The sequence below is a fragment of the Mytilus californianus genome, unplaced genomic scaffold, assembly GCF_021869535.1.
Source record: "Mytilus californianus isolate M0D057914Y unplaced genomic scaffold, xbMytCali1.0.p SCAF_9, whole genome shotgun sequence".
Taxonomy (NCBI): domain Eukaryota; kingdom Metazoa; phylum Mollusca; class Bivalvia; order Mytilida; family Mytilidae; genus Mytilus; species Mytilus californianus.
The window spans coordinates 7,682,027-7,754,115 of NW_026262745.1; the positions used below are offsets into that span (position 1 = coordinate 7,682,027).

General features: G+C 32.0%; 3 protein-coding genes across 3 annotated transcripts; 2 read left to right on the forward strand and 1 right to left on the reverse strand.

Annotated features, from left to right (window-relative positions):
* Positions 1-200: 200 nt before the first annotated feature.
* LOC127715766 (cyclic nucleotide-binding domain-containing protein 2-like) lies at positions 201-31,566 on the forward strand. The gene is made up of 12 exons (XM_052221913.1): positions 201-251; positions 996-1,181; positions 2,881-3,047; positions 6,879-6,952; positions 11,013-11,101; positions 12,964-13,193; positions 18,766-18,899; positions 22,664-22,786; positions 26,242-26,333; positions 27,990-28,091; positions 30,347-30,490; positions 31,338-31,566. The coding sequence occupies exons 1-12, from the start codon at positions 201-203 to the stop codon at positions 31,467-31,469; spliced, it is 1,524 nt and encodes a 507-aa protein (XP_052077873.1). The 3' UTR covers positions 31,470-31,566.
* An 11,833-nt stretch (positions 31,567-43,399) lies between these two features.
* Positions 43,400-46,819, forward strand: LOC127715767 (psychosine receptor-like). The gene is made up of 3 exons (XM_052221914.1): positions 43,400-43,650; positions 43,972-44,038; positions 46,802-46,819. The coding sequence occupies exons 1-3, from the start codon at positions 43,400-43,402 to the stop codon at positions 46,817-46,819; spliced, it is 336 nt and encodes a 111-aa protein (XP_052077874.1).
* A 20,633-nt stretch (positions 46,820-67,452) lies between these two features.
* On the reverse strand, positions 67,453-68,499 carry LOC127715768 (psychosine receptor-like). The gene has a single exon (XM_052221915.1). The coding sequence runs from the start codon at positions 68,497-68,499 to the stop codon at positions 67,453-67,455; it is 1,047 nt and encodes a 348-aa protein (XP_052077875.1).
* Positions 68,500-72,089: the final 3,590 nt, after the last annotated feature.

Genomic DNA, 72,089 nt, shown 5'->3' on the forward strand with positions numbered 1-72,089 from the left:
AATGTAAAGACAACTTGAAGGCATTGTTGAAGGCCGTACGGTTGCTTATAATTGCTTACATCCACTTCATTTGAACTTTGGTGGATAGTTGTCTCATTGGCAATCATACCACATCTCCATATTTTTATATATGAAAATAAGTAGATGTGGTATATTTGACAAATGTTCATTGCAAAAATGACAAGTTAAAGACGTGAACAATGACAGGTCACAGTATGACCTTCACTAATGAGCATAACCCATACCGTATAGTAAATCATAAAGGCCCCAGTATGACGAAATGTAAAGCAATTCAAAAGAGAAAACCAACGGACTGATTTATACTACAATAATGAACGAAAAACAAAAATGGCAGCCATCAGTCAACGATAACCACTAGAGTACATATTTCTGGCTAAAGACAGACCAATAAAAAACGTAGCAGAGTTCAACATGTTTGGGACAGTGGTGTCACACTACAACATAAGAACAATCTGTAAAAATCAGGTGGAAAGGGATTGATTCATTAGATCGGTACTTAGCACAAAAACTAATAAAAATGTCAACTGACAGAAAGTACTAACTAAAGAGTAAACACAGTTATTGCAAGCGATTCAGAGCACAATAATAACTTATAGATAAACCATGTTCTCCTAAACTAAAATGACAATTCAGTACACCTCCAACGGATTTAATGTAAAGACGTGATAAGCAGTCTGAGAACAGCACGAATCTTGGTTTGAAGGGGTATTCATAATACCTTATCTTAAAATAAGGTCTTTATATTTATATATTTATACATATATATACATGTAGCTTGTGAAAACAGCAGTTTCCAAAAGCTATCAAGTCATGGGTTCTTTGTAAATTGCTTACCACCCCTATGGAGCTGATATTTCTTCGCAATCAATCGAAATAATTAAAAAACAAAAAAGTATTATCAAATGTCCATTGTTTTGTCTTAATGTTACCCAACTTAACCTTATGGTGTTTGTTATATAATATCTTTTAAACAGTCAAGATACCGATTCAGGCGTGCTGTTAAGACGGTACTGATACTTTTAAGAGTCATAAGAACAAATGAGAACACGTCAAGAAATGAAGTTTTGTCATGGGCTCATCATGATGAATTAACAACAAAGAGAATATATGGACTCCATGGTCTCAGCTTTGATCCTGGCGACTATGCATGCAGAAAAGAGGTAAGATTGGCAAAATAGATTTTTGATGGAAATATGCAGATTTAAAGATAATTGTTCTTTTTAATTAACATTAAAAAAAATCAATTAAAAGATTTTTGTTCTCACTTGGTCCATTTGTCCATGTGATTTATTGCTTGTCTTCCATCGTCCTCTGTCGTTTTTCGTTTACTTTTAAAATAATTAACATGACCGATATCGACCAACAATTGACATCGTCTTGGATTTATTTTCCTTCAGTTATGACTTTTACACAATATTAGAGTTTTTACCTTTTACTAGAAAGTTGATAGACAATCTACTAAAATGGTGAAGTCTAAAATCATCAAATACATGTAGATTGCAACAACGGATTATTGAATTTTACATTTATGTGAATATAAATTTTTTTACCATGCAGTTTTTGATTATGGATTAAATTTACATATAACATTGAAAACGTGCATTAATGTACAGATATACGAATTTTTAAGTCTCAATATTGTCCATCAAGGCAACTTGACGATATACAATAAGTCACAGAGAGTTATTGCCCTAGAATGGCTATTTTCCACCATCATTTAAATGTTTGATTCCCCTTGACATGAGTGATGTTTACGGTGTTTTCTATCTGTTCTGTTTAATGACAATCATTATGAACTTATAGAGTCTTTAAATGAATAATTGACGGAGAGAAACTATCAACAGCTAATAACAAGCAAATCGAGATCTACAAATTATTTCATAGGTCGTTTATATTGTGATGACTGATAAGAGGAGGTTTTAGGTTCTCTTTATACTAGGTGAGCGATTCAGGAACATTCGAGTCTGCAGTTAGAATAGTTAACAAAACAAATCTAATTTGCAGAGTGATCTTTGAAAACATTTTATGTCATATAATCCATAATGGAGGAAATAAAGCTAACATATATAAAACATCAAACATAGTTATACAGTGAATATTGTATTGTATCAAGTGAATATGCAACGATACACAATATATTACAAATAAAACTACACAGAACATTAGTAAATACTAATTATGGATCAATGCAAGGTTTTGTCAACTTTTCAGTTCATGAATTGAATTTTAAAAGTTAAATTCGTCGTTGCTTAGTTTTTTATTTAGTGTATTTCGTTCTTGTTTCTTATTTGCACTTTGCTAGAGAGATGGCGTCAGGGGGTATCATTCTTATAAGAACAGATTTTTTTTGCCTTGAAATACTTGACACATGCGTAGTAGGTTAAATCAAAGGCCTATCAATAGTACCTGTTTTTCAGGAGTTCTTGTCACAAAACATTACGATTTTTTTTGCACATATCTGTAACAGTTTTTTTTTCTTTTGGTTTGTCCTTTTTTCACTACCATTATTTAAGAATTTATGTTTACAACGTCCTCCGTTGTTAATATTTATCCATATTGACTTTACAGGATTTGAATAGAAGGTGCGTGTCGATGTTCGAGCATGCAAAATAAAACATTGATATCACTTTCTGAATCGCCCACTAAAAATACTCCATAGCAAATAATCAGCATTACCTAGAACTAAAAAGAAAGGTAATTTTTCTAGTTTATTGCCTGCATGTAGCCATTACTTATAAAGCGAAAGGAAGAATTCATTTAATTCTAATAAAACTAAAATGTGAATTGGATTTTGTCATTAATAATTCTATTCTTTTTCACACAGAGAAAGTTATGAAATATTATATCTTAATAAAACAGGAACGGCTTAGTAATGAAGCAATAACTATACTCAGTATGAACCCGGAGGAAAGAACAGAAGAACAATGCAAGCTCGCTTTATTGGCTTTAAACCATACTGTAAAAGCCTTTGGAGAATTTCCTAAAGCAATGCAGAAATCTCTGGTACGAGTTGGCTGGTATGAGAAGTAGGTTTAGTTCCCAGTAAATTAAACAATTTTGAAATTTAGGTTATTGACTAAAGTATCAATTTCAAATATCTTGATTAATTTCCCGATGCTTTTGTGTGGAGAGAACATTTTATTTTACAAAATATAATCATTTTTAAATTATTGTATTTAGGGGAAAATAAGGAAGTAACGAAATTATTTGATACTTACAAGTATCATTTATTTCATTCAAGTTTACAAAGGTCTAACGTTTTGTTGCAAAGATCATTTTCCAATTAAAATAGTTAAAGATTAAATATATCTTGTGTACTTTCATCAATGTATTACTAATTACATATAATGTTGTATTAGAATTAAATACATAACACATAACTAATCAAAAGCAGATATAAATAAAAGAGTATAAATAATTGACATTAACTTAAAGGTATATTGAATTTGCAAAAAAAAAAAACCAACCCACATAAACCAATGACCATATATCCTATGGACGATATTATAACAATATTTTCAACATCGTGATGTCGACGATATCGTGTAAACATCGATTGTAAATTCAGTTCAAATGTCTTGCAAAACGCTTTAATCCATTGCAAAATTGACAATATCGTGTCAACATCAAGTTTAAACTGTATACTGATTCAACGCCCTTGTGTTAACATCGTTTAGATCGTCGATATCTTGAAAGATTCTAATATATGTAAATTCAAAGAAGAGGATCATCATTAACAACGTTTATTTCAAATAAAGTGTATAAACCATACATATTATTTGGAGGCTACAATATGAAGGCAAAATTATTTAGTAACTTGGAAATATGCAAATAAAGAAATTATAATGAGCTACCGACTTATGACTTTCTGTATTAAAAGCATTTTTAATGATGCACAATCATATAGTCGACAATGTAAACAATACACGAGATTTCCTACAATGTTGACAATGTAAACACGATATGTGATTAAATATTGTAAACACCCCGATGTCGACAATGTTGACATATGTGCGCGATAATAAAATGTAATCGATGCTGATCCAATATCGTTAATTCATTATAGTCATCGCAATGTCGACAATAACATTTTGATATTGTGCACTGGACATGATTGTGGGGTATATCAATAGCGCTCTATGTGGAAATCTCACCAACAATCATTATTGGAAGAGTTAGTGATGTATTGTAAACTTCGGAAAGCGGCTGGATACGATGAAATACCGGCGGAAGTGCTCAAAAATGAAATCGCAATTGAACTGTTATATGTTATCTGTAACGGCTGCTTTGAACTGGGTAAAGTACCCGAGCAATGAACCCAAGGGATAGTTAACCCAATACTCAAACCAGGAACACAAGACAACCGACTACCATCAAATTACCGGGGAATTACGCTTGTGTCCGTACCCAGTAAGATATATTGTAGTGTACTGAATAATCGCCTGAACGCTTTTTTTGAGGAAAACAATACCCTTGTGAGGAGTAGAATGGATTCCGCAGCAAACGTAGTTGTGAAGAGCATATTTGGAGTTTATTTAGCGTTATTTCAAACAGGAAAATTTCAAAACATTCAACTTTTGTTAGTTTTATTGATATGCGGAAAGCTTTTGACTCTGTACCAAGAAATTTATTGTGGTATAAACTTCAAAAAGTTGGAATAAGTTGTAAATTTCTGTCTGCTCTACAGTCCTTATATGAAAATGTTAGATGTACAGTTCGTTTCAATGACAGACATACACTATGGTTTAATGAGGACTGCGGAGTTACATGTAAGCAAGGCTGTTTATCGTCTCCCACATTATTTGCCGCCTACATCAACGACCTTGCTGAACGTATCAATAATCTACATTGTGGTGTTCTCATCGATGATACTATTCTGAGTATACTTGTATATGCAGATGACATTGCATTGATTGCTCCGGACGAGGAAAGTCTCCAGAAGATGTTAGATACTGTTTCGGAGTGGTGCCGTGAATGGAAAATTGATATAAATCCAACCAAAAGTAATGTTATGCATTTCAGGAATAAACCTGTCAGTCGATCGGACTTCCCTTTTAAATGTTCTGACTTGGATATTGAGTACACTTCTTCATACAAATACTTGGGTATATGGTGCGACGAGCATTTGACTATGGACAAAGCAGTTAAGGAACTTTCGAAGTCAGCAAGCAGGGCACTAGGCGCGCTTTATGGAAAGTTTATTAGTGCTGGTAGAATGTCACACAGTGTGTACACAAAATTATATTCCACTATGGTAGAACCCGTTTTATTCTACGGAGCAGGCATTTGGGGAACTAAAACATTTTCAATGATTAATTCGATTCAGAATAAAGCATCTAAGTTATTCCTGTCAGCCGGTAAATATACATCAGATACCGCCGTCAGAGGTGACATTGGATGGTCCTCGTGTTTTACCAAACAACGTATTGCTTGTATTCGTCTGATGTGTCGAATTACTATATCTGATGATGTCCGTATTACCCGTAAGATATCAGCATGGATTGCAAATAGGCGTAAGGGATGGTACTACCAAGTTAGCAAAATGATACAAAAGATTAACGCTACGGACATAGTCAACGATAATAGCATTACGACAAAAACTGCGATGAGAACAATTTATGAGCGCGTAGATAATGTAGACAATGACGAATTTGTTAGCGAACTGTTTAATGACAAAAATAATTCAAACGGCAATAAACTACGTACTTATAGACTATACAAAGAAAAAGTAGAAACAGAAAAATATTTGAAACTACAGTTGCCGAGATCGGTCCGACGAGTTGTTGCCCTGTTCCGAAGTGGATCGCTCCCGTTGGCCATCGAGACAGGCCGATACGCACGACCGCAAATACCAGTTAATGAAAGAAGTTGTAAATTCTGTCCGAATGACGTCATAGAAAACGAAAAACATTTTCTAATGAACTGCACTATGTATGATGACTTAAGATATAATTTATTTTCTCGAGCCAAAAACTTTATAGAAAACTTTGATACTCTAGATATTGACAGTCAATTTATCAGTCTTATGAAATGTAAAGACATGCAATCCTCATTATCATACGCACTTTTCAATTTTTATCAGAGAAGAAAGAAATTTATTTGAATGTTAACATATATTTTTTCATAGTTATATTTTTAAAGTCTCTTTATTATGGTTACTATTGTTACTTTTTAGTACATATCTTTTATTTAGATCCATGTATTTAATATTAATCACATTTAAATTAATTTTGTTGCCCTAGAAATATATTGTTTTTTTATTTGTTTTTTAAAGTAGTTTATTCGTCTTTTGGCAAAATTGTTTTTCCTTTTAACCATTGCTAATGTTTTTAATTTGTAATCCTTTTATCAATATCATCTATCTAATATTAATTGAAAATTTTACTAGTAAATATTTTAAAAGAAGTTTACTTAATGTGATAAACCAGTAATTATTTTTGAATTTTATAAGGATATATATTTTTTATATAAATGTATAGTTGTCTGATAAGTTTTAAAGTGTCTCATAAGTCTATTCAAAGGCTGGATATTTGATCTCTGTTTTTATTATTAATTGTTGTATACATATATATTGTCTGATCAAATATGTGACACTATAATAAAATAATTATTTATTTATTTTATTTTATTTTTATTATTGTCATAATTCTGTCGATGCAGACACTATCAAATAACAGTATTTGGTATAACCAAGTGACTGGAGCAAACTCTCATCTCTGAAAGATACATATGTATGTCCTGTTTCAAAGTATTCGTGCATTACGGAGATAATGGATCCAGCCGGCCAATCGTGACTTTGTATTCATACATCATGAAATGACACTACTTGATAAATGCAGATGTATTTGTATTTACAGATATGAAGACAAGAGAGTCATTATTCGACAGGGCCATGTTGCAGATAATTTTTACTTCATTTTATCAGGAAACGGTACACGTATACGAGAGAAGTATTAATATATTAGCCCTTTTCACAAAATCATTTCCGAAATCCTCAAAATTTGAAACGAATAATTCACAATCGCAACATGCAGCCTAGGTTCGTTGCAATTGATAATATAAATGCGAAAATAACAGCCTTTTTTTTTAGTCTGGTTTGAAAAAGATGTAGTAAATAAACTTAATGCAGGAAAGATAATTATAACAACCTAATTGTATATGTAAAACGGAAAGGGCCAATTTCTCCTAATCAATTTCAGTTACAGGGTCAAAATCGATAGAAGTTTTGTGGATTAAATAATCAACTATGAGGTCATACATGTAAGAGAAAATAGATATTTGTTCCTTAGCAACGTTAAGGGAACTAGTTGTTTTACGTAAAAAGTATAAACCGAGGATCCGAAAATTGACCTCTATTTTGTCTTTTTTTTTATTACATTTAACATACACATTTGGTTAAAAAGTCTGAACACTGTGTGTTTGTTTTTCATAAAAAAACGTTTTACACGACCAAGTATTTGATTGGTGTCATTTTATTAGTCTTTCTCAGTTTCATCGAAATGTAGATGTAATAGTCCAACTGAGTTGTATAAATCTCCAAAAATAAACGATTAAAGTTGCAATGCTCATATATCGTAGTTTATTTACGTTTTCTCATTGTAATACGAAGTCTGACAATATATTTCAAAATCTTTATAATATATTTGTCACTGGACGTTTAACAAACATCGGTATTTCAATCAATCAATCAAAATCTATCGAACACAGAGGGAGAGAGCTATAGTATGACTGCAATGACCATCCCAAATCATTGATAATACCTTCATGTGATTTAATCAAAGCACTGTAAGCGCTGTAGGCAGTTAACCAAAAACCAAGGCAAACGTAATTATGAAAACTGTGGCAGTGTTGCTTCAATTTTTTTTAAGATTTGAAAGAACAAACATTAAACATTCGTATATTGTACATTTATGTTCATTAAATAAATTGATTTTTAAGGCAAATTAATTAATATTTCATCAAGGTTGTCAAAAGCAACTCATATATCAATGTAAATGACCCCCATCTTCACCCCCAAGTGTATGATGTTACTCCATACCAAGTTTGGAATAAAATGACAGGTGATTATAAAACAGTTGGTCAAACATTCTCGGGCTTCACACATCTTGAAAGATTTATATGCTTTCTTTAAAATGAGCCATAAATGAAAATTATTATAGGAAATATTTAAAGTAAATTCAATTAACCTAGACTCATTTTTTGCATCAATAAAATTTTATGATAAACAAGAAATAATTGTAACAGGATGCCGTGACGAAGTCTCCTAAACAAAGCCCCTATAATTCGTCATTCCCATGGTCTCCTGACATTGGGCAAAGTCCAGTTCATATTGGTTTGGTCTAGTAAAGTGATATGCATATGTGACACATAAGAGATTGACACTGTATGTCATTCAAATCTTCTTGAAATTGATGAACAGGAATAAATATGGTTTAGGTGTGGGTATCTCGACCGTTTACAAGTTCTCAAACAGGAGGGGGTGGGGTGACCTCAGGGACTCCCCTATATTTCATTTGATTTGTTATATTGTCCCATGCATGAATACATATGGTTTAGGGGTGGGGATCTCGACCATTTGCAAGTTTTCAAACAGGAGGGGTTGGGGTGATCCCAGGGACTCCCCTATATTTCATTTGATTTGTTATATTGTCCCATACATGAATATAACGGTTTAGGGGTGGGAATCTTGACGGTTTACAAGTTCTCAAACAAGAGGGGGTGTGGTGTCCCAATGGACTCCCCCTATATTTCATTTGATTTGTTTTATTGTCCCATACATGAATATATAAGGTTTAGGGGTGGGAATCTCGACCATTTCCAAGTTCTCAAACAGGAGGGGGTGGGGTGACCCAAGGAACTCCCCATATATTTCATTTGATTTGTTATATTGTCCCATACATGAATATAACGGTTTAGGGGTGGGAATCTTGACGGTTTACAAGTTCTCAAACAAGAGGAGGTGTGGTGTCCCTATGGACTCCCCCTATATTTCATTTGATTTGTTTTATTGTCCCATACATGAATATATAAGGTTTAGGGGTGGGGATCTCGACCATTTCCAAGTTCTCAAACAGGAGGGGGTTGGGTGACCCAAGGAACTCCCCATATATTTCATTTGATTTGTTATATTGTCCCATACATGAATATAACGGTGTAGGGGTGGGAATCTTGACGGTTTACAAGTTCTCAAACAAGAGGAGGTGTGGTGTCCCTATGGACTCCTCCTATATTTCATTTGATTTGTTTTATTGTCCCATACATGAATATATAAGGTTTAGGGGTGGGGATCTCGACCATTTCCAAGTTCTCAAACAGGAGGGGGTTGGGTGACCCAAGGAACTCCCCATATATTTCATTTGATTTGTTATATTGTCCCATACAGGAATATATATGGTTTAGGGGTGGGGATCTTGACTGTTTACAAGTTCTCAAACAGGAGGGGGTGGGGTGTCCCTAAGGACTCCACCTATATTTCTTTTGATTTGTTTGTTTGTCCCATACATGAATGTATATGGTTTAGGGGTGGGGATCTCAACCATTTCCAAGTTCTCAAACAGGAGGGGTTGGGGTGACCCCAGGGACTCCCCATATATTTCATTTGATTTGTTATATTGTCCCAGACATGAATATATATGGTTTAGGGGTGGGGATCTCGACCGTTTACAAGTTCTCAAATAGAAGGGGTTGAGGTGACCCTAGGGACTCCCCTTATATTTTGGATGATTTTTTTATTGTCCTGTTTTCATTACTGAAGACTGCATGTGTCTATCACTTACTGTTTTCGAGAAATAGTCATTTGAAAATTTAAAAAATAAAATCCCATAGGGTTCTATAGTAAACCCCTCCCTTCTTCAGGCCCCTCCAAATACCCCTAAACAGACCCCAATGCACAAACAAAAGATTAATGGCTCCGCTAGACATGTTAGTCTAATATTTTATGAAACCCTAAGTAAATCTGACAAACGGTCAAAGTTGTCTTCTTAGACGGTTTGAGTGGATTCGGTCCGACTTGTCTCGGGGACGAGTTGTCCACATTACTTAAAACATCACATCAACGTCGATTTCCGCATCTGTTTCATGACCTCGTTTCATTCATAAAATAATAACAACCTTATTTGGCAAGATAAGTTAAAAATTACCGCCCACTTATATAACTTTATTTCCTCTATCATAGAGATTTGTTGTACACGAACAATATTCCTGCGCATTTTGCCTTTTGGGAAATATAAACTACTTGTAATTACCGATTTTCGGCGATGAAATATTTCATACAATTGTTCTTTGACATCGTAGCCAAAAGCACAGGGGATAATAAACTACGTACGGATTTCTATTGAGCACTACTTCCTATGTGCAACTTCAAAAGTTTTGGGTAGTTCGACGATCATTTAAGGTTTTTCTGGTCATATTTTTTGTATTCCAGAAATATAAGTATTAAAAAAATGTCCAATTAGTTATAAATAACATAATAGCCAGCTAGATAATAACAATGGCAAGTATTTCAGCATTTATTTGGTAGAACACAAATCTAGGGTGCTCGCATAAGGCAGCTTAACTGCCTAAAAATTAACTGAGGTGAAATCCATTATATTTTAATGCTATCGTATTGATATGTGGACAGATTACTTGACATGTTGCTGCCATGATCAGTACATTCACTTGAGTAATGTACCTGTTGCACATGCATTTTCGCTTGCTAATTCGGTTTTAATATTTGACCCATGTCTATACTTATTCTCGATAAACCAGATACATAATTTAAATAATAAATTAAATATTAGAGTTAATCAACACAAAAAATGTCATTAAAATGAAATACTGAGTATGAAATTTATTCTATTTAATGTTTTTATATTTTATGTATATTTATTAAATTAATATGTTTTTGTTTTCAATGAACAATTAATAATTACTAGTATATCAAAAGTAACCGAATAATGAATTTAACCCAATGAAAGTATGTACTTATAAATCGTGATCTTTTATAACAGCTATTGTTACTTTGATGGAAACAGATGATGAAACAGAAGATGAAGTAGTAAGAACTAAGGCTGTGCTGAAGAAAGGGAACAGTTTTGGGGTATTATATCAGCTTATAGTGGCATACAAGCAGTTGTTTACCCCATTCTTGATTAACATAAGTGATGCTTGTGTAATTATAGGAACAAACTAAAATGTCCGTCATGGATAAGAATGTATTTGTTCAGATTTTATAGGCTGATGCTATTTGATCCGTTTCTTAATCGTTTTACTATAGGACTACCGTATATCTCAATTAGTATATGCCATTCTATGGTAATTACTGAACGATATTATAACATTGTAAATTAGTTTCTTTCAGTAATAAAACCTAAATTAGGACTATTTCTATAGAACGAGAAGGTTATTATCCCCTTTAATTAGATCACCAACATTTGAGGAAATAATTAGACAATTACGTATTCCTTTACAGATTTAATCAGTCCAAATCATGACCTTTACAAACTAACGTAACATGTATATAGAATCCGAAAAAAAACTAGTTTTGCTTTTTAAACTAATTGATACAAATAACCTATATGTTTCTTAGCTTATAGTTTTCTTGTCACGTGATAGCGTATAGGAGGTCGAGTAAGTAAGTAAGTAAGTAAATGTTATTTAGAGTCGGGCATGATATGTACAATTCAACAAGGTAAACATGAGCTCTGTAGAGCTCCTAACCGACTTGATATTTAAAAACAAATAACAAATTATTAGCACATTTGACAAACTACACATACAAATAAAAACACATGCATAATATAATTAGTAAGCAAACATGCAAAAATCAAATGTTTTTATGCACATGCATAATATAATAGCTATGCAAACATGCATAAAATCAAATTAGTATTCCAACTACGACTGGGACAGTCAAAAGAGAGGCGAACGATACCAAAGGGACATTCAAACTCATATGTCGAAAATAAACCGACAATGCCATGGCTAAAAACGAAAAAGACAAACAGACAAACAACAGTACTGTACACAAAACACAACATAGAAAACTAAAGACTGAACAACACGAACCCCACTAGCAACACGAACTCCATCAAAGTCTTTGCTTTTGTTCTTCCTGCGCCAAACATATTGCTTCAGTGTAAGAAGAAAGACTGGTTGAATCGTTGTCAGACAAACTGTTACATGTATTTTGCCAGCCATTGCCTTGATTTCTGAAACATTTAAACTCGGGTTGCCATGTCAGTATAGAACAAAGCAGATGTTATATCTCACAAATTTGCATGTTCTTGCATTGTATTAAGTTGAAACATTACATAAAATATCAATATATCAGCTGACTGACTCATTTATATCAATTAAATACCGGTTAATTGGTTACATTTTTTCAAATGGATAGGTTAGGGGAGGGTTGTCGCCTTCAAATTAGTTTAACCCCGCCACATTCTATATGTGCCTGTCCAAAGTCAGGAGCCTGTTATTCAGTGGTTGTCGTTTATTGTTGTTTCTCATATTTGTTATCGTTCATTGTTATGTATAGTTTGCTTTTGTGTTGTGCCGTTGCACCATTGTTCCAGGTTAGGGGGCGGGTTGGCGCCAACAAACTAGTTTAACCCCGCCACATTCTGTATGTGCCTGTCCCAAGTCAGGCGCCTGTAATTCCGTGGTTGTCTTTTGATGATGTATATCATATTTGTTTTTCGTTCATTATTTTGTACATAAATCAGGCCGTTAGTTTTCTCGTTTAAATTGTTTTATATATTTCATGTCGGGGCCTTTTATTGCTACAAATGCGGTATGGATTTTACCCATTGTTGAAGGCCGTACGGTGACCTATAGTTAGTAATTTCTGTGTCTTTTGGTCTCTTGTGGAGAGTTGTCTCATTGGCAATCATACCATATCTTCCTATTTTTATTTGTATGCATAAACTAATATATGAAATTTTCATTATTTTTTTTTAAAAGGAATTGGCTTTGATGCATGGTTCCAGAAGAACTGCAACGGTGACGTGTAAAAGTGAAGTTGAACTGTTGGCAGTATGGCGGGAAGATTTTGTTGATATTTTTATGCCCCATACATATGAAAAGGAACCAGAGCATATAAAGTTTTTGAGAACTGTAACTTCGCTCAGTGGTTGGCCTATTCACAAGCTACCTTACCACGATCCGAAAATATGCTGTTTTACCTACTTTAGGTTGGTTTATAGTAAACTGATTTTAACAGGTTTTTTATGTTGTGCTGTTACATCACAGTCCCAGGTTGAGAGGTGGGGGCGTTGAGTGCGCACATATGTGTCTGTCTCAAGGCAATCACATGTAATTCAGTAGTTGTCGTTAGTTGATACTATTTGTTTGTTGTTTGTTATTTTGTCAAAAATCAGTCCGTTAGTTTTTCTATTTGAATTGTTCCCCATTTTGTCATGTCGGGGCCTTTTATAGCTGACTATACGGTATTGATTTGCGCAATGTTGAAGGCCGAATTGTGACCTATAGTTGCTTAAATCCACGTCATTTGTTTGATAATTGTCTTATTGGCATTCATACCACATCCCCTTATTCTATATTTTAAATGGTAAGACAGGCAATCACATCGAACAAATAACTCATATGTCACACATGTCAGGTGGGTGGAGGAGAAAGAAATCCATTAATTTTAGTTGTTTAAGTCTAATCTCAAACAATTCCTTTCTTTATGCAGTCTTCAGTATTACTTGTATTACTTGTGTTACTTGTATTACTTGTATCTTTTTAAATATGCAAAACATAGTCTTTATCTACCTTTTAGTTGTCTGAATTTTAAAACATTGTGTTAACCAGCTTACTTACATCAAATAATCAACACCTATAATAGCGAAAATTCAAATGTTGGATTATAAAAAAGAACATTTGAATTAAAACAACAACTGTACTACAAATACTCTATGTAAAATCCAAAATCAGTTACAGAAATTATAGAAATTTGAAGAAACAACTGAAAAAAGTCATACTTCTGATTTAAAACATGCACTTTTCATGTGCAAACGGTGAACACAGTCACCTTAACGTCGCGCAGAATCTCCCACTTTTGTAAATGTCGTTGCCATCTGTATTCCTGTACGAATCTTAAAATTACAAGACTTAAAATCTCGAACCCTACATGCACAAGATAAGTACACTTCTACTTACATGATTTTTGAGTCGAGACTAAGTTTTCAGATCAAAAATCTTTTTGAAGTGATGTTGTTCTAAAAATATTGAATTATGAGAGCACGACATTTCCGCCCAATTGAACGCATCACAGAATTAAGCATGTCCCCAGTGTCACTGGTACAGTTACATGTAGGCGGGCAATCATAATACTTATTTTCTTTATTTATTATATTACTATAAATTTTCTGTTTTCCCATTTGTAAAAAGCTTAGGAAATCCCCTTTGATAAAACATTATTTTCACCGCGGCAAAAATCACGAGAGGTTAATATAAGATTTGGAAAAGCGTCCGTGTACCTGAATATAGATATTCCAAGGCAACATCAATGACGTAGGTTTATGACGTCATTTAAATTCCCGTTTTTTTTTTTTATCTTTTTCTTCTTGATTTCGGTGTATTTTTTCACTTCTTCATGTTTTCGTTGTATTATTTTTAGTAAACTTTATTGGATGTTTCAACTTATGAAAATTAGCAACTGCAAAAGCAGATGATATATTTAGTATAAAAAAAGGGGAGCAGTTTTAAAAGTATCATGAGCAAATACTAGAAAATTGGAGAAGGGTAAAAAGTCATATGGCATCGGTGAATATCATTACTCTGGGGTTGATAAATCATTTTATCATATGCTTAGAGTAAATAACTTATAATTTTTACAGTATGATACATTGTAATAGCATTAAATTTATGTGAATTCCATATTTTCCGAAATGGTGTTTAGCGGGCTGATATATATGGATTATAACATAGCATTTTTCATATCAGACCCCTTATCAGCCCTAGGTCATGATATCAGCCCGAGAGCCGACAGGCTGGAGGGATGATTTTGACCATGGGCTGATAAGGGGTCTGATATGAAAAATGACATGTTATGTTCTTTTTATCATATACTTCAGCAGAAGCCATACAGACATGAAAACTTTTTTAAAACTTTATAAAATTCATTTATTGTATTATTTGTTTTGCGTTTTTTCAATAATATATTTTCCTGTTTCCTAATATTCCTTCTGTTATTCTAATTGGCTATCTTTTTCACTTAAATGTACCACTGAGGTTTATTTTCCGGAATTTGCAGAATGACGTCGAAATGCTTTGCGATTACGTTAAAGAAAGACATGCGATAATAACCGGAAGCAGTTGATATAAACCGGAAACATTTGATATATACCGGAAGCAGTTGATAACAGAAGTCATATCACACGGCTAAGACAATTCTTCAAATTTATTGAATAAGTATAGATTATTACATGGCATTTTTCATATCAGACCCTTTATCGGCCCTAGGTCATGATATCAGCCCAAGAGCCGCAGGCTCGAGGGCTGATATCATGAACGAGGGCCGATAAAGGGTCTGATATGATAAATGACATGTAATTATCTTTTTATCGTATACTTCAACAGAAGAAATACAGACAAGAACTATTAATTATAATTTTGTCTTTCCATGAATTTTTAGATAATAAATTACAGACAACCAAATACAAATTTCTTAACTTTAACTGTTTTTATTGATATTACAAGCATTTTATTTATCTTGTCACAACAATTATCATGTTCTTAGTTTGAAATTTGCGCCTCAACCATTTTGTGAAAAGTCTTAAATCACTTGCGGTTTTCCGCACTGTGTTGTCGTTTCGAACAAAACGTCACGGAAATTAACGGAAAGGCATGTGATAACATTCCGGAAGCAGTCAATAAAGGTTCCTTTATCTGTCCGCTGAGGAAATTCTTAGGAATCTGATCAATAAACCTAGTAATCCTTTCATAGCCTTTTAATATTTTTAAATGTTATTGAACTGTAAAATTTTAGTAATATTTTATACAAGTATATGATAAATATATGTATAAATTAGTTTTATCAAGGGGTACAATTATACCATTTTTTTCTACAAGTATATGATAAGAAAAATTTATCACATGCCTCCAGCAATTATCACATGCCTTTCCGTAACGTTATCGACGTTACTCGGCAAATTCCGGAAAATACACCGCAATGGTTCGTTTTCAGAGAAAAACATAACAAAGTAGGGTACAAAACAATTATTAGGAAACAGGAAAATGTATTATGTAAAATGCAAAAAAACAAAATTAATGATACAATAAATGCATTTTTCAAAGTTTCATGCATAATTTAGAAAGTAACTTACAAATGTTGACTTTTCCAAACAGTGTTCATTATGTTTTGTCGATTTTTTTTATCGTCAATATAAACAAATATATAATACTGTTGTTTTTCTCCTCTGTTGGGGCATATGATAGAAAGATTTCATATCGGTTTATTACATTTGGCGTCCGACGTCCGTAAACTTTTCACTTTTTGAACTTCTACTTGAGAACCACTTAAAAGGATTAATTATATATTAAACTGTTACTTTTCTCCATTGTTGAAGCATATGATAAAAAGATCATAACATGACATTTTTCATATCAGATGTATTATCAGCCCTCGAACCTTCGGCTCTTGGCTGATATTGAACCTTGGGCTGATAATACATCTGATATGAAAAATGCCATGTAATAATCTGATAATATCAACCTCCTCAAAAGTCAATAATTGTAAAATATCACAAATACAGTCATATTATTGTGGATGAACATTCATTATATAAAATGTAGTAAAATACATCGCTCTATTTTTGTAAATGTAACGTTATGTTTGTGGGTATGTTTAAACAAAACAATTTAGACATGTTTTTAAAAATTAGATATATATTGCATTGATTATCATTTTTTTTTAAATTTGAATATTCACGAATTCTTTGAAATATGATCGACAAAAATATTTACTTGTATATAATTAGCTGCAAAATGGTTTCTTAAATTAGATTATTTAATATCTATTTCCCTCTATTTCTTGCGTCTATAATTTCACAATACTTGTTCTTCAAGAACTAGAAAGTAAAATAAAAAAATACCGAACTCCAAGGAAAATTCAAATAGGAAAGTCCCTTATCAAATAGCAAACTCAAAAGCTCAAAAACATCAAACGAATTGAACCGACTGTTTGCTGGGTCTAATCACGTTTCAATATTTTTGAATATGGAGATAATAGAGCTTAAAATCCTACACCGTTTAATCAAAAACCTACTCAAAAAGAAGGAGTACATGTATATTATTTTACATCTGTCCGTCTACCCTTTCGTTTCTTGATCCGTCCTAGAATCCGCAAGTTCTTTCACAAGAAACAATTGTCGCATTTTCTCAGCAACTTGAAACAAGAGCGTCTTGATGTTAGGAAGTTAACTTATATTGCAATTGATACATTACAACGTATGACATTTTTTTGTGTGATCCGTTCCTAATCTATTTCCTGTTTAAGGCATTTATAATGTATGTTCTTTTCATCTCATTTTCTTGGAAACTACAAATCAGAGCTTCTTGATATTTGGGACCACGGTTCATAAACAGATTAGTTACATATCTACTTCCTGTTGCCGCATGCATGCATATTTTTAACACAGGACTTTCTTGATATTTGGGACCACGGTTCATAAGCAGATCAGTTACATATCAACTACTTGTTGCCGCATGCATGCATATTTTTAACACAGAATTTTCTTGATATTTGGGACCACGGTTCATAAGCAGACCAGTTACATATCTACTTCCTGTTGCCGCATGCATGTATATTATTAACACAGAACTTCTTGATATTTGGGACCACGGTTCATAAACAGATCAGTTACATATCTGCTTCCTGTTGCTGCATGCATGTATATTTTTAACACAAAACCTCTTGATAATTGGGACCACGGTTCATAAACAGATCAGTTACTTATCTACTTCTTGTTGCCGTTATATTATTAACACAGAGCTTTTTGATGTTTGTGACCACGGTTCATAAGCAGATCAGTTACATATCTACTTCTTGTTACCGCATGTATGTATATATTTAACACAGAACTTCTTGATATTTGGTACCGAGCTTGGATAATGATAACACTAGGCCACTAGGCGTTAAGCAAGCAACATATCAATCAATCATATTGAGAAACTACCACATTGTTTGGTATTTTAATTTCTTTTCAAACAAACGCAAGGGCGGAGGTAAAAATAAGTGAGCAATTTCATTTTGATATTTATGCCCAAAGCCAATGTAGACGTTCGCGATGGGTGTCGTTTTGTAATCATTTTGAACAGCATTACAATCGTGTATATGTATCGTTAAAAAAATTCTGAACGCTGTTTTGTAGCTTTCAGGTACACGGAAACCTCAGAATGTTCTTGTGGTCTGATTTTACTCTACTTGTCGAAAATCACGATGTTACATTTTAATACTTTTACTATGTACATGTATATTTAAAATGTTTTTTTTCATTTACATCTATTGTATTACTGTTCATTTTATTACAAATTACATCATTTCAAGTTTTCTATTTTGAAAGTCAAATTGCATTTGCAGATGTCTATTTTGAAAATTATTTAGTAATATTAAGATACAGAAAGGCAGGGGGTTACAACTGCCGTCAACTTTTGAATCCTCTTAACAAAAAGTCATATTTGTTTTTAAGCTTTACATGGTTGTAAAATTCTCATTCGAAATCCTTCTTGTTTTAAGTCATTATGTCTATCTAATTCCAGACGAGGCGTATTACTTTGTCGGAACAGTAACATGTCAGAATGGATTTACATTATCAAGTCGGGAAGTTGTCGAGTCCTAACAGAGCTGCATGATACAAAGCCATTGTCTAAGTTTCAATTTGATATGGTCAAAGGTAAATTTTTATATAAACCCCTTGTCAGGATATTTCGACTTGTTATCGCATAAAGTAGTATTGTTGTCTTAACATTAATTCCTTACGCAGTGTCCTAGATATAATGTGCGGGAGGTTCTTCGAATTACGTTCAACAGTAAACAAACTTGGTACTCTAGCGAACAATGATCCGTGCTTACCTTAAATATGTGAAACTATTGTATTATACCAGATTTCCTGCGTTATTACAAGGATTTATGTAAAAACATATGAAATATCCTATTTACATAAGTATACTCTAAATCTGTTTTGGAAATAGTTCAATTATATTAACTTTTCATAGTTTTGTTTTAGATAAGAAAAAACACATTTTTTCGTGGCATATTCATCTAAGTTAAAAAAATTAATGGTGATTTGTTCATAAAAATTGGTACAAATAATCTTCGTACATAATCTAGCCATATGTCATTTAAAAAAAATAGGGGCCAATGCACTCGTTTTCAAGCTCATAATTAAAACGCGTCGAAAATTTTCCAAATATGTCATGTAGTTTGACGTCTCGAAAAATAATATTTACGTTAGCGACGTTATTATCTCTCCTGTAACTGTATCGTATTGCCCTAGATGACATCCCAAGACCTTTTTTTTTTGTAAACTTGTTTATTTTCGTCATTTTTCTGTTTTGCCATGACGTTGTCAGTTTCAGATCGACTGAAACGTTTTTAATGTCTCCTTTAGATTTTCCACCTCTTTTTATTCTTCCTGGCGGCCCTTATTTCACTTTTCAATTATGACATTCTTTTTCTTTTTAATAACTGAACATGCTGAGCACATACACAACCCTTCTCCATCTAAGAGTCCAATCAAAGATTGGATTCATATTGACCCAAAGTATGTCGAATTATTGTCTTGCAAGACAATAATATTTTGTTATGTTTTGATTTTTTTTTTACAAAAATGAACAAACTGGTTGCTAATACTGAATTATTATTTGAATATTCCGCTTTTTATAAATATTTGAAACAAAACAAAACAAATACTTTATTTTTTGTCTACATCGTAGCTTGATATGTCCTTTTAATGTTCTTGTCACGAAGGGAATAGGATGGACTGATGAATAGTTGTTTTCTTAACGTCCAACTGCAGACATTTCATGCATGTTTAGAACTATTACATATCAAATAATACAGCAAATATATAAGTTTTGCAAAGTGGAACCATCGGAATCGGTGGACGTCACTAGAAATGAGGACTCTACATGATAGGGACAGCAATTGTGTCTTGAAATGATTAACGCGCGAATGTTTCAATTGATATTTTACTTTCCCAATCAGGAGCCTAATCTCCTATCCAGAGGAAGTGTTCTTCTGGTTTGTGTATTTTATATATACTGTACAACTGTGTACTTCTAATTGGGAAGGGAGAGGGTTAAACAACTTAGTAGAAGAAACTAAGATTTTGTTTATCAGAATCCTCCGATTGATATGACTTCGGGCACTAGGGATAAATTGCAGATGATTGTTAATCCCTGTTAAATTTCTTAACATCTGTTTTACAGCATGACATATTTTATAGCCGCTTGTTTACCTTTGACAAACAACGATTTTTTATTGATGAAGTTGAAATCATCTCTTCGAAAATTTTACGGAGGGCATCACGAGTTGATTTACCATTATGGAATATCAGTTTCACAGATGATAACGGATATGTTTTAATTGTCTTAACAACAATTCCGTCCTCTTTTCCACGAATGTGACCAACCGAATAAGACTTATGACCAGCTTTGCACTTATATGAGTAACACGACGGGTGCCACATGTGGAGCAGGATCTGCTTACCTTTCCGGTGCACCTAAGACCACCCCAGATTTTTGATGGGGTGTGTGTTTTGCCCAGTCTTTAGTTTTCTATCTTGTGATTTTTATATTGTTTGTCTTTTGATCGTTTTATATATTTAATTTTTTTTGCCATCGCATTCTCAATTTGTTTTCAACTTATAATTTGGAATATTTGAATATCCCTTTTGTATCTTTCGCCTCTCGTCTCTTATACTGTTGTTGGCATGCAACCAGTGTCATTCCTTAAAAACCTGTATTCTAAAATGACAATTTTGCTACAATAACTTCATTCAGATTAATATTACTAAAACGTCCATCAAACCATTTCATAATGCATTGATGTAAAGATATCAAAAGTAATGACTGTAACTAAATCCTAATTGAAAGACATTTAGGGATCATAATGCGTCTATTTATTACTCCAAATCCTACACAAAGTATACATTAAATATATTTGTCTTTAATGCATTGTCATTATTTGTTACTAATGAACTGTCTTTGAATAGCGTCCTTCATATGTGTGCATATTTTTGAAATGGCAATTAGCCACCAATCCATCGACCCATCAATCCTTCTACCAATCCATCAAACAATTGTTTGAATTTTTGCTTTAGGCTATAGGAACTCTTTCATTGGAGGACAAACTACAACAAAATAGCTTTAAATCGACAAAAAATTGAGAGATTTTCATTACATATATGTAGGACTCGGAGGTGCGATGGGGACGCTGAAGTGCGATGGTCTTCGCATAGTGCGATGGTCTGTTCGCTGAAGTGCGATGGTCTATAAATGTCATTAGTTACAGTTTCATACTAAATAATAGGGGACATCATTCTGCTTTAACAGTTTATCTTATTAATAACGTAATCTCAGTTCTCAGCTCTCATGAGTTCCTCGTTTACCGTAATATCATAATACGGAAAGTCTCTCTCCGGACCCATTTGTAGTTACAGAATTGCAAGCTCCATCGTACGTAAAAAAACGAATGTTCTGTAGATTTCGAAAAAGGATCTAAATTATCTAAATTTCCCCTGTCTACTAATTATTTCCCTTTACCAGTAGTATTAAAAATCTGTTTACAAGTTGTATTCATGTCGAATACTAGAATGCAAAAACATTCCATATTTTCTCCAGTTGCATTAAAAACCACTGACGGTGATAAGTTTATACGACCCTTATTATATTGCATTTTAAACAGCTATTACATTTTCGGTCATTAAAATTAGCACTGGTTTTTATAGAAAATAACCTTTGTATGTAGCGTCTTGAATAATTGTATGAACGTTGGCTTATTTTTGTCCAAAGTGATAAAACTTCAACGTTACGATTAGGACTGGAATTATTTATCATGACTGTGTTTAATTAAACGGGTAAATATGCTTGATGATTTACTTAATAAACATGAAAAGCTGCTTTTAACAAACAAATTGACTATTTCATCGACATCGAAAATATAGTTTATGTAATCCATCGCACTTCAGCGTAACCACCATCGCACTTCGGCGTAGTTACAAATAAGATAGCGTCACAATGCCACCATCGCACTTCAGCGTGATCAAAAACGCATTTCAGCGTCAAACCATCTCATTTCAGCGTGACCATCGCGGTTCGGAGTACCATCGCGGTTCCGAGTCCTACATATATGCAACAGTGTTACACCAAAACATGTTTTGTTACTAAATGTCGAATGTAAAAATGCTTAAGAAAATAAAACATCTTTTTAGTTAAATTATAATTGCTCATTTTATTTTGACCAACATGTCTAAATAAGAAATTTATGGTCAAATACGTTGACACGTCACACATGATATTTCTACAATTACGAGTAAACATATTTATCTATCAATAAAATTAACTTTAATTCAAAAATTGAATAATCGTTTTTTTTTTTTCATATTCAGGTGCCAAATATTGACTTTGATCATTAGATCATTTTTGTATATTTCAGTTCCACGTTTAGATACAGTAAAATCTCTTTCCAGACAAGACGAACTAACACATTACAAAAAAAAGTCGACCAGATGCTCATCAGAGAATATAGTGAAGATATTAAGAGGGCCCTTATGCGTGGGTATGTACTTTCTGTAAATCAAATTATAAGCTTATTTATTTTCGAACCTACCATGAACATAGTGTTTAGTCAACACTTTACATGTTAAAAATGTCTTTCCTCTATCAAATTAATATACTTCCTGGTTTGTGTTGCAAAATAAATAATCATTTGTAACATGTATTGCACAACAAACTGATATTTATCAAGCGAATTAATCTCTTTAGGGTGTCATACAAGCTACAAAATTAGACAGAGACGATGTATTTTACGTCTGTTAAAAGGAACAGAAACTATTAATAAAATGCAATTTGTAATTTGAATCTTCGTTACTTATAATTGTTCTAAACATTTATGTTCATGTATCAGAAAATGAAATGTATATTGCCAAACAGACAACAACAAAGGTCATCTGACATATAACCATACAATAAAGATAAACATCGTGGTCGTACAGATTCTTTTCTTTTCAGTTGTATGACATTTCAATTATATTAAAGTTATTTGGTTCCTGATTGGACATACCGCTCTGCATTTACAATATGAACCAGACATTTAGATGAAGCTTTTTCCCTAATTAATCAAGATTGTTCAGTGTATAGTTATTACAATTGAACACCCATTTATATATAAAATGTCCTTACAAATATTTGAAAGTGGTCGTAGCCCTTCATGTTAGACATTCCTATCACACACATCGTGTTTAACTCTCATCAAGAAATAAATTGAATGCAAAAATGGTGTCACAGTACTAGATAAGCTAAAAAACCCGCTGACCTTATGTTATGTTGTTCGCTTAATAAAAATTTTTTGAATGTTATAAATATACAATAGTCCATGTTTGAATAAAAGCAGACTTGGGTATAACAAATAGCGCTCACAAAATCGTTCCTAGTCTACAAAGGTCGTGAACTAATATTAAGGTGACCCCTAAAGATATGCCACCAACTCAACATTTGGATAAGAAATAAAACGTGATAATATCACATTAAACCATGACACTAGCTATTTTCACTTTTTCTATATTACGAATTATGGTTTTGCAGAATAATAGACTGTGTACCGTAAGCTTGCTTTAATGTGCGGCTAACTTTCTTTGGTTTGATATAATCTAGCTTATGATTTTTGGGTGTGTTTAAATGCCAACTTAATTGGAATACGTGCTCTTAATTGATAAACTTTGTGTGCCCCTTTTCTTTCTTTGCTATTCTACATGTACCTAGTAATATAATATTCAGTTTTAATTCTCGTATGACTAGTCTATGTATAGCTATCCAACATGTGGTTGTGTCTATAAAAGGTGAGGCACCCGATCAAAAGTTGTGTGTGTCTGTTGCCTAAACAAAAAATGTGGTGTTGATATAAGTAATTTTTGCTGTATCTATTCACTAGTCTAGACAAGTTCTCGTGGCTATTTAGAGCTTGTCCAATATCGAAGACCGTATGATGTTTAAGGACGTACGAAAAGAAGCCAGCATTATCCACTTTCCGCTATATAGATGATGACCTTTCACTAAATAATTCAAAGTTTGGTGACTATGTTGAACGGATCTATCCCATCGAACTTGAAATAAAGGATACAACAGATACAGTTAAGTCTGCCTCATATCTTGACTTGCATCTAGAAACTGACAATGAGGGTCGGTTGGGAAAAAAAGTTAACGACAAAAGAGAGATTTCAGATTCCAAATTGTAAACTTTCCATTTCAATGTAGTAACATTCCGGCGGCGGCCTTGATAGAGCGTTGTTGCCTACAAGGAAGCTATAGAATCTAGAGTTCAACGTGTTGAAATTAAAAATATCTTTTGAAACTTTTACTGACGCCATCCCGAGTTGGTTGACCGTTATGGAATATCTGTTTCACAGATGACAACGGTAATGCGCCAATTGTCGTAACCATAATCCCGTCCTTTTATCCTCGACTGTGACCTACCGAATTAGATTTATCACCGGATTTGTACTTATATGAGCAACTCGACGGGTGAAACAGCAGGATTTTCTTACCCTTCTGGAGCACATGAAAGCACCTCCCACCCATTTTGATGGGGTATGTGTTGCTCAGTCTTTAGTTTTTTTATGTTGTGATTTGTAGACTGTTGTTTTTCTTTTTGTCGCTTTTCTTTTTGCCATAGCATTGTCAGTTTGTTTTCGACTTTTGAGTTTGGATGTCCTCTTAGTATCTTTGCTTCTTTTTTATTTCGCATGCTGTTTTTTTAGTGTGTGTTTATGTCTCAGTTACTCCACATTTCTATTTATTCTAGAGTCAATCGGTGTTTATAATAATGAAACGCAAGTCAAAATGAAAGCAAAAGATCTTGTCACTGAGTTTAATTAACGCAATGTTTGTTTTTGGTTTATCTACATAAAGTATACAATAAAAAAAAGGTGTATAACATGTTACTTTTTTCCACATTTCGCCTACATCAACGAACCAACGCTTCGATGTACGAATATAAGTATGTGTATGATGAGATACACTGTAAAAAGGATTCATATTTTTATCATTAAATTTCCAAATGCAATACTAAATTGGAAATTTTTGTAGCTGTCAATATTTTTACAGTAACTAGATTAAACTGCTTTGTACTGGACAGGCATTTTACAGGGCATGATACATGATTAGTCTTAGATACGTGATATTTTTATACTTGTTATTGGCTTAGAGCTAGCTGTCAGTAACTGCGAGTAAACTTTGTCTTTTTTGTTTGAGGGAATGGAGTATAAATTCCCTGCCAAATCCGGTCTGTGTTTTGGCTAGTTGTTTTTTTCTGCTTCGTATCGATCAGATGAGTTAAGCCCTTTTCAATTGATTTTCATATTTTGTTCTTGTGCTGTACTTTACACCACTGTCCCAGGTTAGGGGTTTGGGTTGGTACCAGCAAACATGTTAAACCCCGCCACACTCTTTGTTGCTGTATATCATATTTGTTTTTTATTTATTGTTTTATATATGAATCAGGCCGTTAGTTTTCTAGTTTGAATTATTTTACATTTGTCATTTCGGGGTCTTTTATAGCTTACTATGCGGAATAAGTTTTGCTCATTGTTGAAGAATGAACGATGACCTATAGTTGTTTATTTCGACGTCAGTTGGTCTCTGGTGGAGAGTTGTCACATTGGCAATCAAACCACATCTTCTTATTTTTATATGAAACTAATTTATTAACCAAAACATTCACAAGAAGATAGACTTGACCTTGTTGCATGAATTCACTTACTTCGTCATGTCGTGAATATTGTAACATTGAAAATTATTTAAACTTTCACGAAAGCACACAAGATCATCACTATACACATGTATGACCACACATTATGTTTTGGTGTTTGTATAATGTTTATTGTTTAATTTGGTGGTTTTTTTTATTACTTTTAAGTGATGTTTAAATATTCATATGAAAAATTACTAATATTGCTCGTATTTGTCGCTAATTGGACGAGTTTACTGTAACATAAGTATTTTTTTTATGAATTGAAGATAAGGCAAATATTGATGAACACAAAAGATATCTTGATGCGATTTATGAACTTCATAAACATAAACTTAATAATGGAAGTAGACATAGAAAGGTGAGTAAATCATATGTATACATATAGTTTCTACAATACTAAGAGTAAGGCTATTTCGTACTCAATGCTAGAAAATGTGTATGAATATGTACCTATTGTCGCTACTTTTGCGAGTAGAAAATTAATGCCAATTTAAATCGTCGCGAATGTGTGAACTTGCATATTCCCTTATATAAATATATCAAGAAAAGGAGAAGATCTCGAAAATAAATCGCAGTGAAGATGGCTAGAAAGAACTAAGCGAAATAGGTTATGCGCGAACATTTGTTGGTTTACAGTATAGAAGTCGGTAAATATGAAACATGAAACAACGGATTTGCTACAATTACTCCTTTTTCATAAAAATTCCTTGTACTGATTTCTGGATAGGTTTTTTTTTTTGTTTTTTTTTTCTTGTTTTTCCATGAAAATGTATGGACAGGAACTTATATCTTAATCACTTTTAAAAACAAAATATATAAATTGACAGACAGCCTTCTTCAAAGGAAAGCAAACGCTTTTGGCATTTAAAACAAATAATAAGACTTTTCAGACATGTAAAACTGAAAACTCATTAATGATGCTTCTTTGTCTGCGTGCTAAAAAGAGACTGATTAGTGAAGAAAATTTCTGTCCTCAAGGTATTAAGCCGGTTCATCTTTTATAGTACAAGACTTTATTTCTATAACTATTATTCATATTGTAATCTGTTATTTATTTTTAAGTTAAAATCGCATTTTAAGAATAACAAATATCTAAGTAAACATTTGACAAGTCGAGACTATCCAATGTGAAAAAGAACCTATCATAAGTGTTTCCCGCTCATACATGTAATGGTGTAAACGTGTTATAATTTTTTTTATTCGAAAATTTTAAGTTCAATTCAGCAAACCTTTTTTGTTAGTGATTGAGAAAAGCACAATAATTTTGAAAATAAAACTTTGGAGTAGAAAATAAAAAACTCTCTATGAATCTGTTCCATTATAATAATTTTCATGCTGTACATATTTTTTGTAACTAGCATTCTATATTTATAGTAAGTGGTAGTCAAGGACGGTTGATTCCTTCTCCGGATCTGGCTATACTTAAGGTCCTTTTTCGTTTGACCGGCTCTTCAACGTTTGTATGAGGTTTTTGATTTTCAAATATTTTGGCCCCGAGCATCAACGAATTGAGCATCATTGTAGTAAAATTGGTACCGCTTATGAAATTATTAATATTAGCAATAGCGATTTGAATAACATTCCTAATCATAGACATAATATAAACTCCGAACACCGAATAATCTAATTTATACCTGAACAATTCGGCCCTATCTACAGTTGGTTTTTATGGATCAGAATGGATTCATACTATAAATTAACTAACCATTATGTAAATAGGATGCTTTGTGGTAATTAGGAAAACGTTCCTGGTTAAAATAATATATCATCGATAATGAGAGACATTGATGAAGATTATCCCTCCTTAATTACAGATGGCGCTGTAGTACAAATGTAAATCAGGTCCAACGATTACAGCTGTTTGTATGATAAGGAACCCAGCATGCATTCATTGGCCCATGATACACAAACATGTGTATGTTGGTAATTAAGTCTTAATCAATTCTTTATGTTTCCTTTTTATTATCTTATTCACTTTTTAATATTTTAATGTAACAAATATATCAAATTTCAGAATCTGAATCATCACAAAAATGAGAGCGCTTGCAGCTCTGCCTCTGATCGGTACACAAGTGTTTTTGTTCATATACAGACTTTAGGACCAAGGGACGTATATGTAAGTACTTTAATAAAAGTTTTTGCAAAGTTCTACTGGATAATATTTAAAAATGTTAGGTATATATATATATATAGAGTCCATGTGAAACATTTAAGTGTACAATATAGAGTATAAAGTCGGCTTCAAATCTTTTACTTTCTTCCCAAAGATGGCACATACGAACGTATAAAGCTAAATGTAGTATTATACTAAATAATCATTTAATGAAGCAAACTAAGATTAATGCAAACTTGTTGATTTCACTTTTTCTATTTGCAACTTCTCATTTTGTTGTTGTTAGTATTTTCACGTTCTTTTTACCAGTAAATAGCATTTGATCATTTTAAGTTAATACGATATGTCAGCGGATTGTTTAATTCATAATTTCAATCATCAGAATTGGAACCAGAGTTTAAAAAAGTACCTGAGCAATGATTAAATAATATAAATAAGACGATATGTTGAACAAACGTTAATGAGACAACAACCAAACGACAAATAAAACCCAAGATACACGAAGATGTCAACATATTATGATATAAAACAATAACGTCGCTGGGCTTCCAAAATGTCGTATCTGTCTTTTTTCCCCAAAAAACTACTATTTCACACAAACCGGCTTGGCGGGAGGAAATCTTTGATATTGCAAAATATCACACATTTAGACCAATCAGAACATTGTAAATAAGACATGTGACAGAATTGCCAATGTCAATTGTTTGTAGCAGTTCAGTATTTCTGTTGTTCCGTCGTTTTTCTCTTATAGATGATGTGTTTACCTCGGTTTTGGTTTGTGACCCGGATTTGTTTCGCTTATTCGACTTACGACTATTTGACAGCGGTATACTACTGTTGCCTTTATTTGATTCAAAAATGTTGTATGTAAACTTGAAAATGGTTGTATAATGGCTTTGAGAATCAAAACTTGTAGATATCTTTATTTCTGTGAAAATGAGGTTATTTTTTATATTATCCAGAAATGTCCAAGATTTTATTTCACAGCCATTTTACAAAAATGTTTTAGTTCACATACAACATTTTGGAAGCAAATATTTCAACCAAATTTTCAAAGCCTGTTTGTGAGATTTTTTGTTGTTGAACAATTTTCAATTTACTACATTTTGGAAGCCCAGCGACGAATTATGAATGACTTCTTCGGAAACGCTAACATCATTTTCACAAGTAAATCATAGTCCAGGAGATCTTAAAATCGCACAATTACTTCATTGTATATCGTTTACTATAGCTTGTTCTATACCATGATACGAATGCTTGTGCCTCTATGTATAAGAGAGAGACGAAAGATACCAAAGAGATATTCAAACTCATAAATCGAAAATTAACTGACAATGCTATGGCAAAACACGAAAAACGACAAAAAGACGAACAACAGTACACAAAACACAACATAGCAAACTAAAGACTGAGCAACACAAACCCCCACCTTAAATCGGGGTGAACTCAGGTGCTAAGTCTAACTTGGGAGGTCACATTCTAGGAAAAGAGAACGAGATGGTTGTTACGGCAATTGGAACATATCAGTTGTCATTTGTGAAATAGATATTTTTTTAAATTATTTTTGTCCGAAGTACATATTGTATGAAACGTTTCATTCAAAAAATGTGCGCAATTACAATCATGTAAGATTGAGAATTATTTAGTTTTCGAAATCGTTTTTGTTTATATAACCATAAAATTAGGAGTCAAATCAAGTAGTTCGTTTAATTTTTTATGCATTGGTTTAACATTGTCAGGAAAAGCACGAGCAGTAATAGATGTTGCATTTTATTCGGATAGAAATATAACTTTTGGAAAGCCCGGGGCCAATAAAACTTACCGAATAGCATGAAACGTCCATTGTATGTAACAAATTGGCTATATAAATTTGAACGGATCAAAGAATTTAATTGTTTTGCAGGTCACGAGATATTTTTCTTATCATACTTCTATATATACATGATATAATGACATTGTTTTTAAGGAACAAAATATTAGTATAAATGCTTTTTTCGAAATTTATACACAACATTTTATTTGTACACGTACAGGTTATTTTTTAATGAATTGAATATAACGCTGATAAGTTAAAACAGACGTTCAATATTGACTTCAAATGTTCAGGGTGGTCCATGACGCTTTTACCATTAAATCCAACAACATTGGTAAAAAATACTAAGCAATTGAGGCCAAAAATTGACAGAACAGTATAGTGCAAGTTCGAATCTTTTTTTAATCTTTTGAAACAATTCACAACAAACCTGCTTTTATCTTAGGGTCTAGAACATATAGCTTTTGGAAAGTTTTCAAAAACCACAAGCACAACATTGGTATCTGATGGAGCGGAGTGTATACTTATTAGCAAGAAGTTTTTAATGCAACATCTTACAGACGATGAAATAAAGAAACTTCGAAATAACGTAAGTCAAACGATGATTGTTTCATATAGAAGACTGCAATGTCCTTATCTAAATCTAGAACTTGTTAAATCTGTCAATTTACGTTTGCTTTCTTTTTCAATGACATATGTAGAAAGAACGACAACTGGATATATTTTATATACCACGAGTTGGTGTTCCTATGTCATACTTTGGTTGAATTTCTGTGGTAATGGATTTCAATAATACTCTACACACTTTTTATACAACAAAATATGACTGATTCATTTATCAGCTAGCACCTTCGTAAACTAAAAAACCCAAGAGTATTCAATTCCAACATGATATATGAGATACGTATGCATGTTCCTTCAACATAAGGATATGAATTCATTTATTTACTAAAGTATAAGTCTAAACATTGTTAATTAAACTTATATTGTAGTGGTTCTTATCGCATGCAACCAATATACGACATTCGAATTCGTGTACTTTCCCGTAAATTTGCTATGCCACAATGATGTTCTTGTTACATCACAGCGAGAACTGATTGTTCGATAACGTCGTTTACGCCGATTGACCACGGGTCAACCGGTGTAACTCATTCATAAAAAACAACTCGAGATTGGTTTATGTATTTTTATCTGTGCTGATAATTAAATAGTTTAAACATTTTCATATATTGATACATTAGAAAATTAAAAAGATAGGAAACGAAAAAAAAAAACCTTAATAAAAAAGGAAAACTACAACCATAAAAACAAGATTTCGTATTACACTACTCGTACAAACAATCCCAAAATATAAAGCATACTGATGAAAGAATTGTTTCTAATTATTGTATAATTGAACTATGTATTTCTTACATTTTAGTTAAAACTTATTTCAGATACAACCTCTACCTTCTGAAGAGCATCTTCAACAGAAACTACAAGACACTACAAACTGGTTGGCATACAAAACACTTACAATCAACAATCAAGTTTTAAACAACAAGTTACGAAATGAATGTTTAGCATGATTATTGTTTAAAACTTCAAACCGTACGAATCGATTCAGCTTAAACATTTAAGTAACACATTGATTTAAATGTGCTATTGCATAAACCTGGCATAAAATAAGATGAAAACTTATCATTTATTCAACTTTTCACCTGTTTAGTCCTCAATTCATACAAATTCATGGTAACCATATAAATGGTGGCATAAATAGTGTCTACAACATTCGTAACGAAATACTGTGAAACGATATCGATATATAAATTTCCGTTTCTCAGTTGCTGCAATCAAACAGACTATGAACGGAGTTTGTATATATCTCCCAATTGATACGGTATGCAAAGGCATGTGTTTATTGTAATCGTTATAAAAGGTTGCTGCTTACAATGAAGCTATTAAACCAAGAATTATTAATGATAAAGTTGAGGTCATACCACAGACAGTTTTACGGACGCCATCATGATTTGGTCGACTGTTATCAAATAGCTACTAGTATATCGCAAATGTTCCCTGATGTTCTCCATTATTCGCAGCTGTTATCCCGTCCTACTGTCTATGATGTTTCTACTATTCTGATATTTAGAGTTACCTATTCATCAAGGTATTCAAACAGTAATAACACGACCGTCTTATCAGTAGATTAGGAACTGCGGACCTTCCACAGCACCTGAATTCATCCCCGATTAATTGTTGGGACCCGCGCTACTTTATCTAAGATGTAGTGTTTGGCGGACTCGATTGCTTCTTCGTCGTTTTTCTGTTATGCTATGGTTTTCTCAGTTTTTGTTTGACTTGTAGATTTTGATTGTCCCTTTCGTGTCTTTTACCTCTGTTTGTAATTTTAACTGATTAAGTCGCGGATTATGCCAGACAAAGGGCAAACCATGAAAGAGAAGACGTATATTACCTTTCCGAATAATTTAAAGCGGTAAGTGCGAAGATGGCAATTATGATAGAAAATTTAGATCTAATCATATCCAAATGTTTCTAGATACCGCTGTCCACATTCCATGACATATATGGTGTTGTCCCTACAGACAAAACCATAAAATATTGATGTTTATATAAATCAAATCACAAACTATTTGTTAGAGGAATTTTATTTTTACAATTCACTACGTAACCAATGACAATAGGAAATCTTATATAACTATGTCTAACTTATGGCACTCCTGATTTTCAAACGAAGATAAAGAACTGAATCACCTCCACCCACTCTACCTGTTACCAATATTACTTAAGAGTTTTTACAAACAACAATTTATTGCGAGTGTGTCAACTATTCCATAAAACATATTCCAAAAATAACTTACACCTCACCATATATTAATTTCACAATCAAAACTATGCAAAACTACCTACTGATGGTGCGATGTTTATCAGATATTGATTCAGAAAATTACCCAAAAATATCGGTTAATCATACAATCAAGTTCCTTGAAACCTTGTGCACAAGTACGGCTATTCTGATAAGAAATTACAGAAAATGGAATTAAAAAGATGTCTAATTGTTTATATTGATGATATATTTGTTCTACGGCATTGTTATTGGAAAATGTGTAAAAGACAATCTGGGAATGCTAAAAATCCAACAGCAGTTTTTCAAAATGACATAAACAAAACGACGGTTACATTTTATAGACTTTTAATTGTCTTTTTAAATCTTCGTTTCGATAGACTTTTAAATGATTCAAGTCTTCATATATACGATTATAACTAAATTAAACGTCCTTGGACAGTGCACCTGGTAGCAAATGAGAAATCTTATATGTGGTTAAACATTACCTTATTTTTGCATAAATGTTCCAATTTTGATAATATGCATTCAAGTTACATGGGGTTATCTTATATAAACACTTCGACTTCAAAGTTTTATTCGTTTAACAAAAGTTCCGCATTGAACTTGTAATGATATAATTGATAAGTTGTGATTTCTAGCCACATATCACATAATATATGCCCGATTTCCGCGTACTATCTACTCCATTTGCACTCCAGTTTTCTCTGTGTTTTATTTCAAGCACATAAATTCTGTACGACATAATAGAAAGTTGGATTTTGCATGATCATTGTCATTGGTCTATATTTAAATACATTTTCATGTAGCTCTCTGTCCGTTTGGACAATGACGCTTACAGTAAAGGAAAACTACACAGATATTTTAAAGTTTAAGTTTAATCAATTTATTAAAAAGATTCGACACTTAGTATTTCACGTTCTGAACATTGATTTAGATTAAGGGAATTAGTGAAGCTTTGGTTACGAGACATCAATACACATAAATTGTTATAGCAAGGATTACATTTTTCTTCAGTTCATAAACAACGACTCTAAACAAAACAACCTTAATCACAAATAAACCTGAAAGTAAATGAAAATTAATTTACATACATATTTATGTTTGGCAACAGATATTTAACAACATATGGAACCAACTATGCTTTTCTTTTCATCTCCTTGTTTTTTTTCTCTCTTAAGATTGAGATTGCACAACGGGTGTCTTGCAAAAAAATATCTCAGAAAAGGTTAGGCCTTTATTAGTCATTACCGTATAACAAAAAAAAAACCCGATAAATTACTAGTCTTGGCTGCAAATGAGACTAATGCGATTTGAAATGTCCGTTTTTTGAAAAAAGCAACATTCTACAATTTGAGAGTAAGCCTTGAAATTGATCCGAAATAGTACACCTTTAGTTCCTGAATGTAGCGTTACTCTTACTAGGAAGTTACTTAACCACGAGTTCTAAATGGTAGCTTAAGTCATCTGTTCGAACGTTTAATTGATAGTATTATGAACTTGTTGACTCATATGGAATGTGTTTGTCCCACATGAACACTTGGATGCTGTATTTTTTCGGAGATATAGTACTATCTGCATTTTTTGTACATAAATAACTATGCATTTCTGACGGTAAGTGGTACTCGACCAATAATTTGTCAGATTGTATAAATTTTAGTCGCTTAGAAAGATGATATCATTTAAATAACACATAGCTGAGAGTGTGATAGAGCATATTGCTACCCCGAGAAAACATTGTCAACCGAGGCGAAGCCAAGGTTGAAAATGTCTTTTCGAATGGTAACAATCTACTCTATCACCCTCTCAGATATGTGTCATTTAATTTATTATACTGAATGTTCTGTTATTACTGTCTATTAAATTTCAAATTCAAAGTAATAAACCGTGACGTCTTGTACATAGCAACCATCCGTATTTAATAAAGCGCACACTTGATCAAGCGTCTCCGTGAAGGGTAAAAGAGTATTTGCCGTAGGATCGAGTAAATTATCCCCCTCGTATTAACCAATCAAAATCTGGCATTTTGACATGAAGTATAACTAAACGTAATGTTTTCTATCGATTTTAATGTGACAGAAACTAATTTCATTTTACAAGTACACTAGAGACCAAAACTTTTGGTGGTAAAATACAACTGATTAGAATAATATTTATAAAACTAAAATAAAACGGAAATTTCGGTTTCAGTTCGTAGTAAGTACAGGCAAAAATATTATCAATAATGTTTTAACTTACATAATGAACCTTTTTACCCCTGAATACTTTAGCAACTTTTCCAACTGGAAACGCAGTAAAAATCCGTACGTTCTATGCTTATTTGCCATTTACAAAAGAAATTTGTATAATGGGTGTCATAGATCAAACTTATTCGTTCAGTGTATATTTACTTGTTTTTGTGTATTGTCTTTTTGATCGAGTTCAGCCATTTCAATTGATATTTCATTGTGTGTCTTTTTATGTTGTAATGTTATACGACTGTTTCAGGTTAGAGTGAAGTTTTATGCACCTGTCCTAAGTCAGGAGCCTGTTGTTTAGTGGTTGTCGTTTGTTGGTGTGGTTGATAAGTGTTGCTCGTTTCTCGTTTTTATATGGATTAGACCGTTGATTTTCCTGTTTTAATTGTTTTACACTAGTCTTTTTTGGTGCCTTTTATAGCTTGCTGTTCGGTGTGAGCCAAGGCTCCGTGTTGAAGGCCGTACTTTGACCTATAATTGTTTACTTTTTACACATTGTAACTTGGATGGATAGTTGTCTCATTGGCACTCATACCACATCTTCTTATTTATATTATATATATAAGGCAAAAAGCGTACGATTTCAGTGTTGATTATGTCCCTACTAAAGAGGTCCGTATTTCATCAATTCATATGTCCACTAACGTACCTAAATGGATAAATGAAATCAAAGATGGCAATTACTTGTTCTGTGTATTCGTCATTGTGTGGTTCATTACATCTCATTAATGGATTATAATTAATAATTGATTATAATTGTTATTTGTTTGCTTTAGTGATTACTTTAGAAACCCCATGGGTTGACTGGGTTCTAGAATTATGGTTATTCCTTGGACTTCTCATGTTTTGGAGGTAAAATCCTTGCTCAAGTGGAGCGTTCGTTGGTTATGCGGGACGCATAAATACACAGCCACGTCCGATTGGAATATGGACTTTAAATCCGATGCCTCGTGTAGAAAAGGTGACACGCTTTCTGTACGTTTAAGAAGTCTTGCAACAACTCTCTTGACCCAAGAAAAATGTCTATCCTTTTCAACATAATTATCCTCATATCAAGTGGCAGTCTAAATTTACCGCCCTTCAAACCGATCGACCCCTTCCTTGCAACTCCTACCTATTGTTAAAATTGTCCATATGTTCTCGTCTCGAACATGTTAAAATATTTGCTACTGCTCGTGAAGCAACGAAAATTTAATCGATCGCATGATAATTTAGTGTAAATGATTGATATTATTTTGTTAAAATGGTAGTCTTAATAAAAGTGCGAACAAATTACAAATATTGACAGATGATTCATCAATTTCCTTAAATATACAACCGCCTCGATGGTCTCGCGGTAGCGAGTTCGCCTCGAGTGCGAGAGGTCCTGGATCAAACCAAAGACTTTAAAATTGGTATTTACTGCTCTTCAGCTTAGTACGCGGCATTAAGGAGTAAGAGCAAAGACTGGTCGGCTCGGAGTCAGAATAATGCGCCCGGGTCCGGTGATATGTCTTCCTGCGGACTGTTACTGTTGCCTTGCGAACTAGCACGTTAAATATCCGGCTCAGCGTGTCGGCCAAGTACAAAGCAGGGTTAATATTCATACTACATTAACATCTTCTCGTCCTGAATATGCATATCAATTTGCCGCTGAACGTTAAGCAGCTTTCCATCATCAACCTTTGAATACAACCCTTACGGTTTATCTAATTCATACTGCATGACTTCAGTTGAATATATAAGCTCTGGATGCCACGTTTGTTTCAAATTAAAGTGTCGAATTAGTTTTATTCACTAACCCTTCCCTGTAGAGTTATAACAAGTATTTGTTTACAGCACCTTTACCGAAAAAAAATATTTACATAATTGCATGCAATAAAGTTATTAAAAACAAGCTACACTATCAAATCTATTGTCATGATTGGTACGAACCTATTCCCAAATTATATGTACTTGATATTTTTCGTTGCGTTGACTATTTTTTTATATTGCATTGTCGAGACATACATACTGTGATTTAAAGTCACATATTAAGTAATAAATCATTAGCTTTAAAAAGGTAAGGATGTTATAAGTGCTCCTTGTAATTTGAACTTTTTTTTTGAAAACGGCATTTTAGAATTACATAAAGAATAAACCCAATGGAAATTTGGACAGTGAACTACTGTAAAACTGTTTTAGCTGCTGGTCACCACTCGTTCGTATTATTATTTTATATTTGATAAGACTTTAAAAATTTCGAAAACCTGCTTTAAAATTAGGAAAAAAACGAATAATACTAAATTGAAAACGAAGCTGCTTACAATATTACGTTTGAATAAAATTGAGAATGGAAATGGGGAATGTGTCAAAGAGACAACAACCCGACCATAGAACAGACAACAGCAGAAGGTCACCAACAGGTCTTCAATGCAGCGAGAAATTCCCGCACCCGGAGGCGTCCTTCAGCTGGCCCCTAAACAAATATATATACTAGTTCAGTGATAATGAACGCCATACTAAACTCCAAATTGTACACAAGAAACTAAAATTAAAAATAATACAAGAATACATTTGATTGTTTCTGTTTCTCTACAGTGATTGATTAAATATATGCAATGAACTGTTATAACATAGGGTAAAACACTTGTCATCGGCAAAAAATAAATGTTCGATCAACTAATAAATGTCTTTAGATAACTTGTAAATGCAAATTAGGAAAACCTTTCACTTGATTTTTTATTTAAAGTTTGAATGTAGGCAAACTTTTTTTTTTTATCAATGTCGAACATGTATTAATGCTGAGAGCCGTCATCGGACAAAGTTGCATTTTTGTGGCGTCGGAACTACAACATCAAAAGAAGTTAAGAGTATTTGATGTCAGAACTGAATTTAGAACAATTACTAACTTAGAACAACAGAACCACATGTTGATGGTTAAAACATAACATGATTATAAAAATAAACAACCGATGATGGATATTTAGAAACAAATTGGCTTCGAATGAGAAACAAGATTATAACATGAACATATTCACAATGGTTTGAGTATTGCTGCCCAGGGTAATGAAGTAGTAAACCTTTTCAGAGAACTCCTTGTTGAAAAGAGTATACTTTAATATTTATGAACTGAGAAGTCACACAGTTTATTTTAAGTAAACACTGGCTGACTGGTTACGTATAAGATAAAGAAATTTTCCTAAGGGAATTTTTAAAAATGGAAATGATTCATAGAAACTGCCGTGTTCACATAACGTTATGACTTGGTTAACCATTAAGGAATACCATGCTTTTTCCCCTTTTGATCTTTAGAACTACTATAAATGGAACTTTATCTTAAGTTTACAATTCACTTTTACTTTTTAAATATCACAATAATAATAGTTTTTTCTTTTCTCTTAGAAATAAATGTACAATTGTTTATTTATATTTATATATTGTAATGATCTAAAAATAAAGTTGAATAACGTATACCAAATCATCAAATAAATTGTATTTGTATGTCTTATGTCTACACTGATTATATTAGACATAGGTCTGTAGGTTCTGCGTGTTCTTTATCCCCATCTAACATCATTACTGCCTTTCTTATAATAATGACCAGTACATTTTAACACATATTTGGAATCCTTTGACGGGAGATTCATGCATTACAACTGTTGACCAGTCTCATCTCATCAAAGTTAGAATGCGTATTTTATTTCTAATGAGGAACGATGTATAGTGGACTCATCTAATTGTTTGACTAAAACCCCTGTACTAATTTTTATAGAGCTTGCGACAAAAAAAATGCAAGAGGTTGCTATCCTTTATTCCGTCGTCGTCGTCAACATTTAGGTTTGATTTGTGTTCAAAGATTTTTAGACATCAATAACTTTCTGAAACCTTCACGGAAATTTATGAAACAAGGACAAAAGATTTTTATTGATGAAAAGACAGAATTCTGAGTTGTATATAATTTCCTTCATGTTTCCGTATTTAACTGATAATAAACTCATCATAGATACCAACATTAGAATTTTGTACAAAAAGGCAACAGTAGTATACCGCTGTTCAATAGTCACAAATCGATTAAGCGAAAACAAATCCGGGTTACAAACTAAAACCGAGGGAAACACATCAACTGTAAGAGGAAAACAACGGAACAACAGAAACGTTGAACTGCAAAAAAAAAAAACAAACGCCAACATACATAGAAACGGACTATTTGATAACAACTGCCATATTTGTACGCCAGACGCGCGTTTCGTCTACAAAAGACTCATCAGTGACGCTTGAATCAAAAAAGTTAAAAGAACAAATAAAGCACGAAATGGACTTTAATCGTAGTTAAACTAAGATAAAGTTGTTGTTTAGACATTAATAATTTTGTCAAATCTTCAAAGAATTTTAAGAAACTTTGGCAGAAGCCTTTTTTACGATAACGAGATACATTTACTGTGTGAATCAAAATTTTGAAAATATATTTGTCATTTTCCCATATTTTATAGATATATGTAAGAGAACTTTGCTTTTCTTTGCAGTTGATATTTACATACAGTCTTAGGTTAATTTTTTAGACATCGATAACTTTGATGAACCTTCATGGAATGTTTTGAAACTTGAAAAGTTTCTTCACGCGCTGATACAGATCAATATTTTTCTTCTGTATTTTATTGATAAATGGACTTAGTCTTATGGCAGTCGGCATTAAACTTTTACAACGACAGCAGCAATCGCAACTGAGACACAGAGTTCCTCAGCAACATTTTTTTTCTTTCGTAAATAATGGACGTCCAGAAAATTGTAATGAAGTATACTCATCCTAACGATCCTACTGCCTGTCGATACTTTTATTTTGGCATTGCACAAGTCATGTCTTCTTTGACTGTCTATGTTCACTTCTGTACTCGTACTGTGAACAACAAATTTATTAATTTTGTAAAAAAATTTTACTCCCATACTCCTAACAACAAATGTATTATATTTAAATTTACCTGTTTACGTAGTTTTATTTAATGCCATTTTGTCCCGGGTAAGAGTTGTCTAATTGACACTCTTCCTATATCTTTTTTTATTACTACCTGTAACGTCTATGTTATATAGGCACCTACGTTTTAATTTTGTATTTATATTGTGTCTTAGATCAGAATTATTCGTTCAGTGTATGTTTACTTGTTTTTGTTTAATGTCTTTTTGATCGAGTTAGCCATTTCAATTGATATTTTATAGTGTATCTTTGTATGTTGTAATGTTACACTCATTTCTCAGGTTAGGGTGAATGTTGACGCCTGTTAAAACGTTTAAAACCCGCTGCATTTTTATGCACCTGTCCTAAGGCAGGAGGCTGTTTTTCAGTGGTTGTCGTTTGTTGGTGTGGTTCATAGGCGTTTCTCGTTTCTTATATAGATTAGACCGTTGGTTTTCCTGTTTGAATTGTTTTACACTAGTCATTTTGGAGCCCTTTATAGCTTGCTGTTCGGTGTGAACCAAGGCTCCGTGTTGAAGGCCGTATTTGACCTATAATTGTTAACTTTTTATACATTGTGAGTTGGATGGAGAGTTGTCTCATAAGCACTCATACCACATCTTCTTATTTATATCAATCAGCGATGTCACTAAGATGTGGATAATTTCTTATCGAAAACGTATTTGTTAAATTTGGTGTATTGATATTTTAACAAATTGTCGGTATCACAACACAAAGGGTAATAGTTGTGCACCATTTTCGCTGACTTGATTTTGTACACATATGAAGTTTAGTTATACAATTAGTATTATGACCCCATAATGCACTGCTTAATTGCTGACATAAGTTATAACAAACTTTCTAAAATCACGCGTTAATAAATTAAGAAATGGTTAAGAAACTAAGGTTCCAACTCCCTTATGTCTAGTTGACCTTAAATGAAATTAGTTATTCTTTTTAAAGTCCCCTTCTGGTCACAAAGCTCCCATTGTTTCTACGTATTTGTTCATTCCTGGATTTCAAATGTTAAGGTTTGAGCGTTCATGATGATGGTTGATCCAAAAAAGCGCGTCGGATACATGAAATTTTTAATATATTTTTTTTTATTTATACACCATTCACTGTAAAAAAGGGAAAACACATCTTGTCAACTTCTTTAATTTCACTTATAGATGTATAATAAATGATGATGTCCTGTCGCTTTATAAATCACATTTCAGTGATTGCTTGCATCACATATATCAAAATGAATGAGGATACTATCAAAACAAGAACTTCTGCTTCAGATCTGGGAATTTTTCTTGATAATTACACAAATGGTCAACTTCAAACTGTACTCTATGAAAAAAGTAATGATTTCAGCAATCTCATTGACAAATTCAATTTTTCTCAGTAGTAACATACTTTCCACCTAACCGTTCGGATTTCATCAACTACACACGCGTATGTTCACATTATACAGACCCCACCAGCAGGGATGTGCTCCGGACTGTCACAATCACAAATTGGTTTACTGTTGAACTCAGACGCGGCATGCACATGTTTGCGCTGTCTTCAATTTTTCTGATTTGTTTATGTACTGAATGTGATATTTTTACTTTGTGTGATGTGCATATCGGTTGATTCGGGCAAAGAAGGAGACACTCACTCAGTAGTCAAATCTGGATTTGAATTCTGGTTATTCCGATTTGTCAGTTTTTTTTCTGAATATTCTATATGGATTTACGGATGGATATATGGAACAACGGTTTACTACTGATATGTTTAATTTACTTCAATACATGATTGTTTGCACGTAGCGCGTTTTTTTTTACTAGGATGTGTAGAATTTGTAAATTATCTATGTATATATATTACTCAATTTAATTTACAGGAAAAGAAAAATACCATTAAGTAAAAAATAACAATAAACAAAGTAGACAATGGAAAGAAGACATCAGTAAATAGTCACACTTATGCAACGCGAATTATGAAAATAAGAAGTCAAGGTTATCATTATCTACTTTTTTAAAGTCACCAAGGCCTCTTTCCCGTTTATAGCCTCGGTCCTTTGCACCATAATTATAGCAGATGGGTAGATGTGACGTTTTACTCTCAAACAGTCTCAAATATATAGACCATCGAAGTGGACGAAGTTTCTGATCATAAGAAGATACTTCAGGGCACACGTTAATGTATCTTTTATTCAACATTAATGAATGTATCATGCAAACAATATTATTAGTTAAGATTTTAACTAGTATAACATAAACAGTACTTAAATTCATTCTACCAAGTTGAACATGGTATTTTCTATTACTAACATACATTTAGTTGTGAATTACTATTTATTTTCACTTAAATTGTTCAAAAGCTCAAATATTTCTTAAAGCAAATGTTAGACTTGGCACTGTACTCTTTCCCTTAATTCTGACATAACCGATTCCTATTTATCACCAGATTTTTACCTGTAATGAGTAACACAATGTGTGCTAATATTGGGACAGAAAATTCTTTAATTTCCGGAGCGCCTTAGTTCATCACTTGTTATTGATGGGGCTCATGTTGCTTGATCTTTAATTTTATTTGTAGTGGTGTTTTGCACTGTCGTCGTATTTTTGTCATGTTGTTTTCTTTTTACTTCGTTTCTTTTTGAGATTTCAATGTCGTTCAAACACAGTTGCGTAAACCTTTTAACAAAACAAAAAAAAAAAAAAAAAAAACTGTTCATAGATTTATCTTTTTTATCTCGTATGTTTAAGACGACAAATGACAAGATTTGTAAATACAGGTACAAGTACAGAAAATGTATATGAGGCCTTTATCGACTTATTAAAAGAGAGAAATTATATAATATTGAAATAACAATTCAAATTTTGAAACTATGTTTGCCTAATAACACTTCCTGATCGGTTTATTTGAAATTTGATTAACTGATTGGCACCGATTAGATACAAGTATTGTTATCGACATTATATCAACATCAAATAAATGCTTCCATTTTATTCAATTTTAATCTTAATTTTGATAAGCTTTCGTTTTTTAAGGAGTTGCATAGTATGCATTTATAAATGTTAACCAGCACACATATGAAGATTTTATAGAATTTTAAAGGATTCATTTGAAAAAAAAATATGTTTGGTATGTAAGGACGAGAAGACACGAGAACGTTACATTTATTTACTGTGATGATATATATTATAATATTACAAATTAATGTAACAATTGATTGTGATGTATGAGGATTATATATGGTTTACATAATGTAACAGTGATTACACGAATTCAAGTGCCATGAATATGCCAAACAATACCTTATTCAATACCATACTGCAGTCATCATCAGCAAATGTGTCACTACATTTTCTAAACACAATCGCATACAACTCAACCACCTCAGAACATACACCCAGTGGTGATGAAGTTCACGCATTAAAAAATGCAGAAAGTTACGTGTGGACATATTTATCGCCTTTTTTAATTCTTATTGGAGTGTTTGGTAACTGCCTCAACTTGGCTGTTTTGAAAAAGATGCGATTTTGGCGACGGACGCCATTGCTTTTATTAGCCGTTTTAGCAATAACGGATATAACAGTTTTGTTAGATGGTCTTCTACGCTATTGGATTGAATACACCTTTAAAATAGACATCCGAACTTTGTCAGATGCAAGCTGCAAAATCAATTTATTCATCCTTTATTTTGCAATGCAATACTCCTCATGGATTCTAGTGTGTCTGATCGTTGATAGATTTATCAAAACAAATTTTCCATTCTTATACATGCGTGTAGCAACTATTAAGAAAACATCCGCCATTGCTTTAGTTGCTTTTATTATTTTAGCAGGAATTAACATGCATTTCTTCTGGACAAACGGAATAAAAGGCACAGACGGATCATGCGGTAACGTTACACCAGAATACGAGTACTTCGGAGAATATGTATTTACATATATAGATTTAGTTATTCTATCTCTTTTACCGTTTACAATCATGTTGATTCTAAATATTTTCGTCTATAGGGCTCTAAAAAAGCATCTTGAATTTAGGAACGCGTCCGTAGTTGTGTCACGAAATAGCAGGAGAAAACCAAACAGACATTTCAGTAAAAAACTCACTCGAATGTTATTGCTAAATAGCACGTACTTTTTACTTACTACAGTTCCCATAAGCGTATACTTTATATACGATTCTTATAATAAATATGAAGATAAATTGAATAAGGCTAAAATGGGTGTTGCTAAGTCGGTGTTGTATATATTCCAGTATTCAAACTATTCGCTCGATTTTGTATGGTATGCTACATGCAACAAAGTATTCTGGGAAAAAGCGAAAGAAATTTTTGGATTTAAACCACAAGGGTAAGATATGATAAGACAACATTTACTGTTTTTGTATTCTGTATACTTACGGTGCTACATGTTGATCAGAATCTGCTCACCCTTCCATAGCACCTGAGGTCACCCGGTTTTTGGTGGGGTTCTCAATCTTCAATTTCTATATTGCGTTTTGTATACTGTTGTTTGTCTTATGGTTGGTGTCAGTTTGTCTTCGACGGATGATTTTGGATATCTCTTTAGTATTTTTCGCCTATCTTTCTTAATCATCGGGTAAACCAGAAAGGAGTAGTTTCCTCGGAACTAGTTCACACCTCAGCCCATTAAATATATATCTCCCAATTATGATTAAGATATATAAAAAGTCAGTTTCAGTAATGTATTTTGAATATGATATAATCTTTTGTCGTTTTTCTAAACATAAAACCGAGGTATTAATGTTTTTAGTGGATACAATCTGCAAATTTTTCAAAAGATTTCGGCATATTTCAAATAAAAAAAAAAGTTAATAACAGGGACATGCAAAGTAACAAATAAAAAAATTGTATTAAAATTAAACGTATAACGATAAAAATTATTGTATTATTAATTATTTTTTATCTTTCTATTTTCAATATAAAACTTTTTTAAAAACATAAGAATTTGAAATATGGTATCAAAATTGTTTTCATACCAATATGCATTATTACATTATTTTGGTTTTAAGGATATATGTGTAATATTGTTTAAGGATGTACTTGGGTGAAATTAAAAAAAATATAGAATTTAAAATAGATACTATAAGTCGGAAGAGCATTAGTTAAGTAACAAAATAAGCTAAAAATATTGATAGGTTATGGAGCTCCTTTTCGAGATATTTATTTTTTTTTAAATGGCGGGAAAAGGCTTACTCGGACTTTTACTTTATATTTGCATTGGTATTATTTGGGGTTGAAATCGAAAGAAAAGAAATCTAGAATCTGCTTAAATTTTGCTAAATGACCTTTTGAGAGCTATTGAAGTCATACATGAAAATAAAAATGGGTGTTATGATATTTTACCCTGTATCGTAGGAAAAAACCAAGGAGTCCGAACATCTGACACAAATTACTAAACCTCATCTAAGTACATCCTTAAACAATTAATTTAAGGATATATCATCGTAAAGATTTTAACCATCTGAGTAAATAAAAATCAGATTTGAGTTATCCATACCTATGTCATTGCGCGCATTATATATTAAATCTAAATACAAAAATTCTTACAACACAAATACATATACTAAATAAATATGTTCGAACTCAAGAATACATTACCTAAGCTGTATTTGCCAAAACCTTTGGAAATTTTGGGTCCTGAATGGTGTTCAAGAGAGGCGGAAGTATACTCCATGGCTAAAAAACGAAGAAAAAGACCAAAACACAAAAAACAGTTTACAAAACACAAAATAGAAAAACTTCGTACTTTATTTGGTGTTTTCAACCTTTTTGATTCGAGCGTCACTGATGAGGCATTTGAAGACGAGTGGAGCGTCTGGCGTACAAAATTTTAATCCTGGTATCTTTGATGAGTTTATAAAGAGCAAGTTAAAGAATTTCATTTTTATCTTATTCAGAAAAACTGAAAAAAACAGGAATGTTTACGTAATTCAAAACTCCCTCAAAAAACTACAAAAAAGTTCATTTTGCTGAATTTGGCGAATTTGTTAAAATGAGAAACGCATCGGTTAATAGTCGTTATTTATATTAAATATAAAAGCCCGAATTTTTACTAATGCTATATATGGACGGTTATATTACACGAAGACTAAGTCTCCAAAAATACAATTTTGTTTGGGATACTGTCATTTGAACACTTACAGTTGAAATAGGATTTCGAAAACGATACATTTACAAATGTATAAAGAATACCCAACAAATGATTTAAACACTATTTAACAATTTATCACTAAAACCTATTGCAAAAAAAAAAAAAAAATACACATTAGTTAATGTTTGATCAGTATTTAGGGACTTAACGAGAGCCTGTCATTCGCTATTCAAAAGGTCGACCCCAACAGACGTACATAAAAACGGAAATAAGGGCAAACAAGACAAAACCTTTATACAGAACTTTTGCCTAAAAATTCATTAACAATATATCATATTGGCCATTTAAAGGATACCACCCTTAACGGATTATTTGTCATACTCATACAGTTAAATGTAAAAAGATGATACATAATAAATCTCAAAAAATATTTTCTAAATGAAAGAGTAAACCTGTTTTAATGTTTCAATCTGTACTTTCTGGAAGTCTTTTAAATGCAATGAAATACGCGAGAAGCAAAAAATAAAAGCTCATTATGTAATTAAAAAGTCCCTAGTTTTCCATACAGCTTCATGATTCTACTTTCTTGTTATTCATATCTATAATACAACATGTCAACTACAGAGAATAAAAGTTAAAAGATTGTACCGGGATATTGAAGAATCGAAATTTTTTATTTTATATATTTGTGATAATCCATAATCATAGAAAAAATGAATACATATGTGGAAAAGTACAATATGTTAATGTGGTATTTTGCACAGATGTAGATGATCTTAATGATTAATCTAATTTTAAATTTCTGTTTCAGATTCAAGTACCAAAATAAAACAAGAAGAGTTAATAAACGGTCATCCTCCATTTCTCATATGACGACGTCGCTCGATAATTCAATTAAGGAAATGGTGTCGGATGCGTACGCCGAACATTCAGACTATTCGGAGGACATTCAAACCAAGGAAAATGTTGATTATGAGCAACATTTTCTTGCGGCAGTATCAGTGGACACGTATCAACATATGTAATTTCTAAATAAAGAAGTTTCACTGCAGGTTTCTGTGATAAACTCATTTTGATCTGGGATTTTTATTTCAATTTATATTGTTTGTCTGATTGTTGCTTTTGTATCTTTATTGATGCTTTTAAAAAATACATATGAAGCAGCCAAATGTTTTTATTTTAACTCTCATGGAATATATTTTCTTGTAGTAAAAACTGTATATAATTGGATAGAGTAATTTAAACGTTTTCACGATTCTAATTTAATAATCATTCGTCATGGTATTTAATATCTGCTCATATTCAAAATACATTAATTGTTAAAAGTATCAGGAAATAATGTATACGTTGAAGATCAAATGTCCTTTTCTGTCTCTTACCACCTTTTAGACAAAGCTTAGGTTAATAGATTGATTAATAATTTCTTGTTCTTTTTAATAATAACTGCATATGTTCATACTGAACATATTAACAGTAAATAATCCATATTTTCTGGCATAAAATGTTTGAACAAAGGTATAAAGGTATACCTAATGACATATAAACAGCAATATAATTTGAAATCAATCTCTAAATACCCTTCATTATTTACTATATAATGGGCCATCTACCAGGCGCTTCAGTATTTGTCATATTCCTCATCAGAGAGGTTTTAGATGAAATGTATTTTTGCTAAGTTCAGGTATTCCTTTGAATAATTGTTTAAAACTTTTAAATATGGCAATACATCTGGTTATTTGGTCGATAAATATAGTATTTTGTATTCTCTTAAAAAAATTCAATTTAGTATTTCTTTCGTTCTTTCCGTATGATTGGAAACAGCAAAGCTTTGTGTTTCCAAGGAATTTTGTACATGAAATGTGTGTTTTTGCAGTTAATACCAATAATATTAAGATCGTTTTCTATTTTTTTTTTGCAGCAAAGTCACAATTTTTTTCACCCGACATTATTAGTTATCAAGGTGCTGTTGACATGATGTTATAATTGTTCATGGTGATTTAAATAACTTTTCTTTCCTATTGTATATTTTTACTAGGCTGATGGTGATGTGCTATTGGTTTTTGAATGTCAGTTGCTACGATATAAGCCTATTTACAGGAACGTTTCAGATTTTAAGGCACGTTATATATTTGATTATTACAAAAATCCTTTAAAGCTAGGATATAAATATTGTAATTTGGTAAAAACGTTTACTAAATTTTATTACAAATCTGCCGATTTGTTGCTAAAATGCGATTCCACCTTGAAGAAGATAATAAAACAATTGTATTTCGAAACAAGCTTTTCACTGCGATATTATTAATAACGATAACAAGTTTATGATGTGTCTTTTTCATCTTATATTTTTTTTCAGAAATTTAATTTGTATATAATGTTTTTTTGATGAAGTATACAATTACTATAGAATTAAGTGTTTTATGCACAACTTAGCAAAATATGGTACTTTAAGTTTCATGTCTATGTTTTCGTTCATCCGTTTGTTCGTCCGTCCTAAAACACTAAATTCTATAGTAAGTGTACACTACATTAAAAAAACATATACAGGATTAACGTTTTTGTTTTAAGATGGGTTAACCTTTGGTTTAAGTTAAGTTAAGATATTGATTTATGATGGGTTAAATGATTACTGCCGCCTGACTTCAGACAGGAACATAATATGGTTGGGCTCTACCAATTTTACATGCGTACTCCCTGGTTATACATATTGAGACCATATTTCGAAAAAAAGTACTAGTAAAATTTACAATTTGAAACATGCCTAGCACAGTTATGAACAGGATGTCCACTAGCTTTAACAACGAATTAAAAGAGTGCAAATAAAATAAGAAAATCAATAAAAATAACTTGATAAGGTAGCCACAACTATCGAGTGAATACTGTAGCTTAAGAAACAAAATAAAATCTTCAAGCGGAGGTGCGCTTAGGACCATTTTATTGCCCGAGACATAATTCAAAATGAGCTGATATTTACGTAAAGATAATTAATAATGCGGTATGTTTAAACCTTACGATTTTTTAAATATTGAATATATGAATATGCATGGTTATTTCCGGCATGAATTAAAACGAGCTACAATATATGATAAAGTACATATATTGTCATATATTTGTGGTTTGAAATATCGGGCACATGCAAATACTAGAAAACAAATATTCACAAGAGGTGTTGTTCAAACAGAAAAACATCATGATACTTGCATATCTGCTCTATATTTAGTAGTCCAAAAACTATTTGGAACTTAACCACAATCTAGGTTTTTTCCCATGGAAACGCGTAGGAGGGACATTTCCAAATAGTCGCAACTACGGTTATTGTGCTCTATATTTAGGTGTCCAAAAACTATTTGGAAATTTACCACAATCTACGTTTTTTTTTCATGGAAACGCGTAGGAGGGACATTTCCAAGAGGTCTCAACTACGGTTATTGCATGACATCATGTATCATAAAATGCAAAGTTCAGATTTCATTGAAAAAATAAGCCTTGGACCGATTTTTGTGGTTAACCTATAATAGCTATAATCCATTATGTCCTTTATTTCATAAAAAAAAATATAAAGATGCGTCGATTTAAAATTCTGATTATTTGTTTTTGTCTAGGCACATTTATCTCGCCTTATTCAGGCATGGTTGTGGAAACCTTGGTTCTTTTTAGATGAAGATGTAGTGTTGCTGTAATCTATCGCCTTTAGTTTTAGTTCTGTTTTGTTTAATATATTTGGTGCGTTTTTATTTTGTTGTGTATATTTTGCTTTGTATTTGTTTGTGTGGTTTTGTGAAGTATTATATTTAACATGTAACCAAAAAAGCTCTTTCAACAAATATATCAGGGCAAATTGATACCAGGGACTTTATTGCGCGTGTTTTATTTTCTTTTGAGAGTTTCTAGGAAAATAAATCAGATCTCAACTATTTTTTTTTACAATGTAAGATTTATAGCAACCTTATCTAAGACTATATACTATTGTGTGTTTTAAGCATATCGACGACTCATATTATTGGGTTGATTAATATTATGGAACCAGGAAGATCATAAAGGAAATGTCAGAACAACTTATCCAAACAAATACTGTCATTTTGTATTGCTTTGTACGTGCTAAATAAACACATATTTCTTTAATTCTTTTTTTCTAAAAAAAATATATAATGATTATGTAATATCTTGTATGATGTTTTGTTTACAAAAGGTTTTGACAATCAGTTATAAATAAGCCGTTAAATCCGAAGTATTGATTTTTTGCTTTTACCAATTGATTTTCGTAAAATATAAATTCACAAAATTAATAATAAGAAAATGTTTTTGTTTCATTGCACTCATTGGTCAATGATTTTAAGTAAACTCTCTGGATTAGTCGCTGTATTTTTTTGAATAGTATTAGAATACTATTAAACAAGTGAAGCTCTCAACCAAAAGGATCGCCGAATTTTGAAAGTAGCTGATGAATCCAACGCCTACATTGTGATTTAAAAATCTATAATTCGATAACGCTTATGAATAATGACAATCTTTTAATTCCCGCCATTATGTTATTGTGCTATGGTCATTTTTTGTATTCTTGTCTTTCATTTTTGCTTATGTGCTTATGTGCTTTGTCTATATGCCATTTTGTTTTTCTTGTTGACGTATTTGTCTGTTTTATAGTGATTAAATTAAGGCATAATGTTGACTGCTGTTCCCCTATTTTTTACCAATTATGTCTGTTTGTTTTGTTCACACTTTGTTGTCAATATAATGGAATTTTATGCGATTTTCACACAAGTTTAGCTAGCTATAAAACCAGGTTTAATCCATCATTGTCTACATAAGGAAACGCCTGTACCAAGTCAGGAATATGACAGTTGTTTTCCATTCGTTTGATGTGTTTGAGCTTTTGATTTTGCTATTTGATAAGGGACTTTCCATTTTGAATTTTCCTTTGAGTTCGGAATTTTTGTTATTTTTATTTTTTAGCAGCATAACTTACGGAATACATAATACGCAGTTTCTTCACATATTCTCAGAAGCGCATTTTGGTTGCAGAGCATAGGGTTTTCTTCCTTCCAATCCAAGGGTACATGATGATTTGCCTAGACATTAACGGTAGCAGGCGTCTCTATGATATCTGCATTCATGCAAAAGTAATAACATACATAAATATAATAAGATTAACAAAACACCTCATTGAAAGCCAGATAAACGAAAGGAAAGGAAAATACCTTTTAAATAATTCATTTGGTATTTTGCATAGTAAGAAGCACATATCCTGTCGATACACCAAGTTACGTAACGTTCGGAGTTCATGCAATTCCCTAATATGTTATTTTAATCTATTGAATTTTAAAACTCAACTTAATATTGTTTCGTTGCAATGACTTCTAAACGTGCAGTTTTCAATTTGAACAAATATTATTGTGAAAAATTAATTATGCGTGTAAGATATATCGATATCCGTGCCAATAAAAAAACTGAAGCAATTAAAGTGCTTACATACCACCATCTTGTAAAAGGAAACACCTAGAGCTTAAATACGACGCTGCGGGAATAAGATTGCAGGTCACTAATATTAGTTAAAACAAAACGTTACAATTTGTTAAAATGTTATTTCTAAACAATCAAGATTTGGAAAAAAAAACACGATTTCAATGAGCACAGAACGATTTTCTACATGAATAGTCAGGATACGCTTACCCTGTCGACGCACCCGACCTCGTTCCTTTCGGAGTTTATGCCATTCCCTCTGTTTTTATTTGTTGCCTTTATTGTTTTCTTCCGAGTCGATTTACGAGATATGAACGGTGAACTGCTGTTTCCTTTAATTGTAATTATTATGTTTATTTATCTTGGCCTAATTTGTTTTGTGTGGCATTATAAGATATATAATTGGGGTGTTTACTATTTATAGTTGTTTACAAAATAATGTTATAATTGTGCAGTTAAGAAATCACTGAAACAATCATAGATACTGATGGAATGATTAGAACTTTCTATTTGACTTACATAATTATTCCGGAATGATCATAATCTACGATGCGTAATTTAAACTTTTATAGTATTCTAGAAGTTTCCCTTCTACAGTTTTCTAGGAGATTCCCTCCTACAGTGTTCTAAAAGTTTCCGTGACAACTATATATACAGACACCGAAATTATACTTTAATATACTGTCTTGTATTCTCAGAAGTTCTCTGGAGTTATTGGATTGACACTTTTATTTAAGAACTACATCATACTAGATTGTGAACTTATTGGAACTATATATTCCGTAGAGTTAAGAGAAGTATTCCGGATAAAGAAAAGACAAAGGATCGGACATATATTTTAACAGTTAAGGTGACATTTCAATTTGTATAATATTTCATGTAAAATTGTATAATAAATGTTGCTAAATTTTATTATTGATTTGTGTCTTTTGTTGGCTACAATTTAAAGGTGATTTATGGCCGTAACAAATATTTGACGAATATCTTACGTGTGCAGTGAAAAGTACATCTACGAATACAGTAGGTGCTAATGCTGTCACTATCTTCTGTAGCAAAAGCGTATTTGTTTTTTTCATTTCGTGAAATGGTTTATAATAAACACAAACATCATTCTATTGCGATTTTCTTCATTCTTTTTCATGTGTTTTCATTCTATTTAATGTGTCCTCTTTAATAAATATTGCAAAAAATATGAAATGTATACTCACCAAAACATATCTTTTGAATATCTCTCCTTCTATATAGAGGAAGATACACACGGAGATCTTCGTTAACCAATAGTTTTTTTCGTTGTCAGAACGCGTGCATTTTCAAAACTTTGACATGGAAACGTGAAGATACATATTGATATCTACGTTAACCCCTATGTATCTATTGTCGCAACGCATGTTTTTGTGTCCTTGTTCATCGTATTAGGTCATGGAAATTTTATTTGTACATTTAGTGAGCATCATCACGATTTGATCTATTAGCATGATTAGAACTCGATCTGTTTATCTCTTTGAAACAATTCTGTTTCATTTGCTCAATTGTATTCATTTTATTCCTGAATTGTGCTACTCAATCTCTACTTTTATGTGTAGTGTTTTGTGAGCTATTGTATGTTCGCCTTTATTATCTTTTGACCATTGTGTAGTCTGTATTTTTTCGACTAACAGTTTTTGGTATTGACACCTGAGGAAGATACACATACAGATCTATGTTTACCAATTTGTGTCTACTGTCGGAATGTATTTCTTTGTTTTCTTGTCCATGACTTTTCATCGATTAAGGTCATGGAATTTTTATTTGTCTATATGATCAGCATCACGAAATTTGATCGTTTAAAACTAGAACTACGTATCTCTTTATCGTTCCCGAGGGTATCACTAGAAGTATTTCTTTCTTATTTGAAACAATAAGGTTCTTATAAACCCATCGATTGCCTAAGTCATATTTGGCAAAACTTTTCGGAATGTTCGTGTTTTTAATGCTCTTAAATTTGTAATTGATTTTGCCTTCTATCTGTTTTTAATTACTGCAACTGATAAGTCCTTTGTAGAGGAAATGCGCGTATGGTGTACAAAATATAAGCTCATTATCTTTTATGAGTTGTTTTTTTGGAAACTATATCTTAAGATTTATTCATGGTATATATTGTACTGACTGTTATTGTGTTTGTTTGGCCACACCGTTGTCTGGTCTTTCTTACTTCTATGTATGATTTTCGTTTAGTCAATAGTATGTCCAGAATTTCTTTCCACCAATAGTAACATATATATACTAGATTGAGCGACCATATTGAACACTGTTGCAGTAATTAGAAGTTATTTGTTCAATTATGTGTTACTAAGACCAGGTGAGATGAAATAGCTTCATATATAACACTGAGACAATAAAATCGTTATAATGGCATACAATGATTATATAAATTGATGAAATGTTTACAGGCTAATACATAAAGAAAATATTGAAATATATAGAGACCTACATCACATTGTTTATTGCAAATCCACCGCACCATAATACTAATTCAATATAGTGTATTTGTGATAGACTTGCATAGAACTTAATGCTGATGCAATTTTCATACCTGCTTTAAATATAAACTTTCGTTTGAGTTGTATTGTTTTAGGCATACTTTTCACTTCGCCTGTATTAAAACAGGGAATAGTTTGATAGTTGTGGTGTCCAGCTTTACACTTTCTAAAAGGCTATGCTTTTTTTTTATTGCATTACAACGATTAAGCTGAGGTGTTGTTATACTTCAAAGTTATAGTTCATTTTATAAGTAAGCAAAAAAAAAAACAACAACCAAAAAATTACTTAAAATTGTATTTTTTTTTTTATTCACATTCGTAACCGAGTTATTTTTTGTACACGTTTAAATACGATATATGATTCAAGTTTACATTAAGACGATTATACATTTTTGAACAGTGCCTCTTGTGATACTTCTTCGACGTGACGGGACATCACCATTTTTATTTGTTCACATGTTCCTTTATTGATAATATACAATCGAGTTACATAATGTTATCTTAAATAAACACTTCAACTTTAAAGTACTATCGTTATACATTCAAATGTACAATTTGTTAACACATTTCCCATAGTGGACTTGAAATTAGTGATTTAGTTTAATTTATAGTAATAAATTCAATAATTTATAAACGATTTCCGCGTACTATCCGCTCAACATGCACTTCAGATTTGCGCTATCATAAATATATATTGGATTATTCGGCAACATTGTTGGTTGGTTGGCATTTATATAAGACATTTTGATTTTAGTTCCAACTGAACCATTGGTACAGGAGAAAATAATTTAAAAAACCCAACAGATAACAGACACACGAAGGTTTTCATATTACATTATTACACGAACCTGTAGCTCAAAGGAACATTTTGAAAATATATCGCTTGCTAAATGTTTCCACATAAAAACATGTGTCAAAAATCTAAATATTGCCAATATTAGGTTTCAACCACCTTGATGAATCTGTGCGAGTTCTCCATTGATATATAATCAGGCTAGCTACGTTTTACAGTTTGAATCAGTTCTTACTTCTCATCAAAACTGAAAGAATAATGTCATAGAACTGTCCTTAACTGTTTCAAATCAGTTCTACACTAGAACTATCTAGTTTGAACTTATTACATTTTATTAAATATACAAAAGGAATGAGTCAAAAGTCTAAGTTAGAACTGCCAGTTTCGATTCTAAGGTAGAAGAAATGTTCAAACTGTTCTAAGATAGAAATGTTCAAACTGTTCTAAGATAGAAATGTTCAAACTGTTTAAGTGTATGAATAGAAAATAGAGCCGCTCTCTGATGAGAATTAGAACAGCTCTTGTCGTGTAGGAAGTAGAAAATGGGGTGCTAGATGTTTATTCTTTACGATCTTAGATTTACAGTTATATATTAAAAGTCTAAATAGTCTTTGTGTTTTCGTGGTTCGAAATATAATTTCCTTGGACTTACCATAATATAGGTTCGGCTGTTTCTCTAAACGTCAAATTATTTTTAACACTTTTTCATTATATATGTTAGAAATAAAATGTTAACACAGAGATAAGTCTCGCCTTTTTGTTATTTCGATAATGCAAATGTTTAAATTAAAATAGCAATACTTTTAACATGTAAGTAATGCATATATTCAAAGTCAATGAACTATGACTGAAGGTAAAGGGCTGAACAATCTCCATTGAAATGAGATGTGCCAATACTATTACAACTACATACCAACTACCATTGACTTATCATAAGTCGTTCCCTTTAAACAAACATAAACACAAACACAAACATGTAAACTATGTAAAAGTTTCAAAGTCTATGAACCATGATGAGGGGAAGGGCTATATAATCTGCATGGAAATGAGACTTGCAAATGCCTATACGTTTGCGTACCAAATATCATTGACTTAACATCAGTGGTTCATCTTAGAATGATATAATCACAAACTAGTACATGTTAACTAAGCAAAAGTTTCAAAGTCAATAGACCATGACTGAGAGGTAAAGACCAAATATTCTCCATGGAAATAAAATGTTGTAATGCATATATTTTTCTATGTTGTGATGTTACACTATTGTTTCAGATAAGGGTGAAGGTTTATTACCATTTAAACCCGCTACAATTGTTTGCACCTGTCCTAAGTCAGGAATCTGATGTTCAGTAGTTGTCGTTTGTTGATGTGGTTCATAAGTGTTTCTCGTTTCTCGTTTTTTATATAGATTAGACCATTGGTTTTCCCATTTGAATGGTTTTACACTAGTAATTTTGGGGCCCTTCATAGCTTGCTGTTCGGTGTTAGCCAAGGCTCCGTGTTGAAGACCATACTTTGACCTATAATGGTTTACTTTTATAAATTTTGACTTAGATGGAGGGTTGTCTCATTGGCACTCATACCACATCTTCTTATATCTATACATCTGCATACCAATTATCATTGACCTAGTACAAACGGTTCCCCTTAAACTGGCATAATCACAAACTAATACATGTAAACTGAGCAACTGTTTGAAAGTCAATAGACCATGACTGAGAGGGCGGGGCCAAATAATCTCCATGGAAATGAGATATGCCAATGCTTATGCACTACTGCATACCAAATATCATTGACCTACCATTAGTGGTTCCCCTTAAACTAGACATAATCACAATCAAATACATGTAAACTAAGCAAAAGTTTTAAAGTCAATAGACCATGACTGAGGAGGCAGGGTCAAATAATCTCCATGGTAATGAAATGAGCCATTGATAATACAACTGCATACCAAATATCATTGACCTACCACTAGAATTTCCATCTTAAACTAGACCTAGGAACCTGATGTTCAGTGGTTGTCGTTTGTTGATGTGGTTCATAAGTGTTTCTCGTTTCTCGTTTTTTATATAGATTAGACAGTCGATTTTCCTGTTAGAATGGTTTTCCACTAGTCATTTTTGGGGCCCTTTATAGCTTGTTGTTCGGTGTGATCCAAGGCTCCGTGTTGAAGGCCGTACTCTGACCTATAATGGTTTACTTTTACAAATTGTGACTTGGATGGAGAGTTGTCTCATTGGCACTCATACCACATCTTCTTATATCTAACTAATCACAAACTAATACATTGTTGACGCCGCCGCCGACGCCGGAGACAGCATACCTATGTCTCGCTTTTTGACTCCGTCAAGGCGAGACAAGAAAAAGGGTAAATAAAAAATCAGGCTGGTAACAACCGTTGTCGTATATTTTGTCTGCACGAGTAGTCTGGTTAATGTCCGAGGACCTTGACCTTACTACCAGTGTAGAAAGCTATACGACTGGTTGTTACCAGCCTGTTTGTTTATGTTACTTTTGTTTTGTATATGACTGTATGATGTTTTTATTTAGAAGTAATACATTTTGAAGTCTAATGGCAATTGCATGATTAAAGCGATTCAACACAAAATAATGTCCATACCGGTTTGTCAGTTTCTGTACTACGATGTTTGGAGATATTTGGTCTTTAATAAATTAGAGATTAAGCGATAACACTAGCGCGTCTCAATTATTTAAGCTGTGTCCGAGTAAAATTATTACCGACTACTTTGTAACACATCAGTGAAGTAGAAGTGTAATGATAAAAGGGCGCAATCTTTTTAAAGTGACAAGCAAAAACAAAACCGTTTCTATTTGACTATGGTCTAATAGACTAGAAGTAAGTTAATGTCCTCTTTCATAACCATTTTCGTATTTTCAATAAAAAAAATTGCCAAAAGTGTGGGGTGGAGGCAAAACATAGATTGGAGGGAATTGCCTCCTTTCCCCGCGCCGGCTCCAAGGTCTCTATATATACATACCGCTACACTCCAAGAAAAAAAATAAATGACGTATGAAAAATAAAATAAGAAAAAGAAATGTTCTTTTTTTTTCTACAGCTCTGATTGAGGCAAAGTCGTACAAATAATTATACATGTGTATTTTTTTATTACACAATAACCATATCAATTTGTCTGTGAGTGGTTTGATACCTGTGTACCTGACTGAAAAATAATAAATGTTGTTAACTATTATTTAGTTAATTTTGGTATACGTTAATAACAAAAGGTCATGAAACTAAAACAGAACAAAACTTTGATGACGCAAAAATAGTTAAAAAACATAAACATAATCAAATAATCGAAGAAAAAAACAATGATATCCTAAAATATTCGGAGAAAAATTTGTCCACGCTGTGCACAAAATAGGACAAAAAATAAGGCTGAAAATGCACTAAATATTCATATTCAATATGAATAATCACATTTTGTCGATTAAGACATTAAATTGTTCTAAAATGTTCACCATAATGTCCTTGCAAAAATTAGAGATATCAACTTGTATTTCTGTGTAATTCGATTTTTGTGGTGTGGGAATACATTTTTATCCCTCGTTAATATGTAAATTTGATCTGGAGAAATTTCTTTCGTTGTTAAGGTTATAATTTTTGGCATTTGTTCGTCTAGGGGTTCCATGTCGTGTCTTGATATCGTTGGCCCAGATCTAAAAATGCGTTCTTATCTCCTGGTTATAAGTTTGAAAGTTGTTGGTATTATGTCTGTTGTTTCGATCGTTTGTTCTATATTCTGGTTCTCTTTTTCTGTTTTGAGTTTGAGTTGCAAAAGAGAACCATGAGAATCGAAGCTGTTAAAAATTATTGATCATCAACTTCTCTTAGTATATTCGTTCAAAGTAATTCTTAAATTTTTAAGAACATATTTTGAAAAAATTATCATGTCATTTGCACACAAAGAATCAAAACGAAAACAAACATACTAAAAGCTTTGTTAAATAGTCTGATGTAACATAAATATATTAAAGTTAAACTTTATCAGAATTAATATAGTTTTACCAACAGGGGGTTATCTATTACTATCTTGATTAAAGTCCAAATACATAGGGTTTAAAACAAGAAAATACTTTTAAGTCTTTGAGCATTGCTGCTAAGGGTAAACAATCAACATGGTTATATATCTCCTGTTATAGTTACATATGTTTCAATCTTGATCATGCACAGAAAAGCCATGAGATATTATCTTAATTAAACACTTCAACTTCAAATAGTTATATATGGTGCATTCAGGAAACCCTTTTCCAATTGGAGTTTTAAACCTTTAAAGTGATTCATAGTAAATACCATGAGTACATAATGTAAGGACGACTTTGCTACCGGATACGAAAACCATGCTTATCATTCATTTTAAAACTATATATAATAACTATATATAGCTTTCACAATCATCAAGCTTTCTGATATATTACAATGACACCATGATCTACTGCATAACTTTACGATTAGGACACGTAGGATGGGTAGTTTCTATTCTTAGCTCTTACAACAGAATAATTTATTCTAATTATTGTAATGATCGCGAGAAAATTGTATTATCATTTCAACAAATTCAAATTATATGTAATTTGTCACAAACGCATATTATGTATTACACATTCTCCTGATCTGCCATGAAACATCATAGCTGTTTAATGTAAAAGCACTAGCACAGTTCAATTTGGATGCGATTTTCGAATGAGGAACGATGCATGCATATGTTAACAATGTTGATGATGCTTGTATATACTTAGGTAATAAATAGTTCGAAAGGCACCAAATATTTTACTTTCGTATTTATATGTTGTACCTTCAAAGTAATAAATCAATTTTGAATACAAAAAGCAGAAAAAAAAACCCAAAAGGAACGGATAGAAAATGTTAAAAAGGAAAAATAAGTACAAAGTTGAAGAACATTGAGGACCCAAAATTCCGAAAGGTTTTGCCAAATGAAACGAAGCTAGCATTATCCTTTAGTTCTACTATGAAGCCTTTATCCTCTCACTAAAAAATGAAAACAACATGCGTCCGAAGCGCTTTTCTGGATTTACCTTCATCAGGAACGCTCATAGCCTAATATTTGAAAGCTAAGAGTGTATAAGAACCAAAATATTCCAAAGTATCGTGACTTTGTTGAACGCATCTATCCAATTTAACTTTAAATAAGGGATACCATATATGCTGTGAATACTGCGTTTTATCGTGACTTACATCTAGATATTGACAATGAGAGTTAGTTGAGAACGGAACTGTTCGACAAAAAGGATTTTAGCTTCCCAATTGTGAACTTTCCATTTCTATGCAGCAACATTCCAGCATTAAAAGGATATCATCAATCAACAAATAGAGTTGTTAGTGCAAAAGACCACTCCAACCAACCACACCCGATTCCAACAAATACTTCGATGGACAAACAAAGATAAAATAACATCTAAAAACGCCTGTTGTAATTACATGTAGCATGACTTGTAGCAAGCACATTTAGTGTGGTTAACCCAGAAATTCAATGACATAATAGACAAGTAACGGATACTTACTTCTCACGTTTTCAGCTAATTTTTTATATTTAGTAATCCCTCTATCTTTTCCCTAACTATGTTTTAATTCTGTTACAATATTTTACATTTTACATCTCAATTACACTTCTGATAAATAAAATATTTTATGACATATTACAGTTTTCGCACATTTTTACATTCATTTCTACAAAATGCAATACCTCTCGAAAGAAAAAAATAGACGATTTCTATGCATAAAATTACAAGTATAGGAAGCATGTTTCTCAATTAAAAGCACATTTTTGTCAAAAAATGTTTATGTTTTGTACGTAAAATAAGACGTAAATTATGAGATTTAAAAAAAAACACCTTATAAATTTCGTCTGTCGAAAGCACTTTCTGGATTATTAAATATCTTTATTAGGAACGCTCAAACCCAAGAGTCGGTTCCACAAAAAAACTTACGACTCAGATTGATCGTAAGTCATGAACAATTCAGTATACTTATGTTCACTCTTAGTCGTAAGTTTTTTTGTGAAACCGACTCCAGAAATTTGAAGCCAAGGATGTAAACTTGAATACTCGAGGAGTAATATGACCAAAAGAGGCCTTGAATAATAGCAAAATCCACCGAAAGTCAGCTTTTGAACCTCAGTTTCTAATACACAATTCATAAATTTTTCCACATAGAACCCTCGCAAGGTATATTATAAAATGAAAATAACATTTTAAATGTTTCGTGCGTCCAAACGCTTTTTTTAATTTCCTTTCATTGGGGCGCTCAGAATTTAACTATTAAAGTCAAACATGTGTAAATACGTAGAAACGAAAGAAGCAACAGGACCAAAATGGACCTAAAAAAAAGAATAGACAAATTCATCAATGACTTTAATGTTTATACATCATGTATTGAAAAACGACGTAATTTATGAACAAAAAATTACGTTTTATAAATCATGTCAGTACCGAATCAATGACTACTGACATGATGATGAGTAAGTATAGTTATGTTGCGTCTCCGCGCAAAAATTACTAATTATACTTTAAGAAATTATGTTCATTTGTATCAGCGGTTTAAGCAGTATTAGGTTTTATCTATAGGATTATCCAGTCAATAAAGAAATATTTTCGAACCTAAAATCAATCACATTTGATAAAAAAACAAGTGGTCTTCCACCAAATGTTTTAGAAGTTTTCTAGATGTTTAGTTTAACGAATATTTAGTCATCAAAATTAATGCAATTTCATGTTTTGTAAATACGATCAAAAGGTAGGTGTTTAAATGATTTGGGTATTATATTCATGTATGTTACTTTGAAGGTAAGCATACAGGACAAACTAAATGTCTGACGAAGTACCTAACCGCTGGATATTTCGATATGTACATTTAATGTCCTCTAATGTTTGTTGTATATCAAATATAAAATAGGGAGATGAGGTACGATAGCCAACGCAATAATTAACCAAGAATCAAAGGGTGTGAACAATAACAGAAACCTACCATATATGCCCTCAATGACGAGGAAAGCATATTAAAGAGCTTCGGATTATATCACGAAATGCAAAACTAGAAAACCAACTACTAATATTGATTGCATGGTCTGCTGACAAAATTTTCCGAAAAAAACCTAGTATTTTAAGGCAATTTTATCAATCGATGCTTTTGCTCGTTTGGCATCTATATAACTTCAAAAACTATAAATTAAACATTGATTGTGTTGACAATGTAGTATTACACAATTTCTTATATACTTAACTAATGCCAGAAAACTTATAACTTTTTAAATAAGTTCATTTTCCAATTAACTTTCAACTGTATAATATCGACACACAAAACTGTATGATTGAAGAGGATATCTATCGAAACGGAAGCTAAATTGCAGATTCTAAAACCTTTTATACGTTGATCAAGTTAGTAAAAATACATAAACATTTATTACAGGAATCAACAAAAGTCTTTGGGACATTGACACTTCATCATCAGACTATTATATCATAGATTTTGTAGCTAGTTTAAAGATATTTAAAATAAACTGTACTGGATATGGATATAATGTTCCAATCAAAAAGAAACGTAACTATGAACGTATCCTTTTAGGTTTCCAGAAATATTCTCGGTGGCAAAATTTAACCAAATCATTATATCAACAGGTCTTCGTGACATGTTATCTACATAGAAAATGACCATACAGGGAACTTTGTCATATCATTTAAAACTTTAAAACTTTAAACCTTGTCGTGTAACAACATGTACTATAATGGCTAGAAAAACTTTGTTTAACATATTGTAACTTTTTTTTTCTTACAAAACTGCAATAATATTCGATTGTACATAAAAGACATGAACCCTTTCTTAAGGGGAAACTGGCCATTGGGATTTTTTAAACGTTTGTAAGTAACCGATAGGGAGATATGGTCTGCAACGTTTACATTGAATATTGCATCTTTATTTTAGTAAATATTATACATCATTGTTACTGTTTTTTTTATATTTCTAATACTCGCTTTCCATCCCAAGGTGTGTTTTGTTTAAGCACGCATAATCATATTTATTAAAATATATGCATATACGTATTAAAGTCAGATGAAACTAGTTTCTTGTAATTTTCATGTTTTCGAAATTATATAAACAATGCATACATATATACTAAATTAAGTCCACGTTTTCTTTTATGTTTATTACGAATCTATAACGTATTATCGACAAATAATATTTCATTCAGTGATTGTTGATCGCAAGCTAATTAACGTTCGAGTTTGTTAAAAAAATCAACAAAAAGCGGTGGATGCAAGTGACAAATAAGTGAATTTATAGAGCCACGATATATTTTTCCATGCGTTTCCATTTGTTTAGTAATCGTTTCCTTAGTAGTTGTTGAATGATTTGTTGTATTAAATTTGTTCTTAAGAATCAGTTAAGCTCACTACATACGGGAAAATATCGGCGAATTAGTGTACGGGAAGACAATAATACAATAACAGTACATTTCAGAAGATTTTGATAATATAAAGGATTATTTTTTACAAGAAAGTTCACGTACACTTATTTTATAGTAAAACTTAGCCAATTCAAGTCTATAATAGATAATTGTTTTTATACATTTTTTTGGTATTTTGAAGTTTCATATGACTTTAATATATGAGCTGCGTCGTATAGAAATCAACCTTATGCAAATGAATATCAATACATCTGTTATCCTATTTCGGGTTATAAAAATCTCTTTCGAACGTCTGCAACTGTTTGAAAATTGAATTGTTATAAGAACCCTACAAAACAGACCAAATTTCATCTTTCATTTCGTATCTGGATGTTCCAAAATCAATCAAAATCTTATACATGTACATACATGTTTGCACTTGCATAAGGTCGATTTCTATCTGCCGAAGCTCATATATATACATATATATATATATATTTATATAAGTCTATATTGAAAACAACGTTCAAAGCTATGATTGCGTTGGATAAAAACCGCAATTTTTATACGTGTGCATGCAAAACAAATTTCTTGGTAGAGGGGTCTAAATACAGCACAAACAATATTTTCCAAAAGACCAAAAAAGTGAAAAAGTATATTTTAACAAAACGCATTTGACTAGCAGGTCGAACAACGGATGTTCTTAAACCTTGCTGACTGCCATTGACGATTGCCAAATAAACGGATCATCAGATGTAACAAGATGGATCTTAACTATTAATTTAATACCAAACAGAAAACAATAAACTTGCGGAAAAGATGGTATACCGCAAACAAATGGTGCAAAAATTAGTACACCATATCCGAATTTCGACAATTAATGTCTCTTCAGTGATGTTAGGAATCGAAACGGTATTTGGAAGGCCATATAATTTACCTCAATTAAGGATAGACCCTTAAATTGTGAAGAGTCGTAATAAGATGAACGGATCATATAAACCCGAAGGCAAATATAATACAAGCCCAAACGAAAAATTATAAACAAGTCTAAATTGAAAACAACGTTCAAACCTATGATTGCGTTGGATAAAAACCGCAATTTTTATACGTGTGCATGCAAAACAAAGTTCTTGGTAGAGGGGTCTAAATACAGCACAAACAACATTTTCCAAAAGACCAAAAAAGTGAAAAAGTATATTTAAAAAAAAAACGCATTTGACTAGCAGGTCGAACAATGGATGTTAATGTAGGCTTTGCTGAATCTTAAATTAAATGAAATGTACCACTATTTTATATTTTATTAACAAAGTATTTATAAAACAATAAATAATTTAAACTGTAAAAAAGAAAATCACAAGGTTGTCAACAAGTCAACCAATAAGATACTATCACAGAAACTAGACGTTACAATGATATTTGTTCAATATTTACATATGTTCGTAAGTGTCCATTGATACAGCCGCGGCATGAGTATTAGGATTTGGATCAACATATTGATTCACATTAGTTTGAATATCCTCTGAATAGTCTGAATGTTCGTCATATACATCAGACACCCCTTCGTTAATTGAATTGTCGATGGACGTCGTCATATGAGAAATCGATGAAGATCGTTGATTGTTCTTTCTTGTTGCATTTTGGTATCTGAATCTGAAACATAAATAGAACATTATTAAAATCACAATGTACATCTACATGCCGAGTACAAATTTTTAAAGAAAGTACTTTTAGATTTATATCTAAGACTTCCTCTTTCTTTTTGTTGTGTTTTTCAAAGTTTCCCTACCTGCATAATCGTTTAAGTTTTTTCTCGAATAACGAATTTTAGTATTCAATTTGCAATGTTTATAATATGTTAAAATGTACGAAACACTACAGTTTTTCTACCCCACGCATACATTTCCTAATAGTATTTGGCATTTTTTTTCTAAAATTTCCGGTTTTTAATGCTCTTTTACTTCATATTTAGTTTTAATTTATTTTGATTCGAGCGCCGCTGATAAGTCTTATGTAGACGAAACGCGCGTCTGGACTACCAAATTATAAGCCTGTTGAGTGTGATGAAAATTTTCTCTGCTTTAACTCCGGAACAACTTTTCGTTAAAGAAAGCTTTTATCATAATTTATATAACATTAATGGAACCAATTTTTCCACACCAGAGGCGCATTTCCACAATTAATGTTTTTTTTTCAGTGATGCTCGAGGCCAAAATATTTGAAAGTCAAAACCCTTATACAAATGTATAACTAGCACTGTGTTGATATTGCTGCTGGTGATCTGTAAGCTCAGTAGTCAGTACGTCTGTATCGACATGATTTACACATATACTTATATATAAAATTCCTCGATCATAAATCAAGAAATTATTCAGAAACTTAGGTTTAATCTCCTTTAGCCAAAAAAAAAGACCTTATTTGGTACTTCTGTTTACTTCCTTTTTGGTCAAATAGGTCCTAACCTTGCAGCGTATTTACGCATCCTCGGTTTCAAATAAATATGTTTAGCTTTCCTGGTGCAGGCTAATCAAGTAAAGCGCTTCATCCTTCCAGATATCAATACGATACATTTAACAAAATTCTCAGGAAATAAAATTTGTAAAATATTGGCACATTATAATGTTGCAAATTTCTTTCTTGTTGTTTTTAACCCCTTTACAACCTTTATTGGTTTATATGTATTCCCGTGTAAACACCTATTTTGTCTTGTCGGCGATTCACTTCTGAGAACTTTAGGCGAACTTTATTCTAACATAATGACCTTAGAATGTAAAGGCATAATACGTTGCATGTACAGAAAATTTTAATATCCTTATACTCATTGCATATCAATTTTGCTTCTTTCCATTCATTTCAAATGTATGTGGCCACTTAAAATGACAATATCAGTCTTGTAGTTTCATTCTTCCTTTTAAACAACTTTTGGCTTAGTTTACTTTTTGTTTTCACTTGTATCACCTTAGATAAACCAAATTAAATTAATTAGCGATAATATTAATAATATTGAAAATTGATTGTTGAACTGCAATAACATCGAAAATGAATTATTCTAGACCAATGAAAATACTCAGGTCCTAACTGAACTCATCTTATAATTAATAGTTTTAAATACACTGAATATAAATATGTCATTTGCATTTCAATCCTTTCATTACACTTTAATCAATGTCTATTTCAATGTATAATAATTTTGTAATTGAAATCCATAAAATTCATACGCCAGTTAAGAGTCTAAGAGTCATTAGCTAGTTAGTATTTAATATGCCATTTCAGTTATTGACCCAAACAAAATTGTATAACGCATAATGCATTGAAGAACAGCAAACGTCCAAATAATGGAAAAGAAGAAAATCATTTCATTGCCATACCTTCAAAAAGCAGAAAATACAATGTGAAAGCAAATTTAAATAATGTCTAAATCCTTAGTAAATGAAAAAGTAACACAAGATGAAAATAAATGAAGCAATACATTAATTTAATTGTATTCATTATCTTTGAAATTTCCATTTGACATTGATTTTTTTTCAGTTTAAAAGAAATTTGTATTTAATTTTAGTTATTAGCTTGTTCTACCTAAAAAAATAACGTTTACTAAATGTGAAATATAAATGCAGATTTTCGTCTAAGTTAGTTAAAAAAAACCCAAAACTGGTAATAAATGATTTTCATTTTTATCTATCGGAAAATCAAAAAAAAAAAATGCACTGTTTCATTCCTTTCATTTCCAGTGTAAGTTTAACACATAGATCAAATCGATATGGACATAGTTTTTTTTTACAGAATAATGTAATTAATGACTGTACTATAGTAAAGTATAGCAATATCGAGATTGACATATGTTTTTACAGAATAACAGAATAATGTGATTAATCACAGTACTATAGTAAAGCATAGCAATTTGGTCGGATAGGTTAGATAAAGGTGTCTAAGTCTTATTTTTACATTAATTCAGAAACGAAATGTATAGTGTGTATCTAAAACAAAACATAGCTATTCCTATGTATGGTTAACATTGTTTGTTATATTAAAACTAGTTTATCCAAATATTTCTTTCTAAATTGTAGTTTTGTGTCACTGAAATTATTTGTATGCACTGATTGAAATAAGACAAACATGTGTTTATAACTTCAAGGTTCACACACTTAGTTACTGCTTATATCACTGCAGATTGAAAGATTGTTTTTGAATTTACACGAATATTAAATTAATCCAAGAGAAATTGGACTCTTAAAGTTGAACTTTTTGGCGTAAGTATACATAGTCTATATATTACAACTTACCCTTTCGGTTTAAATCCAAAGATTTCTTTCGCTTTTTCACGGAACACTTTGTTATATGCAGTATACCATACGAAGTTGAGCGAATAATTTGAGTATTGAAATAAATACAACACCGACCAAGCGACATCCTTCCTTGCGTTATTTAAATCATCTTTAAATTTCACATAAGAATCGTAGATGAAGTAAACACTTATAGGGACTGTAGAGAGTAAAAAGTATGCGCTGTTAAAAAGTAACATTCGAGTGAGTTTCTTACTGAATTGTCGTCTATTACCTCTTCTCCTGCTACATCGTGACTGAACAACGGAAGCGCTCCTAAATTCATGATGTCTCTTTAAAGCTCTATAAATAAATACATTTAGAATCAGCATTATTAAGAAAGGCAACGCAGATAAAATAACAATATCTATATATACAAAAACAAATTCACCGAAGTTGTGGTATTTTTCGTTTAAGTCATCGCATTCTCCATCTATTATTCCGTTGGTCCAGAAGAAATGCAAGTCTATCCCTACTAATATGATAAAAAGAATTAAAACAATGAGGCATGTTTTCTTCATAGTTGCTACACGCATGTATAAAAATGGAAAATTTGTTTTGAGAAATCTATCAATGATCATACAAACAAGAATCCATGAAGAGTACTGCATAGCAAAATAAATCACAAATAAATTGATTTTGCAGCTTGCATCTGACAAAGTTCGGATGTCTATTTCAAAAGCATAGTTAATCCAATAGCGTAGAAGACCATCTAACAAAACTGTTATATCCGTTATGGCTAAAACGACTAATAAAAACAATGGCGTCCGTCGCCAAAATCGCATTTTTCTCAGAACAGCAATGCTTAAACAATTTCCAAATACTCCAACAAGAATTAAAACGGGCGACACATACGTCCATAAGTAACTTTCAACTGAGTTTAATGTGGAGACTTCATCAATATTGAAACTTTGTTCTGAAGCGTTTGAATTGTTGGCTGATGTGTTAAAAAGGTACAGAGATCCATTTTCATTTTCGTGAAGTGTCTGCAATACTGTGGTCATTCCTGTTGTATTGAACAAGGTTAGATATGACATTCTCTTGCTGGAACTTATAATGTGTTTCGTAACATTCATAATCGCCGTATATCACATTTTCTCTGTCAACAATGTAACGTTACAAAATAATAAGCCACATCGTATTAAGGTAGAGTTCACGTGTGTTTCTAAACTGAAATCTCGCATTGTTTTAATAATGTCCTCAAATATTGTAACAACCCACGTGAGTGTACTCCAAATTAGTTACAAATGCACACTGTGCAACTACTTAAAAAGTTCGTGGAAGCCTATCCATTTAAAGATATAGAGTGGATGAAATGAAATCATGTATTTGGATATGATATAATCTTGTTGATTACAATGTCATTATCTAAACTATGAGGACCCTTTTATCAAATTTCACATATGCCAATCAGGAAGTGTTCTTAAACAAACATAGGTCTAGTCATTTTTTTCCAAATTTTTCAAGATCGATTTATTATGTTCCCGTTTATTTCAAGTCTGTATACATTTCAGCAAAGAGACATATTTATGCACTTGTACTGACAAACCTTTTCATACACTGTCCGTTTCAATGTATTTTTTCAAAGCATATGAGATAAGATGGATAAATATAGAAACCGAAAACAGCGTCTACCTTTGAATAGTTTTAAACAAATGTGTATATTGGTCATTGAAATAACACTTTAAAACAATTCATTGTACAGATGTACCCTTAAATTCAATGTGAGTGAGCGTGAATGGTTGACTAAGAATATTTCAGAGTTATTGTCTTATTTTATTTTTACAATGTGTCCGTCCTATTATTATGCAAAACGCGGGATATGATGTATACTTTCATAAAACACAAGTTGTTTATAATTTTTTGTTCTAGGATAGTCGAATATTCTATTTTTATTCATTTATACAGTAATCAACTTTTCGCTCTATCGAATAAAGTTTTTACTTCATGGTTCTTAAGTGTTGTTCACCTACCATGAGGGTGTGGATCGTGGTTTGCAGAATAGAGAATAATAGGGAAAAAATATAAAGAATAGAGAAAAATGGACCAAAAAAATAAAAAATAGAGAATAATGAGGTTTTAAAATATAAAGAATAGAGAATAATGGCCTCAATATTTAAAGAATACAGACATGATGGACCCCCCATCCAGACCCTCTACCAAAAGTAATTAATAATGGTTAAACACGATAACAAAATAATTGTCGGATTGTAAGTTTTATTTTAAACCTTTGTTATCATTAATCAGTAAACTTGTACACTGAAAATAATACGAAACAAAAAAAAATCTACTGACAAGAACCCCTGGTCATGACATAATAAAACGAGACGACCTATATATATACTTTTTTCTGATAAACCGCTGTAGATACAAAGGTACACAGAAGAACATAAACATTATACAAAAATACAAAGGTACATATGTTAAGGAAATATACAATAATACAAAGGTACATATATTGAGGAATATACAATAATACAAAGGTGCATATGTTGAGGAAATATACAATCAATACAATAGAGATACATAGATATGATTACATGATAAACTTGTGCAGTGAAAATTAAATGGAAGACCTTAAGGATGAGGGAGAATGTTAATTTAGAGAATCCACATCATCGTTCCTAACTCTAATAAACTTACACAAAATTCTAAGCTTAGATTGTTTAGATGTATTTATAAGTTCCCTGCACTTAAGAATATTACAATTTTATGTGATTTTTTTTTTATCTAACTAAAGTATTCTTTTTTTTCTGTTGTAAAAAGTTGCATTTGAGGAGATAATGGTATTCATCACCAATATCGCCATCTTCACATAAAGGGCATGTCCGATTTTCTCTTGGGATATAAGACCACCTCCCACATTCTATTGGCAGTTTATGATTTACAATTCTAAAATTTACAGAATGTAAACATATCTGTGTCACTTACAATGTAGTACATCGAAATACTTTTCAGTTGTAAACGATTCTTTAAACAGTCTGTCATTCAAATGCTTTGCAGAGATTTCTCCTCTTGAGTAAATTGGTCTTCTAACGTAGTTTTAACAATTCGCTTAAGCTAATTTACATCACAAAAAGTTTGATATGTCCTTATAAAGGAATGTCCACATTCGTTTAGGATGTTTTCTATGCTTTGTGGCCAAGTTGATCGTAATTTGTTTCAAGTGCCATTTGAGTCATTAATTTATAAACAATTGAGCACATTTTTGTCTCTTATCCGTTTAACTACTTTGTCAAATATAAAATAATTCTTATTTTAATATCAAAATCTGCCTTACTCGCTATAAATCATACAGTTAGGTGTCGAAGACTTAACGTGGAGTATAAGTTAAACAAATTTCAGATCAATTTTTTCAAGCACATCATTGTTACAACAATGTACCAAATCCCCATATTTCACAACCATATAGTAGAATCGGTTTTACAAGTTTGTTAAAAGGGTCCATTTGACAAAAACTACCAAACAATGTATTATACTTAGTAGTTCTATTTAACTGTTCGGCAAATTTGCGTTTTAATTGATTTTAAACGGTAAAAAAATAATTGTAGTGGGCAATCAACTACAATAACTAAAGTATATGCCCATGAAATTAAAAAAATCACTTGAAGAATGTATCAGTTTCATACATATTGATAAAAGCTCAACGCACCACTTACCTTTAATAGTGCTGTAATATCACACCATTGGAGTTAATTACTGTAAATTCAGATATTATTACGAGGTTTTTATTAATGCGAATAATGCGACTACTTGAGTATCGCAATAATAAGAACTCACATTCTGATATCAAATACATATATCTGTATGTAGCTTTTCCTAAAATCGCAATAACTAAACTCGCATTTTTGTTAATTCTTCAAAAATCGCAATAATAAATGCACTCAATATTTTCTGAATTTACAGTAATTCATTTGATCTTTAATGATCATAAAACAACTAACAAAATTACAAAAGACATAAATTATCGATCTAAGAGAAGTCGAAGTTACATATATCCAAGTTGTAACGATATTACAAACCTTGCTTTCCTTGATATAAGGTTGCTGCTTACAAGAAATCTATCAAAGCAAGGGATCCTAATTGTTAGGTTGAAATCATCCATTCGACGTTTAACAGTCTTTTTTGATGTGGTCTGCCGTTATTGTGTCACAGATGGCCATGGACATGTTCCATGGGTTATTTCCAATCGTGTCCTTTTTTCCTCAACTGTGACATCATCAAACATGACATATAACCGATGTTTATTTACTATGAGCAACATAACGGGTACCACTAGTAGAGCAGAATCAGCTTACCCTTCTAAATCACCTCAGATCAAGCCTGTTTTATTGTAAGGATATTTTTTACCCGGTCTTTAGTTTTGCGTGTAGTGTTTTGTAGACTGTTGTTTTTGTTCGTCGTTTTTCTGTTTTGCCATAATATTGTTATTATATTTTGATTTTACCGACTAAATAATCTTTTATTTTATATCCCTTTGCATCTTCTGCATTTTGATTTACTAAAATCTACTTAAATTCTAATTGCAATTTTGAATAGGCCTGTTTGATTTCAGCAATTATAAGTAACTTCGACAATGAGCAAAACTTATACC

Bases quoted from the DNA above. Each gene is read 5' to 3' on its own strand.
- LOC127715766 (XM_052221913.1), top strand. From the start codon at position 201: ATGACAGGTCACAGTATGACCTTCACTAATGAGCATAACCCATACCGT. The intron at 252-995 runs GTAAATCATAAA...TCTTTTAAACAG, and splicing joins AGCATAACCCATACCGTATA to TCAAGATACCGATTCAGGCG. The intron at 30,491-31,337 runs GTAAGTCAAACG...AACTTATTTCAG, and splicing joins TAAAGAAACTTCGAAATAAC to ATACAACCTCTACCTTCTGA.
- LOC127715767 (XM_052221914.1), top strand. From the start codon at position 43,400: ATGCGATTTTGGCGACGGACGCCATTGCTTTTATTAGCCGTTTTAGCA. The intron at 43,651-43,971 runs GCGTGTAGCAAC...CAGACATTTCAG, and splicing joins AATTTTCCATTCTTATACAT to TAAAAAACTCACTCGAATGT.
- LOC127715768 (XM_052221915.1), bottom strand. From the start codon at position 68,499: ATGACCACAGTATTGCAGACACTTCACGAAAATGAAAATGGATCTCTG.